Source organism: Berghia stephanieae, chromosome 13, assembly GCF_034508935.2.
Source record: "Berghia stephanieae isolate SIO BIC M18660-M18661 chromosome 13, UCSD_Bste_1.3, whole genome shotgun sequence".
In the NCBI taxonomy this organism is placed as follows: Eukaryota; Metazoa; Mollusca; class Gastropoda; order Nudibranchia; family Aeolidiidae; genus Berghia; species Berghia stephanieae.
Window position 1 is genome coordinate 35,621,202 of NC_088372.1, and position 72,089 is coordinate 35,693,290.

The following is a 72,089-nucleotide window of genomic DNA, read 5'->3' on the forward strand; positions in this document are numbered from 1 at the left end:
TTCGAATATCATCATTGGTTCAGGAGATATGGCTCTACTTACCTTATTTCTGGGACAGCCCTCGTAGTAATAGTAGTGCTAATAATAATAATAATAATAATAATAATAATAATAATAATAATAATAATAATAATAATAATAATAATAATAATAATAATAATTAATAATAATAATAATAATATTAATAATAATAATAATAATAATATAATAATAATAATAATAATAATAATAATAATAATAATAATAATAATAATAATAATAATAATAGTAGTAGTAGTAGTAGTAGTAGTAGTAGTAGTAGTAGTAGTAGTAGTAGTAGTAGTAGTAGTAGTAGTTATTGGATATTTATAACACTGCGTGGCATTTTCCCCTCTAAGCGGTATTTCAGAGTTAGGTCTACTCGACCCCATTAGTGAGGTCAGCTCATGGGTGGAACAGGTAGCGGTCAAGGGGAATCTGTGATGCCGCTGATGGTAATTAATTGTTGTAATATTTCATGGTATTGCTCAGTTGCTAACATGAATATGACCATTATTCCCTCACCACAATCAAAGCAAGGGTTTTGTTCATCATATGCCATGGTTGATAATAATAATAATAATAATAATAATGTATTCTCTTAAGGCTGCTCATAAGAGAGTTGTCAATTTAGTGGTTTTTGCGCTATCAATGAAATTCATTTGTTGTAATTTGCATATTAATAATTTAATTCCCAGCAGCAGAAAATGGTTGAAACAAGCATAATTGTAAAGTAAAAATCACGGTCTTGATACATGACAAGATTTATTGTCCGGGCAGTAAAATCATAAAAGATATGAATTTTTTATTGTAAAATTCTTATTTGGCATGACTTGGTGAGATCCTCATTTTCTCTCCCACAGTATTCCATGTCGTGAATTATGTCCAACATGAACAAAATATAAACCATTAGACGTAAATATTATTAATCTTATTTTTTAAGCATTTAACTGATTTAAATATGTAGTTTTGGGCACATTTGAAAGCCAATTTTTCATTGGCTTGAGACTGTTTTCTATACATTAATCCCTTACGATTCAAGTCAAACTTTGCTTTTTTTAAAATTAATGTTCGGAATTATTGTTTGAAGATATATACTGATTTTTATGGTTATCTCAGGAAATTGCCGTCTTTATAGTGTCATATAGGTGTCAATGTTTGATTGTTTCATTTATTGTCTCTCTATGGATTGGCCTGGTGTGCTAGATTACTTTATGTACTTCACTGAAGGCTCCATTAAGGTCATTGAAATCCATCTCAATTACTCGTATTTTTGCATGTTGAATAAGTAATACAATGTAAGTTCAAGTTCTCCTTTTGTGCAATGTGTTAACTTTTTATAGACTGAAGCGACCAGATATATATATATATGTGGCAGTGATTTCCCATAAATTAAATGACCTTGCTGTGGTATGCCTGTCGTGTTATACTGACTTGACTGTTATTCAATTGTTTTATCTCTAAATTTGACTGACTGGAGTTCAAGGGTATATCAGATGACTTTATAAGACAATGACTAAATGTGTATTCTTGGAGGAAAGGAGATTTTATTGAGCTTTTTATTGAGCTTTATATAGCGCAATATCCACTAAATGTGCTCAAATCGCTTTACAAGGGGTCCCTGGTCAACAGCAACATTTAACATGTAGGACGGGACATGCCGCCTGTTAGGCGATATTACAATTTTTCGGACAAAGACAACGCTGTTAATGACCAGGTACTCATTTTACACCTGAGTACGGTGAGAGAATGTGAGTAAAGAGCCTTTTCCAAGGACTCAACTATGCGCCAAGCGCGAGGCTCGAACCCAGGACCTTCCGATCCGAAAGCGAGTGTCATACCACTAGACCACATAGCCGCACAAGCCGAGATGATTCTATATAAGCTGTATAGGACAGTGTGGTTCGTTTTGAATGTAGTTGGTCTATTAGGAGAAAGCGGTACTAGACTTGTAATAAACTATATGCCCTCAAAATGTTTAATCTTCTTTTGTCCACATACTGTGTCCATCTGTTTGAGCAAATGTGTGTGTGTGTTTGTGTGTGTGTGTGTGTGTGTGTGTGTGTGTATGTGCTTGCATGTCACGGTTAAAGATATATGTCTGTACACCAGATTTACATAAGTACATTTAAGTTGAAATACTATCTTTACCAGTGTATCATTATTGTAATCTTTAATCAATAGATTTATGTCATTACTATTAATATTAAGGGCATTCAAGGGATTTTATCCTATTTTGCCCTATACCATATTATGTTATGTTATGTTAAATCATTTAATTTAACTGTACCTGTGCTAAGTGTTAGTTGTAATTGACGATTGATACTGCAATATTTGTAGCATGTCCAGTAAGCATCCTTGTTGGGTGATTATTTTTTTTCAAGTAAAGAGGTCATACTTTATAGGCAGATCGGTAGTAAATTGAGTTATTAAAATCATACACAATATTGGTTTTTAGTTTTTACTGGTTAATAAAATCTTATCCTCATGAGTTATTTTATCACATAATGACATAAATCATATCAGATTACTGTTATGACCAACACAACTGTTTGAGAGGAACGGAAATGGTAAAAAAAATGTACAGAACTAACAAAACCAAGAAAATCAACTGCCAATAATATGATAACAATGCACACGAACATAGATGCATAGATATATGTACTTAAGATATTTATTACAACTCTTGAGATACTGCCGCTGAGTTTTGAATAACGATTTTTTTAAAATTTAAGTGCACCATAGTTTACACGCATTTAAAATTAGATCCACAATATGTGATATTTAAAGAAAACTATTAATCACAAGAATGTCAAATTTGCACTGATGTTTAGAAAGACAACTGATTTTTCAAATCAGAATAATAAAATGAAAGAGGCGGTTATTGTTTACCCGCTATACCGAAATATTATAAGAGCATAAATATCCATAATTGCCCCCAGTGACCCCGGCTCTGCCTGATACCAGTTAACCTGCAATGACCCCCATAAGGATGTTTGGATGTCAAACCTGCATATATGTACACGTCGATTTTTCCCACTTTCCTCAATAAATAATTCAAGATACGTATTGTTGACTTCAGATTCAATTTCAATATTTTATTCACCCTTGCATAGTACTGTTTTGAGGCTGTCGGCCACCCGTGACTTGATTTTGCTTTCGTTTCTTTATTTTATTTTATGTTTCATTGCTGTAGCTTTTCTTTTTATTTGTTTATATTATTTTGTATTACTTTTTTTTTCTTTTTTTTTCTTCTTAATTAATTGTCTGTCAGTAGGTTTGATCGGAAAGACTATTGGTACCAAGCTAATCATCATTCTAAAGAAACAAGACTGTGTTCTGAACCTTCCATGAAAATCCACCAAAATCTGTTCATGGGGAAAAAAAATTACAACATTTTTAAATTTTACATCTGTATGAGAATAGTTTCCCCCTTGTCTCTGTTCAAGGGAAATAATCAATAAAAAGCTATTCTTTACCTTTAACAATAAATACGAGGAAGGGGGTAAAATTATGACATTGAGTAGACCCTATAATAATTTTTCATTTAATTTATTTATTTTACATAAAATGTAAGCCTTTTGATGTTTTGGCATTTTAAAACACCGTTATATGGGTTGGTGGAATTCCGCTAAAGGTGCGGGAATATGCGATCCTGGTGACAGACAATGCATTCATTTCATCTTTCAACGGCCTTGCTATTCAATCCCCTTAAATATTTTTCCCTTGCATGTGAATGTCTTTTTTTTTTCTTTTTTTTTTTCTTTCTTTTTTTTTTTTTTTTTTTTTTTTGTTTTGTTTTGTTTTGTTTTGATGATGCCATTTGATTTCTCCTAGGCCCCGCCTAGAGTCTTTTACAGAGTTGGGTGGGGTTCCTGACCTCCCACAGTGGGCAGGGACGTACTTACTGTGTCATCTATCCTCCTATATCTGTTTTCCAACTTGATTTCTGTCTTTCGTACTATCTCTCTAAGGTATCGTCGCTGTCAATATCCTTTCATATCTTTGTCGAGGGGCTAATGAATGCAAAGTGCCTTATTCAACAGGTTGTGGTGTCTGAATTCGTTGGCCATCAAATTCTACACCACAAATTGTGTGACAAGAGATGACACCACATTGCCGAGCCTCACAATGTGACCATTTTAATCAGAAAGCAACATAGAGGTCTCTCTTTTACATATCATTTAACATTGAATCAATTCTGTCGCAGCGTTTCAAGCTTGTGTATCTTGAAGATCTCTTTCCAAAATGATCATGGTACTTGTTTTCGTAGACCATATTTTAAAGTATGTTATGCCACATCCTGACTTTTTTTTTTAGTCCTTCAGACCATAGGGCGCATGGAGCCGGAGTTTATCCCGGTTTCTATAGCGTGAAACAGACAATAGCAATTGCTTGCTATCCTTTGGATAGGAAGCAAGTCTATAGTAAACTACTCTCCGCCAAATCCAACAGACTCAGCTCCCATTCACTGTTGGGTGGACAGGGGGGTCAGAAAAAATGTCGACTGCATCAGGGATCAATCTCGGTCCCTTTGCGTGTGAAGCGAGTGCTCTACCAACTTAGCTATCGGGACTCGAACACCCTGTCCTTGCTGGCTGAAAATGATGAGGACTCTTGGAGTGTTATCTAATGATATGCGTGTGCTAAAGTGTGCTATGGTTCGCATGGGCTCAATGTTGGTTCTGTCTGTTTAAACTGAGCAGAAAATATATCTTGTAATACATCAGTAAAACTACTACATGTTATAATCTACATTCACATTCAATTTCCAGCCAGATGTTGAGCTGAGCTGAGCTGAGCTTTTTATACAGCGCAATATCCACTAAATGTGCTCAAAGCGCTTTACAAAGGGTCCCTGACCAACAGCAACACATAACACGTAGAACGAGACATGACGCCTATCGGGCGATATTACACATTTTTCGGACAGAGACAACGCTGTTAACGGCGAGGTACTCATTTTACACCTGAGTACAGTGAGAGAATGTGAGTAAAGAGCCTTTTCCAAGGACTCAACTATGCGCCGAGCGAGGCTCGAACCCAGGACCTTCCGATCCGAAAGCGAGTGTCATACGACAAGACCACATAGCCGCACACAATTGCATTTCATTCCATCCAGATGTTGTATTTCAAAACAGCCTTGATACAATGAATGGTGTCAACATCAACCGGTCTGTATTTAACATGATGACCAGCTTTTTTTGCTTCCCTTGCTTGACAGGAATGGTGTTTGATTTTAAACAAGCACTGCTAACCTGAAATGCTACAGTGAAGTCATTCCCATTGTGTTATTATGCTCATGATTATAGGGAATTAGATTAGCGGAAGAGTAGCGTCCCTTGATTGGATGTCACCCATAGTCTGTGACGTCACCGGCGGAAAAGTTATTAGAGAGAGAACGTCATGTTGGTTGTGCGCATGCGCCTCTCCGCGAGGACGAGAGACGCATGCGCACAACCAACATGACGTTCTCTCTCTAATAACTTTTCCGCCGGTGACGTCACAGACTATGGGTGACGTCCAATCAAGGGACGCTACTCTTCCGCTAATTTCATTCCCTATTGATAATTACACTATTTCAGTATTTACCAAACACAAAATGATATAAAACAAATGTCAAATCTGGTAACCAGCTGGTAATATTAGCATATAATGGCAATCATAATAAAATGTTGAAACAAGCTTTAATATTTGAATGTGTATGATTTGGACTTACAAAGCGAGCGTTTTAATTGAAATTCAGCTCCATTGAAAGGTAACAGCTCTTGGCATCGAAAAGAGAGGAAGGTAAAAAAGGGTTATATCAGAAATGATCAGAAGTACTGTCAATGCAATGTCAATCCATCTGTGTGTACCGTGACATTTGCAAAGGACGACGCCAAGAGAGGCTGTAAACGCACATCAATATCAATTAAATAGATATAGGCCAAGGAGGGCTTCAGTATAGTTGTCCTTGATATAGGCCTATGCCCAATCAATAAAGAAATAATTTATTTTCAATTAAGAAATCACTTCTCACATAAAGATTAATCCATCTGACTGTCGCTCTCCTAGCGAAAGACATCAGATAGGACCCGGGCAAAATCACGTGGTCATAACAAAACAAAGACACGGAGCCACATGAAAAATAATATTGATATAAGAATATGGGAATGAAGAGATAACTAGGGTTTAAACTGGCTTGGCAGCTAATGCTCTCCGCCTTCAAGGAAATTCCACCCATAAATCAATTAATAACTTGTGATATTCATTTTTCCAAAAAACATTTTTCAGAGAACATTTTGATTGGTTATACGAGTATCTAGTTGTGATTTTCTCATTCAGAAAACAAAGATAATTTTATTGTGACAAAAGTTAGATAAAATTAATTTCAAAGGTCACTTTTCTAAATTTACTCTCTTAGACTCTTGGGCAACTTATTTAATCTAGGAAGTTGGGATAGCTTCAGAGACATTCAACTGAAAACCTATTGTACTCGCTGGTTTATTTTGTTGCTAAATACTCTACAGACATAAAATTACTTAATTTGTTTCAAGTTTTTTCCAGGTAGAATGATGTTATATGATTTTGAAATTAAAACCTCATAGAGTATAAGCAAATATATGCTATTTTACCCTTTTCTTAGTCTTTTCTTATTTGAAATATTTTTAATGATTTTTAAAATAAAACTTGTAACATACAAAAAATCCTCAAAACAATGACATCATTTAGCTCAACTACTTCAATTTCCAATTTTGCTTGATTTTCGCATTTTAGGTGGCAAGAGTAACCACAGAGACACTTGCATAAAAATCATAGGTCCTAGATGTAGACATTTTTACTTATATTAAAGCTGAGTAGTGTATAAAGTATTTATAAGCTCTAGAAAGTCCAAGTTGTCCACGTTTTATTCAGTTCAAATGGAAAGATATAAGCAACTCCAAGGCACGTTTAGTACTAAATATGCATCCACATGCATAATATGTATTCTTTACATTGATAATTTATCTAAGAAATGATAAATAACTGACCACCACAACATTTTACAGGGATATATAGACACTCATCAGTAACTCCCTCCTCCCCCCCCCCCCCTCCCCCCCACGAACGGATTTCGGTGGATTTTTAATATACGTGATAACCAGCATAAAATGTTCAACCAAATAAGTTAAATTTAGCTTGGGGACAATTTCTTCCCGGAAAGTCTATCGTTTTTTTTTTTTAGCTTAAGTCTACTGGACTATATGTGGTGCTTGGGGTGATTAAAAATAAAATACAAGCACAGAATGGAAATGAACTAAACGGTTGTTGTTGTTGTAGTAGTAGTAGTAGTAGTAGTAGTAGTAGTAGTAGTAGTAGTAGTAGTAGTAGTAGTAGTAGTAGTAGTAGTAGTAGTAATATAATAGTAATAGTAGTGATTGTAGTAGTAGTAGTAGTAGTAGTAGTAGTAGTAGTAGTAGTAGTAGTAGTAGTAGTAGTAGTAGTAGTAGTAGTAATATAATAGTAATAGTAGTGATTGTAGTAGTAGTAGTAGTAGTAGTAGTAGTAGTAGTAGTAGTAGTAGTAGTAGTAGTAGTAGTAGTAGTAGCATTAGTAGTAGTAGTAGTAGTAGTAGTAGTAGTAGTAGTAGTAGTAGTAGTAGTAGTAGTGGTAGTAGTAGTAGTAGTAGTAGTAGTAGTAGTAGTAGTAGTAGTAGTAGTAGTAGTAGTAGTAGTAGTAATATAATAGTAATAGTAGTGGTGGTAGTAGTAGTAGTAGTAGTAGTAGTAGTAGTAGTAGTAGTAGTAGTAGTAGTAGTAGTAGTAGTAGTAGTAATATAATAGTAATAGTAGTGGTAGTAGTAGTAGTAGTAGTAGTAGTAGTAGTAGTAGTAGTAGTAGTAGTAGTAGTAGTAGTAGTAGTAGTAGTAGTAGTAGTAGTAGTAGTAGAAGAAGAAGAAGTAGTAATGCAGTTTTATTAGTAGAAATATTGACCCCTTCCTACATTATTATTATTAGTCATTGTGTCTTTTTTCTAAGGCTTGCAATGGGAATAAGCAATTTACATGGATCATCCAGGGCATCGCTCTATATACGAACATAATTATTCAGGAGGGATCCTGTGCCTAAGTCTGGGTGGGACTTAACATAGTAAGATTGCTTTTCGCTTCATCGACCTCTGTTTTCTGAAAAAACTTACCCCATTTTTTTTCGTGTACATTTTAAAAAGCGAACTTAAATTTTAAGTGCACAAGAGATGTAGACCGGGTCTATATAATTTGTTGTCTAACACCAAAGCTTCCACAACGAAGGGTCATACAATTATAAAGTTTTGCATCACTCAAAAAGGCTGACTGAGAATATAAGATTTATTTTTATTTATTTATTTCACTGCGTGGCATTTTCCCCTCTGAGCGGTATTTCAGTGCTAAGTCAACCTGACCCCATTAGTGGGGTCAGCCCATGGGAAGAACAGGTAGCGGTCAGGAGGAATCTGTGATGCCGCTGATGGTAATTAATTGTTGCAATATTTCATGGTATTGCTCAGTTGCTAACACAAATATGAAAATTGTTCCCTCACCACAAGCAAAGCAAAGGTTTCTTTCATCATATGCCATGGTTGATAGTAATGTATCCTCTTAAGACTGCTCATAAGAGAGGTGTCAATTTAGTGGTTTTTGAGCTATCAATGAAATTAATTTGTTGTAATTTGCATATCAATAATTTAATTCCCAGCGGCAGAAAATGATTGAAACAAGCATCATTATAAAGTAAAATTGATGATCTTGACACATGCCAAGTTTTGTTGTCCGGGCAGTAAAACCTTAAAAGAAATGAATTTTTTATTGTAAATTTCATATTTGGCATGACTTGGTGAGATCCTTATTTTCTCTCCCATAGTATTCCATGCCATGAATTATGTCCAAATATCAGTTTAGGAATAAAATATAAACCATTAGACGAAAATAATACTAATATTATTTTTTAAGCATTTAACTGATTTAAATATGAGTTTTGGGCACATTTGAAAGCCAACTTTTTAATGGCTTGATAACTTTTTTCTATACTTAAATCCCTTACGATTCAAGTCAAATTTGTTTTTTTTTTTATTACTGTTAGGCATTATAGTTTGAAGATGTATACGGTACTGCTTTTGTGTGGTTGTCTCAGGAAATGCCGACTTTATAGTGTCATATAGGTGTCAATGTTTAGGGTATTCTTGCATGTTGAATAAGTAATATAATGTAAGGTCAAGTTCTCCTTTTGTGCATAAGTGAATGTGTTAACTTTTTATAGACTGAAGCGTCCAGATATATATATGGCAGTGATATCCCAAAAATTAAATAAATGATCTTGCTGTGGTATGCCTGTGGTGTTGTACTGATTTGACTCTGATTGTTATTCAGTTGTTTTATCTCTAAATTTGATTGACTGGAGTTCAATGGTATATCAGATGACTCTATAAAACAATGACTAAATGTGTATTCTTGAAGGAAAGGAGATGATTCTATATAACCTGTATCGACAGTGTGTTCGTTTTGAATGTAGTTGGTCAATAAGGAGAAAAAGGTTACGACTTGGAATAAACTATATGCCCTCATAATTTTGAATCCTCTTTTGTCCACATACTATGTCCGTCTGTTTGAGCAAATCATCTAATTTAACAGTACCAGTGGTTAGTGTTAGTTGTAATTGATGATTGTTACTGCAATATTTGTAGCATGTCCAGTAACCTTGTTGGGTGATTGATTTTAATCTTGTAAAGAAGTCATACTTTATAGGCAGATTGATAGTAAATTGAGATATTGACATCATACACAATATTAGTTTTTAGTTTTTACTGGTCAATAAAATATTATCTTTATGAGTTATTTTACCACATAAAGACATAAATCATATCAGTTTACTGTTATGATCAACACAACTGTTTGAGAGGAACGGAATTGGTAAAAACAATATACAGAACTTACTAAACCATGAATAAATCAAGAAAATCAACTGCCAATATGATAATATTGCACAGGAACATAGATGCATATATGTACTTTTGATATTTATTAAAATTCTTGAGATACTGCCGCTGAATTTTGAATAACAAATTTTTTATTTAAGTGCACCATAATTTACAAGCACTTAAAATTAGATCAACAATTTGTGATATTCAAAGAAAACTATTAACCACAAGAATGTCAAATGTTCACTGATGTTTAGAAAGACAACTGATTTTTCAAATCAAAATAATGAAGTGAAAGAGTCTGTTATTGTTTTCCCGCTATACCGACATATTATAAGACCATAAATATCCATAATTGCCCCAATTGGACACGGCACTGCCTGATACCAGTTGAACTCCAATGACCTCATGCAGGTAGCGAGCAGGAAGGGTTATTGGTCCCTTGGGAGTTCCAACTGAAATAGCGCTGATTCCACGCAGTGATTTATTTATTTCACTTTCGTTAGTCTGTCAAGACTCTGGTATTAGGCTTTTAACGAAATCGGGTCGAACGAGACGCCGAACGCCGAACCCGAACGGATATAGCCTTCTCACGTGACCATGAACGAGATCTGGATAGTGAAGACTCTCAAGCGGTATGCAGCATCGGATCTAAGGTCACGTGATAGAGGATAGCTTGGGTTGCTGTTGGCTTGTGTCAGGGGAGGGACAAGGTCAGTGTCATTCAATAGTATATAATTGTGCACGTGGCGCTCTATACAGAGAGAAAATTATAAATTGATTACGGGCGAAGGTGGGGGGAGGGGATGGGGGGGGGGGGGGGGGGGGTTTGACCCACAAACGATCGAGGTGTTGGGCTTCGGGTAGACCATGATACGAAATCAAAGAGAAAAGGCCGCTGGTACTTGGATGGTGGAAATGGTTGGGGGGTGGGGGGTGGGGGGGGGGGGGGGAGTGACAATCAGCATGGGATGTATATATTAACATTAATAATATAGGCAATAGATGAGCAGGGATGTGTATTGTTTGTGTATTGTTTGTATATGTTTGTGTGTGTGTGTGTTTGTGTGTGTGTGTGTGCGCGCGCGCTTGTGTGTGAAAGAGATTACACAAAAATACCTTTCTCGGGAGCTTCCAAAAGATTACGTATTCGATAAATTTGAAAACCACATTGTTGAGCAGCTTGCAGAAAGGAGAACATTTATCTTTGTTTCACAAAAATAGGTTTAGAAATAAAAAATTTTTCTAGTAGATTGATTTTGAAAAAAATATTGCTCAATTTTTTAAATTTAATGATAGTTTCTTTATTTTCCGGTCGGTTTTCTTGATTTATATCTCATTTTTCAATTCTCAATGCGACGAGCACACTGATGTATCTCGTGTGATTCAAAAGCGTTGTTTGTTTTTTAAAATATATATATATATACTGAGAGTCCTCACTAATTAATTCCTGAGCGTTGATATGGTGACGCAGTTATTACATACAAGACCTTGCAGTCGAGTCGGCAGGGCTTTTGGGTTACACAATCACTATTTACTAGTGCCGCGCTGAGGACCGGTCCTTGGGACCGGTCCCACGGTCTTTTAGCTGTGAACCGGAGACCAGTCCCAAAGAGGAAGACCGGCGGCGGTCCTCACTTCTTATCACCTTTCAACGGTCTCGCGCCATACAACTTCCCCAGCGATTCGTTGCCTCGGTTCTTTGCCTATCTTCCACCAATCACCACCCATCCACTTAATTAATCGCACCCACCCCCCTTTGCAATACACTAAACGACACAGACGACCACCTCCCTCCACTCCGCAAACCGCCCTTTCGTGTGTGAGATGGGGGGAACAGGAGGCGCACGCCTTGGACGATTCCATTATACGGGGTAAATTTCAAAATTTACTACACCATAATGATCGCAATGACAATGATCTATGATGAAGGCATGACCCCTCTTCTCTAATGGGTTATTGTTTGAAATATTTGTGACTACTAAAGATGTGTGTGTGTGTGTGTGTGTGTGTGTGTGTGTGTGTGTGTCTCGAACCTAGCAAGTAGCAAGTCTGATTTTTTGTTTTCTTTTGTCCATCTCTTGTCGCAACTCCTTTCTATCGCATTGTTGTCATTTAAAATAATACAATAATATTAAAATTTCGTTTGGTGTTTTAACTAATCAAATAATATGAGGTTCATTAGTTTCTTCCTTCCAAAAAAAACAGTTATAACGTCTGTATTTTTAAAAGGTCCAATAGAATATTTGGGGACCCCGATAGCTCAGTTGATAGAGCACTCTCTTTATACGCAAAGGGCCAGAGATCGATCCCGGGTGCAGTCGAGTTTTTTCTGAATCCCTGTCTACTCAGCAGTGAATGGGTAGCTGGGTTTGTTAGAACTGGCGAAAAGTCACCATCGACCCCACTTATTACTTATTACTTATTACCGCATCCACCCCCTCTTATTATAACTTTACGTCTCTCTCTTACTCTTCAATGCTCGCTGCCCTCTCATGTGTGTGTGTGTGTGGGGGGGGGGGGGGGGGTAGGAGTTGCGTGGGTGTATAAACGCCACGAACAACTCGATCAACGCCTTGGGTGATTCCATTATCTCCGTTAATGGGGATAAATTTCAAAATTTATTCACGCTAAATTATCGAAGTAACAATGAAGTACTGTGAGCAAATAAAGAAGGCATCACCCCTCTTCTCTAATTAGGTTACAATTTGAAATGTGTGTGACTACTCCTTGTGTTTTACTCCTGTAGACCACGCTTTTTGCGGTCCCAAGTCTTTAACGGTTCAAGAATGAACGATCCCACGGTCCCAAAGGTCAAAACGGTTCGAACTTCCAACAGTCTCTCAGGAATGTTCAATGTCGAAAAGGACCGGTCCTTGCGGTTTTCATTTCCCAGGGACCGTAGGACCGTGGTCCTTAAGCTTGCCAAGGACCGCCCCGCACTACTATTTACCCATCGGTCAGCGGTACTCTTTGATGTATACAACACTCACCGCCTTTACGCAAAGCCGCCTGCCCATAAATCAAGAGATGGTCTCCTCACTGTTCACAAGCGAACTGTCAAACGAGCAATCGATGATTGGATAAGAATCTCAAGATCTCATATAATAAGGTAAGTTTTGGAGAGGTGATATCCCCCCACCCGTCATCGGACAGAACTTTCATTGCGTTAAATCCTAGGTGAACAGACAGTAGGTCACATAGCCCGGAAGAGAATCGATTCTATTGGGGGCCTAAAAACTGGGCCTCAATGAATCTGTACGAATAACGAAACGTTTAAAACGCTTTTTAAAAGTGCCTCTCTACAACTATTTTTATTGAGAAATTATATTTTTCATGATTATAGTTTAAATACATATTACTCTGATGATAGCTAACCTTGATTATAATTGCTTAAATCACAGATGGGTTAATTAAGGGCAATTCAAATTGATAGTTATTATTTTGTAAACAGTACGAAATATCAAGAAGAAACCCCATAAAATCTGAATATTTCTAGTTCTATGACACATTGCCATATTTATGGACAATAAAGATCTATTATTATTATTATTATTATTATTATTATTATTATTATTATTATTATTATTATTATTATTATTATTATTATTATTATTATTATTACTATTATATTATTATTATTACTATTATTATTATTATTATTATTATTATTATTATTATTATTATTATTATTATTATTATTATTATTATTATTATTATTATTATTATTATTATTACTATTATTATTATTATTATTATTATTATTATTATTATTATTATTATTATTATTATTATTGTTATTATTATTATTATTATTATTATTATTATTATTATTATTATTATTATTATTATTATTATTATGATAAGATAATAATAATAATAATAATAATAATAAGGATGATTATCATGACATGATTACTACTTATTACTAAGAAGACTATATCTATTTCATATTTCATTGTTATTAGTTGTTAGTTCATATTCTCCATTAGCATTGACATGTACTTTTAATCTAAGTCTATTAACTTAAGAGTAATAGTAGTGAGGGATAGAAATGCTATTATTCACATTGTTGGAATACAACTTGACAAGTAGTCAAGCAAGAAAAAGAAAGTGAAAAATATCCAAATCTAAGGGTGTCTACTTACATGCCATGAATATCACAACCATAAATTAATCCTCAGAAATATTTATCCAAATAAGAAATACACCATAATCTTAATCCATTGGAAGAATAATCCAGATGATTCCATTTCATGACACAATTTGTACCTCACTCTGCGTTTAACGGGCTTGTGACCGTCACAATCAAAATGTGGCCGCATTAAGGTTTTTTTTTTTTTAAATTTTAAATAAACAAATACATAGAAATACATACATGGCCCTGTAAGTAATATTGGCAATTCTGAGGATATAAGAAGAAAATTATTTGAGAGTGTCTCTGAAATTCGAGAATTAATATTCACATTCATGGACATAAAAATTTAACATTGGGGCATGGGGGGGGGGGGGGGGGGGGGGGGAAGAGAGAGAAAGGATGCTTGATAATGATGTCTTATGTTGATGCTCCACTGTAATCAACATCTGTTGTCATGCTCTCCAGCATGAGCTTGGCACGATCAATGGTATTGGTATGTGAGGCATTCTCTACTGAAATGTTATAGTTACACCCTGCTGATCTGCGTAAGTGACCAAAATGGCTTTCAATATCATCCTGTTGAAAAATACCAAGAGAAAATTTGCCAAATCAATAAAGCACTTGCAGGTCCAGAAGAGAGCCTTGGCTGTATCTGCTGTAAGAGAATGCATACGAGGATTGGAAAGTGGAGTAAGACGTAATGCGATATCTGCCAACGAGTTCAGAATATCCAGCTGGTGATGCTCCTCATCCCTGATTACTGCCATATCAGGATCTCGAAGTCGAGTCTGTCGGAGAGGATCTTTTGTATTGAAAACTTTCCATAAACATATCACATTATCAATGAATATAGCCGTATCTTTCCATGACTGTGTCGAAGCTGATGAAGACTTGAGGGCTGCACTTGTTTTTTCTGAAAAGACATCAAGAACAAGAGAAACTTTCTGCTTTTCGATGTTAGAAGGCCTAAGACAAACATTATTTAATTTAGACATGCGCAATGAAAATTCAGATGTTTCATGATCGTATAGTGTTATCAAATCAGACCATTTAGCCATTTCTTGTCTGTGGGGTCAGGACTATCTAAAGGTGAAAAAGCAATGGTACCAGTTCTTTCTGAAATCCAATTATTACGTATGTTCTTTAGGTGAACTGGATCATAAATCAAAAAAAGAGGTTTGTGATTAGTTGAGATTGGGGATTTAGCAATCCAAGGCTTTTGCTCATCATCTCTGTCAAATTTCTGAAAAAAAGACTGATTTACTCTATTATTATCACATACAATGGCGACAACATTTCCTCCACAGTTGTAATGACTTCAGCAACCTGTTGAAATTGAAATTCAGAAGTTAATGAATGACACGGAACAAGTCTGGCAAGGAAAGATTTTGAACCAAAAAAACATTTCACCATAATACCAAGCATTGTTGTAGCTGCTCTTGTCAGGATAATCATGAGCATAACCAAAGACTTCACCACCACGATACGACAAAGAGGCTTTGATGTAAATTTCATCCACAATCAATATACATCCCCGGCTGCGCTCACTGATGCTCCTGAAAATAGAGGTAAATAAAGCTGCATCACTCATATTTTTGCTGACAGCAGTAATTTTCTGTAAAGTAGAAATGGATGGTAATTGTAAATAATTCCTAAGCTGTGAATATAGAGAACGAGACAATGAATACCAACTAAAAGCAGTAAAAAGGTCCTCTGTGGAGTAAATGCGTTTATTTTTAGAGGCATTAAGATTGTGAACATTACGTTGTAGAAATTTCACCTGTGGAACATCTTCATCATTGGAAATGACATACTTAATCAATGCATCAAGCCCACTCCAACACTTCACTTGCTTGTCACTAGAAATAAAGTCTGGATAATTCTTTATTTTTCTGACGCCCTTGTAGCATTCAAATGATAAAGCCAGAGAACCTGAGGAAGATAATATATTAAAAAAACATAGAAAAATCACAGATTGGACCATCTCTACTTATACTACAGAAAGTGTAGAGCCCTCTTGCCTTTTCAAATCCAACAACACCTCCTACAGGATGGCCAAGAAGCATGTCAATAAAGCGTTCATGAAAATCCTTTCCATCAAGCGAATCTCTTGCACGAAATTCAGCCATTTCATCAATAACAACAGCTCTTGACTCTGCTGTTGCTCTGTCTGTAGTACAAGTATGTCTGCCAGCCTGTAGAGGGATAGATGATTTTGGAACGTTAGGGAAAATAGAAGGTGGATCAGGTCGAAAGGCTCTTCCGCCGACGGTTCGAATCATTTCAGTGTCTTTCGGCCAATGTAAAGAGCACACGCCCATGTTATCAGTCACATCCTCAAATTTCAATACATTAGGCAGACGTGAAATCCAAAGCCATTTTGTTTCATCGTCAGTTGGAAAACGATAAATAGAAATCTTTTCATCTGGTGCCGATGGTGGATTATCGCGAGTGGGACGATATCCACTTCGACAATTTACGACTGAGCACTTCCTCCCCAATTTATATTAAATCCTGTTGGAAATCACAAACAAATTAATCCTGAAATGTTAGAATGCTGTGGAAATAAGAATCATTTCATAAAAATCATTCTAAAAAGGGGAAAAAATCAAATTTAACAGACTCTCATCAAAACACGCCATGTCTGATAACATTGGATGAGAAAGAGAAAGTAGAAATCTTGAGCCTTGACAAAACGAGGTTTCACTGCGTATTCTATGTCCGGTATGTAAGAGCTCCATGGTTATATCATATTAGCTCCGCCTCCTCTTTCTATTCCGGAGTGACGAGATTAGACGCGAGAAAAAACTGATCACGTGATCGGTAAGTCGTCCGTTCGGTGTCTGTTCGGTGAGCAACTATAACTCTGTAATCATCAGGGGATGGTAATCTTGTCAAACGCTTCGCTGCACGAGATTTATATGGTTCTCTCCCGTAAAAATCCCGATGATTCATTATAGACTTGTCAAAGATATTTTGTTTCTAATTTGGGGGTTGACTGTCAATTGGAATATGATTTTAAAAAACGTTTTAATTTTATCAAAAATACTTACGTTTATCGAAATTTAAGATTTTAAATTCATTAAAAGGTAACTAATTTACATGGACCTTTAACCTAAAAAGGTACCCCGTTTAGATTTGGTTTAGGGAATTACCGATTGATCAGCGATTTCCGGTCGACTGCAAACAAACACTGGATGGTTGTGATCAAGATTCAAGAATCAAGTTACTCCTCCTAACCTGTGTAACTCTGTTCAATGTAACAAAAGCTGCTTGGTAACGATATGAAAGAAATCTATCAATCGAGTTAAACAAGCGTTTGTGTTGCCTGGTAAGAGTAACTTACGCTGACTTTTTTGAAGACTTCTCTGTCTCTACTTTCGACTTCAGTCTCAGTTCAGTAGTCTTAGCAGTGTCAGTAGCTTTTTGCACTTGGATAACATTTTCAAACTCAAGACATTTTAATTTGACCCAGCCAAGTGGATGGTACTTGAAAAAACATAAATTTTGATACCTTATTATTATATGTTTCTCTACAACTAACGGTTCCAGAGTTATTTGTGTTTTCTGTTGAAAATGTTAGTCAATTTTAGTTTTAGAGTGAGAGAATCTGTGATCTCACTGCTGCCTCAAAACCAGCATTTCGGGCGATCGGGAAAGTTTGGGTTTTGCAGTGGCCCACTAATTGTTTCAGTAATTTTGTTTCAATTAATAAATAAATGGCAAGTGTTGGATATCATTTTAAAGGTCAGTATTTTCGTAGGCTATAAAAATAATTTTCTTAAATATGGTATGTATGAATGATGAAATTTTTTGGGTTAAATGATGTTTTTTTCCTAAAAAGTGGGGTTGATAGCAATTAAAATAAAATAAGCGAACGAGTGTATCAATTTTGATACTTACTTACTTAGAGATGATTTCCAGCTCAGATTCTCAATGATCCTCTTCGCTGGACTCAGGTGTCATCTTTGTTTCTTCCAGTTGCAGATGACCGTGAAGACAGAATGTGATGCTAGCCTTGTAATCATAGAAGATTTCTTGGTTTTTTCCAATAGCATAACAGTCTGTTCTTGAATGAGTAAGTGAATTAGCACTGCAACTTTCTCTGATAGACTGTTCCACACTTGAACCACTCTAACACCGAAACTATGCTTGCGCACATCTAGTCTGGCCCTTTGTGTGAAAAGTTTCTAGAGTTGCCCCTTGTTCCTATCCTCAGGGAGTGCCCGGGCCAGAGTTTAAGTAGATTACCAGCTTTTTGGTCATATTTTCCATTTAACATTTTGTACACTTCAATCATGTCACCTCTTATTCTTCTATAAAGTGTTGGTAGTTTCAGTTTTCTAAATCTCTCTTCGTATGTCATCCCTTTCATACTCAGGAGCTGCTTGGTAGCTCTTCTTTGGACGCCTTCTATGAGCTCGATGTGTTTACTTTTGAATGGTGCCCAGACTAAGCTGGCATATTCCATGTGTGTTCACACTAGTGCTTTGTACAGTGGAATGAAAGTATCTTCATTTAGGTATTGAAATATTCGGCGAATAGTTGCAATCATTGCAGTTGCCTTTTTCACTTTCTCGTTGATGTGCTTTTCAAAGCTTTAGATCATTATCGATGATAACTCCAATATCTTTTTCTTCATCCACCAACTCACGTTCATTTCCCATTAGATTATATCTGAAGTTTTCGTCTGGATTTAGGTTTCCAATGTGCATATGTTTGCACTTATCAGGGTGAAATCTTAGCAACCACCTTTTACTCCATGATGCGAGTTTGCCTATATCCTCTTGCAATGTGTGCATATGATCTGGTGCGGCACATTTTTTGAGGGATGAAGGCAGTTGGTTCCATAAGACTTGGAATAAGATTTCTTGGTTTTGTCCTGGTACTGGCCGGATATCCTGGCTGAGAGGGAAACAGTCAAATGTATAGTTAGTTTTGGGAGCTGATATATCTATCTGTTATGTTTTGCTTACGTATTATATATGATAAGTACTTTGATAGTGTGCTCTTGGAATCTACATCTGTTTCCTATTTGAACCAATTCCCCTTTGTCTTACCTTTTCTTGGGTGCTTTAATTGTAATTCTAGACCTTTTTACTTTGCCATTTTCTTCCTTTTTACTGTCTGATATGACCTAATGTGTTGAGCCGTAAAACCCTTTAAAAAAACCCAACAAAAAACAAAAACTTATAATGTATTATACTTATTATATTATACTTATTATATTATACTCATGTAATAATACTCATTTTTATACATTTATAATTTGTGTGTACAAAAATAGAGGTGTTAAAACAAAAGGTATATTTTTACTATTACACCCAACCACATGCAGTAAATCTCTGTTTTCCATCTTTTCTTTTTGGGTTTAGGGCAAAGAAATGGTGCTAAAAACCGTTACAAATAACTATCACAACCCTTGATTATTTGGGGGTTTCGTTTGAGATCTTGTTCACCTGTTTTATAAAGTCATCATAAAGTCAAAAATGCAGCTGGAAGAGAAACAGAAAATTGCCACTTTGATGAAAGAAAAAAGGTAAATTATAGTTACTCCTACTACTGCTACTACTACTACTACTACTACTACTACTACTACTACTACTACTACTACTACTACTACTACTACTACTACTGCTGCTACTACTATTACTACTACTACTACTACTACTACTACAGTCCACTCTCTGGAGTTTGGTTAGTGTGTCGAATAAGCAGAGTGTGCAATTAAGTGGAGGAACTAAATTTAGCATTAAGCACCAGCTTTCATATGCTATTCATATAGGACCTCCCCCTCTGAGTTTTCTGCGATCTTGGGGCTGTCATTTTCAAGATATGACCTCATTAGAAGTGTTTTTTTTTGTTGTTTTTTTTTGTTTTGTTATATTTAGATTCCTTTCTTTTTGTTCGTTGATTGAGTTTTTTGTTGTCTTTATTTATTTATTTTTTTTTATTTATTTATTTTTTTTTTTGGGGGGGGGGGGGTCTTTTCTTTCTTTCTTTCTTTTCTTTTTTATGTTTTATCAACAACAACTGTGACATTATTGCTTGTAAAAATAGCAATTGTGAAGCATCGACATTGTGTTTTTCGACATGTTCTTTTTTAAACAAGACATTGTGTCAACCTTTCCATCTCGTGAGCCAGCCTTTTGATGAGGAGAAAGATGTGCCTTGTGTAGATGCCAGTTCAGTTGCCTTTTTCTTGATTAGGTCTCCAGGCAGTAGAGCGCCTTGGTTTAACGTATCACCCATCCACATGACTAAGGCAAGGTGTTTTCAATGATACCTTGCTGGCCATTTCTCTGTAATTTACGTCCCAGATTTGATCTGTTGCTCACTTTGATTGCAACATCATTATTATTATTATTATTATTATTATTATTATTATTATTATTATTATTATTATTATACTTTCTCTCTCTCTCTCTCTCTCTCTCTCTCTCTCTCTCTCTCTCTCTCTCTCTCTCTCTCTCTCTCTCTCTCTCTCTCTCTCTCTCTCTCTCTCTCTTCTCCCCCTGATTTTTGTTACACGAGCATAGATACTTTTTTTTTCTGGTTCCCAGTGACAAATCATCTGGTGTTGGATGGATGTACAAAGGTGACCAGCCGGATAGTGAGGAATATCTGCTCGGCAAAAGGATTGACAAACATGTTGAAGGGGAAGCAGATCCACCACAGGGTATGTAGCAGGCCTGACAATTTCATAATGACAAATTAAGGAACATGCACCAGTATACGGTATGGAACTACCAGATGAAGCAAGAAAGAAAAAAATATCAGAAAAAAAAGAAATCCCAAAATTTCAGCATGCCTGTAGTGGATTGTCAGTTGATTCAAATATATTCATCTCCAGCACCAACTCATTCATGCTCTTTCAGATTATTTTCATAGCAGGCCTGGCATTTGTACAGACAATAACAGTGTTACACAGATAGATGGAATATAAGAAGAAAAAAAAATGCCCTACACCGATCAAGCTTGCTTTTGTATTAAAGTGGAAATAATAAGACAGTTTCCTCACTTCCACCATTACAAATTGCTAACTTCTGTTTTATATACAGAGATCTTCACAGTTTTTTGGAGAGGTTTTTTTTGTGTGTGTATGTGTGTGTGTGTGTGTGTGGGGGGGGGGGGGGTTGACTTAACCCTATCCCTACAAGGCTTTTTACCTGTATTCGCCTACAACGTGGGTCTTTTTTGACCCAGACCTCTCAAAGAGAAAAAAAACTCTTTACCCCCCTCTTCCTACAACGTGGGTCTTTTTTGACCCAGACTTCTCAAAGAGAGAAAAACTCTGTACCCCCTCTTCCTACAAGGTGGGTCATTTTTGACCCGGGATATAAAATAACAGAAATACATCTTTTATGCTTATATTGTGTACAATGCTGCCACTTTCAATAGAAAAAAAGATGTGCGCATCTTTTATACTGATATGATAGGGGTTCGAATCTCATATAAATATGCGGTTTAAGTTGTTCCATGAGTCCTAATTATTATGTATATATATGTATACTGTATATAATATATATATATATATATATATATATATATATATATATATATATATATATATTATATGAATAAAGCATTTGATAGGATACTATTGTTTGTTTGTGGGGTTTTACTTCGCTTTTAACACATGGTAAGTCATATCCGCGAGTGTTATATTTCACATTCATTTTTGTGCTGCCACACAGAGACATGGTATAGCACAACACATGCCTCATTCGATCACAGTATACTGATACCGAGCCAACTGTCTTAGTAATAGTACTAATCCCATAATGCCGAGAGTTAGGCGAGACTGCTACTACCGAGCAGTGGTAAATGTTTACAGTGGAAACCATTTATAACAGGCCTGGATATAGCAGGGATTCGGCTATACAGGGATACTCTAAACCCACATTTTTGGTTTTGTTTTCTTTATCTATGTAATATTTTATCGGATATAACCGGGAATCGGATATCGCAGGGATTTTTCTCCACCTCCACCATCCCTGTTATAATCGGTTTCCACTGTATTTTAGATTATAGGAATAAGCCTTCACAAAAAATATAAGAAAAACTAGAAAATTTATTAACTCAGATTAACTTGGATCAAAGGTAGATCAAATGGAAACAGTATGTAGCTTTCAATTGGAACAAGCTGTACATAAAATGGTTTTCACTGAATGTCGTTTGCAAACTGGCACAGAGCATTTATTACAGGCTGTTGAAGTTTTCACGTCTTTTTTTGGTGGACACTTTCCACACCGTCTCCTTTTCAGGCCACACCCTATTGTTGCAGTTGGAATTGGCTCATATTCATCATCATTGCCTAGTTGAGTAACTATTTTACTCTTCAATTCCTTAGGAATGTTCATAGTCAATCTTCTTTCCATGAGAGGACGAGCTAGTTCCAAAGCAATATCTATCTGAAAAAAATGTAGATTGTCAGCTTGGGAAAGTTTACTTTCTGGAAATTTAATTTTGTACACAGCTAATGCAGTGATGCTAGCGATGTCCAAAATGTTGAAAAAAATAACCATGGGCCACCTCTTTGTCTGTCTTTTGGTTGTCATTGAATGAGCCATGAAGTCCATACAGTCAACTCCTCCTTTCGTTGAATTGTAGAATTCGATTATTTCAGGTATTTCTTTTCCATTCGGGGATGTAACTAGCTTTCCATCGTTGTGCATTGAAGACAAAACAATCACATTTTTTTACATCCGGATTTATAACTTACAAGTGTTTTCCCTTTTTCAAATACAAATTCAGGCTGTCCTTTCTTTGTTCGCTTTGGGTCTTTGAAGGCTTCAGGAACAAACCTTTTATTTCTTCGAACCGTCCCCACAACTGTCATCTTATTCCTTTCAAGACCATTGCATAGTTCCATGTCCGTAAAAAAATTGTCCAATATACAGGTATCTGGGAAAGGATATGGAATTCAATATTTATTGATTTCTCAATTTGAATAACTAAACAATACAGCTTGTGAAATATTATTATCTTATCATAGTTGTTGGAAAGGACTCATTGTGGTTTAGAATATAATAGAGATTCAACTATTCCAAAAGTAAATAAAAGCAGACATACCTTCAGTTTGAACTTCGTCAGGATACTTGTAGATGACAGGGCCCATTTCTGTAAGCACAAATTCTTCATCAGATTCCAAGTCACTTTCATTTGGTAAGTCATCATTGTCATCCAATAAGGCATCTGGAAAATCTTCTCCATCGCTTTCATAATCATCCATTTCTTGAACTGTATCGTCCTCATTCTCTTCAGTAAAATCAGCTATCTCTAAAGTTTCAAAAATATTCCTTTCCATGTTCGTTTCACGAGGATCAAAACAATGTAAAAGCGGAAGAGGAAATAACGTGAAAAGGGAGGTAACTACCAAATATATCAAGGGGAGGATAACTCTAGATAACAGAAAAGTAAAGTGGCTCCATGCACATTTCTGTTATTGTTATTATTTGTTCGCTAATGAACCCACTTATATGCCTGTAATGGGAGAAAATATAGTTTTTTCATTGATTTTATTAGTGAGTCAAAAATGACCCACCTTGTAGGACGAGGGGTAGTCATGTTTGACCCCTCACTAAATAAAAACTGTTCACTCCAGGTGTCTGAAAATTTACACACATATGTAAACTTAGACGAACGAAGCTTATCTAAAATTTCAAGCCAATCCATCAATAAGTTTTTTTTAAAATTATTTTTTAAGACCCTCCCGGGTCAAAAATGACCCACCTTGTAGGGATAGGGTTTAAGAGAAATATGGACACTTCATTTCTTCATTTACGATTGTCTTTTGGTAGTTTTTTACACACGTGACGTAAACAAATTTTATTGTCTTTGGTAGTTTTTTACACACGTGACGTAAACAAATTTATTGTCTTTTGGTAGTTTTTTACACACGTGACGTAAACAAATTTTATTGTCTTTTTATATTGTTTATATCATATTTCTATGGGTGAATTTCATCTTAAAGACTTCGATTTTCCCAGAATCAAAAAAAAAAAATTGCATTTATAAAGCACAATATCCACTAAACTCAAAGCACTTTACAAGGGGTCCCAAGCTAAAAGGAATATTTGACATGTAGAATGAGACATAATGCCTTTTAGGCGATATCACAATTCTTTCCTACCAAGACAACGTTGTTATCAGCCAGGTACTCATTTTACATCTGAGTATGGTTAGAGAACATGAGTAAAGAGCCTTTTCCAAGGGACTTGAACCCAGGATCTTCCAATCCAAAGACAACATAATCACTTTTGGCTTCGTCCTGTTCAATTTGCATGATATGATGGGCTATTATCTCTGCATTTCTTTTCTTGTGTTCTTTTTTCAGTTGAGAATTTATTTCCACTCCGGTAATTTACATATTCTCCATCAATTTCCAATCAACAGACAATGCCAGCACGTTGCTGCAGGAACGAATCAAGGTCAATATTGCCATGGATACCGCTGCCAAGATGAGAGAGGACCCTCTCTTTGCCATCAGGTTTATTTATGAACCATTTATTTATATGTGTTGTTTTATTTTTATGTTTAAGGTGACACCAGATCTTCATATATTTACAAGAACATATTGAAACTATGAGTTACATTGCTGTTCAAAATAATGATAAATCATGGGATGCAAGCTTCAATTTATTGAATGAAGACAGATCAAGTGGACACTTCGAGTTTCCCCTTTATTAACGAAACATGATGAATAAAAGAAAGACTAAATACAAATGAGAAATGTGAGAATGGTGTAATTAAGGTAAATAAACAATTACGCCATTCTCACATTTTTCATTTGTCTTTAGTGTTTCTTTCATTCATCCTGTTTTGTTAATAAATTGGAAAACCGAAGTGTCTGCATTATTTGTCTTCGTTCAATAAATTGAAGCTTACATTTCATTGCTTATTGTTAATTTTTCCTTCAACATTTTCATTTCTGTTAAATCATTCTGGGTGAAAATGGTTAGTTAGAAGCTGGATCTCAAAACCTGCCAAGTTCTGCCATTTACACAGATTTAATCAGTGAGGGGGGGGGGGGGGGGGGGGGGGTAGACAGTGGAATCGTATTGACGATATTAACGTAACATGCAAAAATGGTTCAATGAGAAACACCTTTTCATTACTTTTTTTCTGGTGTATTTTTTAGATATGTTTCTCCAATCAAGATGGGATCAATTTGTAACTATTAACGGAGAAGGTGTGTGATTAAGTGGAGTGATTATAGATTTTTAAAATCTTTTTTTTATCTGGAATGTTTAGCATATAAGTGGAGTGACCTGTAATATCTTTTTGTTTCACAAAAGTAAAATACATGTTTTCAAGGAAGTTAGTGCTGGGAAATTTGAAAACAGGACTGCTTTGTATGGCTATGATAACCAACAGGATTCTGATTAAGGCTCAGAAATATATCGTCATCATAATCATACTCTTTGTCACCATCATCATCATCACCACCACCACCATCATCATCATCATCACCACCACCACCACTACCACCATCATCATCATGATGTAGAAGCTATATAGAGTTGTTAGACTATTGCCATAACGTGTTTGTATTGCTATATTTATTTGTTTAACTTGTTCGTATTTTTATTGATAGGAGGAAAGAAGAAGAATCCAGAAAGAAACTGCTGGAGAACCCTGTGAAAATGAAGCAGTTACAACAGTTGGTGAGATGAGCATTTTTGTCATTTCTATACACAATACTGACTGTAAGATATTATCCTATAACATATAACATCTTTTCTTACCTTAGATAACACACAATTTTACTGGCCTTGCGCTAATTTGACCAATGCGCTTTTTTGTTTGTTTTAACTTCTCAGGAGTCCATAAGAAAAGGCCTTTTTTATTTTATTTTAGACAAAACTGTTTCTCATAGTTCAAAGTGTCTTTTTTATAAGGACATGACTGATAAATATTAAATAAACTCTTTTAAAAAAATTAATTAAAAATCAAACAACCAATGAAAATGAAGAGCCATTAACCAACACCATGGTGCTTGCTGGACAATGTGGCATTGAGGTAAATCATTTATTTTCAAGGTTGTGATGCGATTTTCCGTATATTTAAGGACTTCAGTGAGGTAAAAACCTGCCATATATTTTCCAATCAATGGGCGAGCGGAAACCAAAAACTCAATCTTATGGAAGATGAGCAGATTAGATAAGAAATCTCTATCCAGTATGCACCAAGATACAAGTATTAAAGAAAAATCACACTTGATCTTTTGTTATCCTTAACTCTAATGTCATGCCATTTATTGAAAAGGAAGTAGTACATAATGTCTTTTTACTGAAGTTCAGTGTTCAGATTGGGGTAGGTTGATGTGTTTGAATAAAAGTTCAGTAAATTTTTGCTCCCTGAATTGGCAACACTGTATTTTTGTCTAAATTTAAGAATTTACAATGTTATATCACGTTAATAAAAATTTAAAATTGAGCTTTATATAGCGCAATATCCACTAAATGTGCTCAAAGCACTTTACAAGGGATCCCTGCTCAACAGCAACATTTAATGTGTAGGACGGGGCATGCCACCTGTTAGGCGATATTACAATTTTTTCGAACAAAGACAACGCTGCTAACGACCAGGTACTCATTTTACACCTAAGTACGGTGAGAGAAAGTGAGTAAAGAGCCTTTTCCAAGGACTCGACTATGCGCCGAGCGCGAGGCTCGAACCCAGGACCTTCCGATCCGAAAGTGAGTGTCATACCACAAGACCACATAGCCGCACAATATTAATGTCAAAGTGACACCTTGAATGTAACAAATCTTGGTTACCATGAATATTGACATCCAGTCATTGAAATTGAGGTGCACTATAACATGTATAAACCGTTTGCTGTTTGAAGTTTGATATTTATAAAACTTTTTTCTTTTCAATTAAAAATCACATTTTTTCCTTTTTTTTTTTACTTTTCAGTTAGAACAACAGAAAGCAGTAAAAGAGAAAAAATCTAAGAAGCAAAAGAAAAAGAAAAAAAAGAAAAAGCATAAGAAAAGTAAACATGAAGACTCTGATACAGACAGTGACAGTGGGAGTGATGATAATGAAGGTGGCGGTGGTGATGACATTGTGAGCAAATATCTCTCCATTCTAACATCCAAAAATGACAAGGAGAAAAGAGGGGGAAAAAGACAAAAGAAAAATCAAAGGAGGTCTTTCTCTTCTGACAGTGATGGCACTGACAGCAATCAAAAGACCAAGTTGAAGAAGAAGGGACAAGAATATTTGCAGCAGAGGGAGAAGAGTAGTAATGGCAGGGAAAGACTTGGCACAGATAATTCCAGAAATGGTAGAAAGAGGTCGAGGTCAAGGTCAGTGGACAGACCAAGAAATCACAAAAAGATGTCAGGGACTTCGGACAATAGTGAAAGAAGGATTGAACTAAATCGAAGCGGAAGAAACAGGTCAAGGTCTCCAGATGAAACAAGAAGAGGACATAGAAATAGGTCTGCGTCAAGATCACCTAAAAGGATGAACAGAAAGATTTCAAATTCACCAGCTAGAAGAAGGGAACAATTTTCAAGATCACCTGATATAGAACATGGAAAAATTTCAAAGTCTCACGTTAAGGGTAGGTTTTCAAGGTCACCTGATAGAGGACATGGGAAAACTACAAGGTCACCAGGAAGCCGTAACTGTAAAAGGTCGAGGTCAAGATCACAGGAGAGAGGCAAACCAAGGGATGAAAGGAGACAAAAAATTGAAGATATTAGCAAAGGAAGGAGAGAGAGTAATAGTAGAAGGCAGGGGACTTATGGAGAGAGGGATAAGGATAGGGATATTATCCACAGGGATAGGGATGGTTATAAGTCGAGGGATGTTGAGTCAAGAGGTCGTAGAAGTTCGGATCCTCGTGAAAAGAGAGATCTAAGTCCCAGTATTAGAGGTTCTGGTAGGGATAGGGGTAGGGAAGGCAGCCCTAAAGACAGAGATAGAAATCACTCCTCAGATAAGAGAAAAAACAATGACCAGCGTGCAAGAAGAAAACGATCATCATCTTCCTCATCAGCATCATCATCATCATCATCACACCCAAGTCCAGAGAGGGAGATAAAAGACAAAAGAGGAGAAGTTGGATTGTCAAGGCCATACGGATTGATAGTAAGTGTAATGAATATGGTTTACCTTACCTATCTCAACCTTGCCACTCTTGCAGATTAAATCAATTGATTTGCAGAGCTGTCTACTCTTATTCAGATTCGTATTTCGAAAGTTAAATTAATTTTTTTTAAAATTGGTGTAAAAGTAGTTATATTTTTTTTAAATACTCAAATTGCACTACTTCTGAAGTATTTTGAAATGACAATTCATGTATTTAAGGGTACAAATCATGCATTTTTGGTTTATACAGATCTCTTTAAATTCGCAGATTTCCTAAAAAAATTTACATTTTTTTTGTAAGCTGAAGACAGCCGATATGTTACTAAATTTCACTATATCAAATTTATTACATTATAGAATGAAAATGTATATATATATATATATATATATATATATTATGCATTTGTTTTAATTAGGCTTTTTGGTTGATGTCTTGAAATTTGGATTGTTGAATAATTAGTGGAGAAACTGCAATATTTGTGTAGAAATGAAGGCTATTACTATTATGAATAGGCATTTATCTATATTACTTAGTATACAACTGTATTGTGGAAATTAACAAAGATCGTGACGAATCTTGTGAGCCATCAATGATCAAAATTGGTATGGTAATAAAGACTGTACTGTACTTGTGTGCAAATGAATCTGGCATCAGGGTGACCAGATGGTGGTTCCCAACATCAATTTACTGATCATCAGTACCCTTATAAGGACCCTACACTATCGGGGTTTTTTGACTGAAATCCCACTGAATTCTGGGTTAGAGGTCTGATTGACGATTTCATCGGCCCTACACAGACTGTACGGACTGAGGTGCGGCTGAAGTTATGTAGATTTGACATACTTTTTTTTTGCACAGAATTGAAGCGAGTTCACACTTTCCTCATCTATTTACTTTGGTTAAAAGTGTGTTTAAATGTCTACACCAAGAAGAAAGTGTTATTGTGCTTTGATAATATATTCTTCATTAAAATGAAGAAAATCAATTAAAAGAAATAGATCCATATGGACGAAACAATGGCTTCGTAAAAGATATAATTTCACTCACACAAACTTATTGCAAGAACTGAGATTGTACCCCTGTGACTTTCGGAAGAAGATGATAGAGAGAGAGAGAGAAAGAAAGAAAAAAAGAGAGAGAGAGTAATTAGGTTGTACCGTATATTTAGAAGGATGGAAGTGAAACTACTTACTGTATTTTGACTGTCCCTTCCTGGCCGTGGTGTATCAGAGTCACACAAAAACCTCATTCATTCACTCAAAGTAGAATAGGGATGGTTTGTAAATCTCCTCTATTCCAGCTCCAGACAGTTCAGTTGCTTTCATTTTTTTAATTTTCTTTTCTCCATGCACTTCTCAAATTGTTTATCTTTGAGTTCACCCTCTTAGCGTCAGGATAAAATATCTTAACAAAATCCAACAGTTTATCATATACCCGTTTCCTTTTTAATTTATTGGAATAATCCTTACTTTTGACCTTCCAGAGGCACCTCTTATTTCTGTACATTGCCATAACATTTGTTGGAGAGGAGGGGGCAGTGTGGCTGGCTCCGTATCCGAAATAACTAGTGTTAATATCCACTGTGTTATGTGGCCGTCAACAAGCCACCTCTCCCTCGCTCAATTTGCGGTGAATAAGCCCTAAGACAAATTTCTGCATGGGAATGTATAAAGGGAACTTTATTATTATTTACTTTATTGATATGTTACAAGGGTGTGATCGTGCGTGTGTGTCAGAGAGAGAGAGAGAGGGGGGGGGGGGGGGGGGGAAATTGCTGTATCCCAACATTAATTACCACCGTAGCCAACCATGATCATGTCATGGCTCGTGGAATTGAATTTGGAATTAATGACTAAGTGAAAAAAGTAAGCAGATAGATGTCTTTTGTGCAAAATGTGTGTGAGTGGCTGTGTGTATTATATTGTATACACTCAGACACATGCAGTGTAGATAGATAAGCACAATACACAAATAAGTAACTGTCAATATCACAGTAAGTCATCAGTGGTCGAAATCACCGGGTGCATTAAAAAATAACAAAAAACTATAATTTATTTATTTTTTAAACGTTGGCTGGGTGACATTAGTTCGAGGTAAAGATTAGTTTGAGGAAGGAATGGATTGAAAACAAAGAATAATAATGAAACTTTTTTGACATTTGAATGAGTTTGTGGAATCCGCGTTTGAGGAAATTGTGCTGGAGTGTAATTATAATTATAATAATGATAGTAGTAATAATAATAATGAGGATGATAATAATGATAAAGAATAAATATTCAGTCCTAGCTAGTATTAGTCGCTTTATTGGGACGATTTCTTGGGAATCGAATTTTTTTTCTATAAAAAGTCAATCTCTTTTCAATTCCCAGCTGTTTAATTGGGACGGCCCGGCTTTTATTGGGGACGATATTTGACAATGACCATCCCCATACAAGAGATTTTTTGTTGTCTTTAATCATTTAAAATGGTGGTTCATAAAATGCAAATTAGTCTAACAGGATGGTCAACTGGATGTAAACAGTAGAATTTTCCTGTATAGCAATCATGATTGCCAATCGGGTGTGTGCTCGGACCGTTCATCATAGTCATCACAGATATGTGAACATTAGAATTTACCTGAATCCCTTGTCAGTGTCATTGACCACAAGATATGAAGTGAGTAGAAAAGTGCCAGAAGACAATAGAGAATAAAAAATTTTTTTCGCGGCGGTGGTGGGGTTTGAACCTGCGACCTTATTGGTACGACAACTCCGCCTGGCAGGTGAGAGCGTGGCTCTACCGTGTGAGCTATCCACGAACACAAAAATATTCGTTTCAAACCCAAAGTCATTTCTAGATCCCTCTCTCACCCACTTCTTGAGATCGCCGATTCGTTCGCCACCATCGCGAAGTAATTTTGACCAGCAGTTAAGCTTAATAGCCAATATTCTCATCACAAACATATAACATAGAAACGATTGAGACATTGAGTATGCTCCGGTGTATGGGATGAATTTTTAATTCAGAAAAGTGAGTGGAGCAGGCACTTATGTTGGTAACAACAAGATATGAAGTGAGTAGAAAAGTGCCAGAAGACAGAATATTTTTGTATTCGTGGATAGCTCACACGGTAGAGCCACGCTCTCACTTGCCAGGCGGAGTTGTCGTACCAATAAGGTCGCAGGTTCAAACCCCACCACCGCCGCGAAAAAAATTTTTTATTCTCTATTGTCTTCTGGCACTTTTCTACTCACTTCATATCTTGTTGTTACCAACATAAGTGCCTGCTCCACTCACTTTTCTGTCATTGACCACCACTGTCATGTACATAGTCATGGGTCAATGACCACGATGCTATGTTCGCAGGAAAACTGACCAATGATGTGATGGCTTTATTTGTTCAAGGCTTTCACCACCAAATGGTTTGTTTGTTCAATGAGACGAATGGGAGGACAATGCATTTTTAATCTGTTGCTTGCTTATGCAATGCAACCATTATGAGTGGCATATTCGTTAATTGTCTTGTTCAGTTAGATTTGTCTCTCATTGTTAGAGGGAGATTAAGGTGCCGTTTGTTTTTTATTAAGACATGGAATGTCGTTTGATAAATGTTGTTGCAATAAAAGACATGCAAAGTGATTGTGACAGAGTGGATTATTGATAAATTTGAAAAATTGCTCAATTTCATGGCCGCCTCTTAATTGGGACGATTTGTCGGGAACCGTGCCTTCCCAATAAACGGGCTTGGACTGTATATATATATATATTTACATTCATACAACAGGTGTCCGATAAGGCAGCTTCTAGAAAGAGATCTTCCTCAGAGTCATCATCGTCATCATCTACATCATCCATGAAAAGGAGGCTCCAGGCTACATACAAAAACAAAAAGCAACAACGACAGCCAACACCCCCACGACGGTAAGGGACTTTTTTAGAAATGAAAATTTTTACTGGTTATCATGGTGTCTGCTACTTCATACCAAATGACTTGAGGCCTTCAAAAAGCACCATAAGAATTCAGTGATCATAATCTGGTGCAGAATTCCGGGATTTGGGGATTTTCTCAGACATTTTCCGTTGATTTTGCCCTGTCAAACATTTTCCTCTGATAAAAGCTCAGGTCAAGTGGTGGATCCGTGAAAAAATCACCATCATGTCTTGTGTCATTTTTTGTCCTTTTTACAGGTGCCAAAATGACCTAAATGTGTCACAAGCGCTGTAAAATTCTTAAAAACTAAAACAATCAGATCTGCAAATGAGTGGGGTTTTTTTCTAAATTGAATTGTTTTTCTGATTTTGTCTTTTCTTTAATTTATTTGTGTTTAGCAAGTTGACAGAAGAGGAGAAGAAAAAGCGTCTGGAGGAGATGATGGACAATGCCAAATGGAGGGATGAACAGAGAGAGGGAAATGTCAAAAGATATAACAAGGAGGATGAACTAGAAAAGAAAGACAGAGAAAGACATGAGGGCAAGGGATTTATCAGGTAATGACCAGTTATTCGTTCTCGACAGTAATATTTCTATATTGTTGTACATTGACAAAGCATCTTTCTTTTCATTTTAGGCTGAAAACATTTACTTTATAATACGTAAATGAGCTGAGATAACATGTAACTTGTGTGGGGAAGACTTTAACTTGAAACCTTTTTGAAGTTCTTTGAGAGTTTCAATTTTAAGTATAAGATGTTTTGACAAGATTAGGGGCCATCTTGATTTGTAAATGGATGAAGCTAGATTCTGATCAAAATATTTTTGTAAATTTATGCCTAGCCTATTAATTATTATTATTATTATTATTATTATTATTATTATTATTATTATTATTATTATTATTATTATTATTATTATTATTGTTATTATTAGTATTATTATTATTAATATTATTATTATTATTATTATTATTATTATTGTTATTGATATTATCATCATCATCCCCAGCTCTATGATGGTTGACCACGCATCGTCCAGTACGGTAGAAGACAGACTGAAGAGAAACAAGTACAACATCCAACGTACTAATGTAGCCCTGGACAAAAAGTTTACCGAGAAATAACCTCTGACCTCACTTAATACATTATATCATGTAGCAACATACAAGCAGACAGGCTTCTTCTATGTACCACAAGAGACAATTTATAAATATTTAAAATGTTTATTTTTCTACTATATCCATAAATTTTTCTGATAACACTTTTTAAATTTTGAAAATCCATTGATAAATTTAAAAATGAGAACAATTTCATTTTTCAAGAACTGGAAAAAATTTTCTTTTTCAATTTATGTAAGACAATTTTCCAACTTTGACGTCATGTAACTAACACCAAAAAGATGTATCATACTTGTGAAACATATTTTTAAAGCACAATGACTAGATAAATTAAGAGATTTGAACTATACACAAAATTTTTCACAATTCTACAGTTGGTTGAAATTCTTTAAAAAATACTCGCCAAAGTCAATGTTTTGGCCACCAGCATGATGAAATAGCCTCTCTGGAGTATTGTCTGTCTATTTGTTGACATAATTACATTTCATTTTGCATTATCATTATGTTTATTTGCCATATGAAATATGCTATCTCGTGTGTAGGTGTGTGTGTGTGTGTGTTCTATTTGTTATTTGGAAATATTAAGTTAACCTATGTTTCGTATTGGCAATTGCCTGGAAACAAACATTTTAATTGCATTAAATTGTGTGTGTGTGTGTGTGTGTGTGTGAGCATTCGCGCATGCATTTTTGTATGAAGACAGAAAGAGAGACTAATAGATAGATAGAGAGTTTGAGGTCAAAGTGTTTGTGATGATCTATCATTGGTAAGATGAAAACTAAAAACTAATCGAGGCAGGTTTTATTGATTTGTGTGTGTGTGTATGTGAGAGAGAGAGAGAGAGAGAGAGAGAGAGAGAGAGAGAGGGAGGGAGAGAGAGAGAGAGAGAGAGAGAGAGAGAGAGAGAGAGAGAGAGAGAGAGAGAGAGAGAGAGAGAGAGATCAAAGTGAATGTAATGATTACTACAGAAATATTAAAGTGATAAACTAACGAGGCTAAAGAACTGAGTGAACTTTATTGATTTGTGCACGCATGTGTGTGTATGGGTGTGTTTGTGTCAAAGAGAGAGATTGAGTGAGTGAGCGAGAGAGAGAGTTTGAGGTCAAAGTGTTTGTGATTACCTATTATTGGTAAGTACAGGAAAATGAATATGAAACTAGTCTGGACTAAAAAAATGAGTACACATTATTAATTTGTTTGTGTATATGTGTGTGTGTATTTATGAAGAGAGTTTTGAGCTAAGTTTGTTTGAAGGGTTGTTTATGGCGCTTGCAACACTTTACTTGCAGGTCATTTCAGCGCCAGTTTAGATCGAAGTTAGGTCAAAAACATCCAAGAAAAAGGTAAGACTGGTTCAAATAGAGCTTACAAATGGACTCTAAGATCATACTATCAATGTAGTTAGTTTGGGGTCACCTAAAAGTCTCACAAGCACAGAATCCTTCTGAGAGAAATGCTCTCAAATGCTTACAAGATTCAGAACAACAAACCTAACACTAACATTACACAAAAGAGAGAAGACAAATATATCATCTCCCAAAAATCACAACTATACATTTAACTGTTTCACTCCCCACCAATGAATCTGACCAGGAAAAGGACAAAACCATAATGTTTGAGCCATAATCAAAGCATTAAAATAAATAAACAACAAAGCAAACAATAAAAAACATGAAGGCCATTCATTATTTGAATCAATATTATTCTCATTATTCCAAATTTAATCTAGATTGGCAGATCGTCACACATGTGCATTGTTTGTTTTTTAAAATGTTTTTAAGGGTTTTACAGCGCTAAGTGCCTTGAGTCCCATTGAGACGTAATTTATCCTGGATTTTACAGCGTTAAACAGACGATACTAATTGCTTGCAACTCCTTGGGTAGGATGTAGATCTAACAAACTAAACTATCCTATCATTGCTGGGGTCGGAACAAAGTCTCAATTTCAACCTGGATCAATCCTCGTCCCTTTTTGTGTGAAGCCAGTGGTCTTCTATCTATGTTGTTCTTGTTTCGACGATGATGAAGTGATGGTAGTGGTGGTGTCACTGATCAAGAAGCTGAAGTGATAAAGTTGATGGCAATGGTGACGCTATAGTGTGCGCGTATGGGTTTTGGTATTTAAAATGATTGTTTTCTAGAGTGGTGGTGGCTGAGATGATAGTTATGCTTTTGCTGGTGATAGCAATAATTGATATGACCATGGTAATGGTAGGTATAATGCTATGGTAGTGATATTGATTGTGGTGCTGATACTTATGATATTGTGCAAATGATGGTGGTAGCGATTCTGATGGTAATGATTATGTTGTAAAATGGCTTTTGGTAGTGATGGTGATTTTCTTAAATTGATGTGGATCGACGTCAGGTGTGATAAGCCATTTCCTTAGGGGCTCATTGTTGTAATGGAAATCTTATAAAAATGACGCAAAATATTGTTCATTATACAACAATGTTAAACTTGGCCCATAAGTGGGTTCGGATGTCAGACCTGCGTGTTTGTACACGATGTGGATGCTTTGTTAACCCACAGTGCAGCACAAATCCCTTTCGAAATGGTATTCTAGTATTCCAGTTTTATACAATAAGTCGAATGCTTGGCAGGTCTGTATCACTGCGTACATAGACACACTTTAGTTTTAGTAATATGTATCTATTGAGTTACCACCTGAGTGGTAATAAGCCAAATTACACATCTGGAATACAACATTTGCATACAAAGTTGTTTGAGTACAGAATTATTGAGAAAAATCGTGGATTTTTTTTTTTCTTGTAACCATTGTTTAAAATATATCAAGCTTATTATATTTCCGTGTTTTTATTTTTTAATTTTTAACTAAAGTTAGGAATTTTTGGCCAGTAATCGTAGTTTTATCAGACTTATTAGAGACATTTCTAATATGATGGTATCCATAGACCCCTTCCCAGATCAAAATAACAACCCCAACACCCCTGACAACAGTACCCCAAGCTATTGTTCTTTTCTTGCTTTCGGTTTTGGAATTAATTTGCGCGTTGTAAAGCCGCCAAACTCCATCCCATCTATAGAATTACCTCGTTTACTGCCAATTTGATAACGCATTGAATTCTCCATGAATTAAATCTTATCATTATGTTATACAGCTAGTCTAATCAAGACGGTACAACTTATAACAACATTTTCTGAAATTAAAGGACAGGTATCGCCATCGTTCAAATAAACACACACACACACACACACACACACACACACACACACACACACACACACACATACCATACAACAAACACATATACACACTAAATTGATTATTTGACTCAAAAAAGAGGAGGTGGGGTTGTCAAAAATTTAAGACGATACGGATTCGAATCTATCTCAGTAAAAACAAAAACGGAATATTGCCCAGTTTGAGTGTAAAGTACCAATAGTGCAAACAACAAGATATGAAGTGAGTAGAAAAGTGCCAGAAGACAATAGAGAATAAAAAAAATTTTCGCGGCGGTGGTGGGGTTTGAACCTGCGACCTTATTGGTACGACAACTCCGCCTGGCAGGTGAGAGCGTGGCTCTACCGTGTGAGCTATCCACGAACACAAAATATTCGTTTCAAACCCAAAGTCATTTCTAGATCCCTCTCTCACCCACTTCTTGAGATCGCCGATTCGTTCACCACCATCGCGAAGTAATTTTGACCAGCAGTTAAGTTTAATAGCCAATATTCTCATCACAAACATATAACATAGAAACGATTGAGACATTGAGTATGCTCCGGTGTATGGGGTGAATTTTTAATTCAGAAAAATGAGTGGAGCAGGCACTTATGTTGGTAACAACAAGATATGAAGTGAGTAGAAAAGTGCCAGAAGACAATAGAGAATAAAAAATTATTTTTTTTCGCGGCGGTGGTGGGGTTTGAACCTGCGACCTTATTGGTACGACAACTCCGCCTGGCAGGTGAGAGCGTGGCTCTACCGTGTGAGCTATCCACGAACACAAAATATTCGTTTCAAACCCAAAGTCATTTCTAGATCCCTCTCTCACCCACTTCTTGAGATCGCCGATTCGTTCACCACCATCGCGAAGTAATTTTGACCAGCAGTTAAGTTTAATAGCCAATATTCTCATCACAAACATATAACATAGAAACGATTGAGACATTGAGTATGCTCCGGTGTATGGGGTGAATTTTTAATTCAGAAAAGTGAGTGGAGCAGGCACTTATGTTGGTAACAACAAGATATGAAGTGAGTAGAAAAGTGCCAGAAGACAATAGAGAATAAAAACAACACTATTTGTCCTTACGTACGGCAATGCCGGTTGATGCTTATCGACCTTAAAGGCTCCATACACGCACGGTTTTGATAGGCGTCCGAACCACGATCAGGCAAACCGGGGTAAAAACGCAATGTGTGTGGCCAAATACCTGGCCGATAAACCTAGGTACGGTCCATCGCTCGCAAAGCCCGCTTTGCTTAATATTTTTCGAGGCGATCGGCGATCGGGGGCGTGGCAGTATAAAAAATTGGACAATTTTTTTCGGATTTTCGCTGTTTTGACGTCAGATTCATGATCAGCGTCGAATTTACAATAGGTTTGATACCAAGAACTATGTTTTTACTCCAAAAATTGATGAAATTAGAAATAAATTTTAATTAATATTGAGGCTATTTGGCCGACAGAACAGGGCCCCTCCCTGCTTTGTGATGGATCAAGTGGTATGACTCTCGCTTTCGGATCGGAAGGTTCAGGTTTCGAGACCCGCTCTGAGTGGTGCAGAGTTGAGTCCTTGGAAAATGCTCTTAACTCACATTCTCTCACCGTACTCAGGTGTGAAATGAGTACATGACCGTTCGTTGTCTTTGTTGGGAAAAAAATGTCCCATCGCCTGACAGGCGTCATGTCTTGTCTTTCAAGTTTAATATTGCTGTTGCCTTGGGACCCCTTGTAAAGCGATTTGAGCACGTGGATATTGCGCCAAATAAATGCTGTGTTTATTTTTTTTAAATAATATTTTTATAAATGTTGCGCCAGGAAGAGGTAGATGGCAAAAGTTTCGTTCATACAAAATAAAAAATAGTTTTCATGATTTTCAATGTAATGATATAATAATATGCCAGTTCTTTTTTTTTTTTTTTTTTTCCTCCTCACCCGTTGTCGCGACATGACGGTCGACCTTGACACAGACATTTGGGATTGGCAGATGCCAAAAAGCCTTGACTACGTGATGACAGGGGTGGGCATTGTAACCCTGAATTATAATCTAAAAACAACGCGCCCCCCCCCCCCCCAACTCCCCCCCTAAAAAAAAAAAAGAGCTGTGTGCGTGTGTGGGGTGGCGGTGGTGGTTGGGGGGGGGGGGGGGGTGCGAATGCGAGTAGTCCCGAGGAGTACCCGTTTTACCTGCCACGGGAACACTGTCGATTTGTTTTATAAATAATAATAATAATAATAATAATAATAATAATAATAATAATAATAATAATAATAATAATAATAATAATAATAATAATAATAATAATAATAATAATAATAATGACGATAAATAACAAATCTTTATTGTCCACAATAGCTCACACGGTAGAGCCACGCTCTCACCTGCCAGGCGGAGTTGTCGTACCAATAAGGTCGCAGGTTCAAACCCCACCACCGCCGCGAAAAAATTTTTTATTCTCTATTGTCTTCTGGCACTTTTCTACTCACTTCATATCTTGTTGTTACCAACATAAGTGCCTGCTCCACTCACTTTTCTGAATTAAATAGAAATGTCCCCAGTTATGGAATCGAGTACTAGAATTGAGTGGTCGATTCCTCGAAAACTGATTTATTGGTTAGATTCCGGTTTAATAACTAGCTATGTTGTTACATAAGGTAAACAAAAATTGTTCTTTTAAGTTGTAAATCATACTTGTGACTCGCTGTCTTAAAGGATAACAAAACAAAACACAACACGATCTGCGCTGTTCCATAAAGTTTAATAGGGAATGAGATTAGCGGAAGAGTAGCGTCCCTTGATTGGACGTCACCCATAGTCTGTGACGTCACCGGCGGAAAAGTTATTAGAGAGAGAACGTCATGTTGGCTGTGCGCATGCGTCAGAAGCGAGGACGAGAGACGTATGCGCACAACCAACATGACGTTCTCTCTCTAATAACTTTTCCGCCGGTGACGTCACAGACTATGGGTGACGTCCAATCAAGGGACGCTACTCTTCCGCTAATCTCATTCCCCATATTATAACTGTAAAGGTCATACCCCGAGGCAACATTATACGCTCTTCAACTTCAACTGAAACCATCTGTACTTAGAAATGTAACAAGTTTTTCTTGGATTTTCATCTTTGTTATGAATTAAATACTCTGACAACTGGTGTGTGCAGAAATTACACGATTCCTTCTGTAGCCTATCTATAGATAGTATGCAGATGACGTCACTCAGACCTTTGTTATTGTTTTTGCCATCCGCGTTTGTGAGTTGTTCTCACTAAACTGTATTAACCAGACTATAAAAGTTCATGGTTACACAGAGTTTGTGTGTTGGTCCGTTATACTTCCGGATGGCTATGTTGTGAACTCATTGACCAAGCGCATTCTATCTATAATATGTTAAATAAGCCTCTCAATTTATTGTTGTTATCAGCCTTGAATATATAGATAGTATGCGCTTGGCTAAGAAGCTCATAACATTGCCATCCGGAAGTATAACGGACCAACACACAAAACTGTGTGTATCCATGAACGTTTATAGTCGTGTTAATACAGTTTAGTGAGCATGACTCATAAACGCGGATGGCAAAAAACAATAACAAAGACCTGAGTGACGTCATCATCGAACTATCTATAGATAGAATGCGCTTGGCCAAGGAGTTCACAACATTGCCATCCGGAAGTATAACGGACCAATACACAAAACTCTGTTTGACCATGAACTTTTAATACTGGTTAATATAGTTTAGTGAGAACAACTAACAAACGCGGATGGCAAAAAAACAATAACAAAGGCCTGTGTGACGTCATCTTCGTTCTATCTATAGATGACAACTTACGCTGATATCACTGGCATGAAGTCTGTGGCTAGTAGAACTGATCTTTTTTTAACGTTTCATAAGATTTTATTGTGTCATGGTATTTCCTAGAATCTAGAATTTTGCAGATTATAAGTATTCTAAATTGGTGATTGTTTGATTTTAAAATAAAGTAATTTCTCTCCCACTTTCTCACTTTTATTCTTACATGTATTCGCTTCGTCATTATTGCAAACTTGTGTATTCAATATTGTTTCAAGGTTCGTTTTACAAGTACTTTATTCCATAATTATTTTTATTTAATCATTGATGGGAAAATCGCATTAGATTTTTCAAGAACGGTTTTGATCATGAAGTCGCCTGGTGATGGCTGTCAATAAATACTCGTATTTTATATTAAAAATGTTATTCTTTATCAATAATTTCTTGTTTCGATAGTAAAAAGGGTTTGTTGTCTGGGTAGGGAATTCTGTCCTCTCGTGGTTTATGGAGAGGTCACTTTGGCTGCGTCTTCTATCCACTATACATATTCTGGGCCCTTTTATATGAACGCGGACTAGCGCTTAGTCTCTGACTTTTCAAGGACTTTAAAAAATTTGATTTTAAGTGAGCTGACCAAGCAAATCCCAGACTACAATAACGGCACCTTGGGACTATGGCCAAATTTTAGTCATTTGCTGAGTCGAATTCAAGCTTAGTCTGAGACTAGTTACTTGGATACATCATAGCGTCGACAAGACAGCAGCTATTTTTAGATTGAGAGGGGTCTCGATTCGAAAGGAAATAACGTCGGTTACGAATGGCAGAGGCAAAAAGTGCCGTGTTGCTATTGGCACTGGCTTTTAAAAATTGTAAGATAAGTACAGATCGTGGAAAGTACACATGAGTAAAACCTCCTTTAGTCTTGGCCCTGGCTGGGAGGCAAACGGTCAAATGTATAGTATATTTTTTGTCTTTTAAATCATCTCTCTGGTGTATTATTTTTGTTTTAAATAAATGATTTGTAAACATTTGAGTGTGTTCATCAGAGTGGTGACCTATGCTTGTGTCAGAATGATTTCAAACACAGATAGTGTGCTCTAGGAATCTACATCTGTTCCCTATTTGAACAATTCCCATTTGTCTTAAATTTTCTTGGGTGCTTTAATTGTCATTCTAGAACTTTTAACTATCCCGTTTTCTTCCTTTTTCTGGCGCTGATATGACCTAGGTGTGTAATGTTGGCTTTATCCATTATCAATGGAACACACGGAGAAGATCAAGAACAGACAATTTGGGACCAACAAGAGATGTTTAAGACAGTTGACTTTTTCTTTGGTATTTTTAACCGCAGATCTACAACTTTTCCCCTCGTTCTTTTCCATTTTACTGAAATGACCTTAAAGTGTTTCTGTAACGTTAAGGTCAATGTCCGTTACCCTTTAAATAGGACGCTAATTTACTCCACAAAGTACTTTCCAACTGATTAAACAGGCACAGCTACCCAATCACTGCTAGCTGGATAAGAAGTTCAGAAACAGCCGCCCCCCCCCCCCCCCCAAAAAAAAAAAAACAAACAACAAAACAAACAAACAAAAACAAAAAAACTTCTACATGGAGGCTTGACTTGAATCGGTCCCTTTGTGAGGCGAGTTGTCTCCCATTTTTTATTTTGGAGTGGTGGATAGCTTAACTCACTCAACCCTAACACCGACTATATCCGTATTTTACCCGGGTTATTTTTACCCGATGCCTATTTAAAACATTTTTCTGAGACAAATTATAGGCGTAATATCAAAGCTAATGTTTTTAGATTTTACATGTTAATCATAGTTGAATAAAACTATCTATGTATATGTGACCCTCCGCCTCGAAACGGTATTAAGTCGGATTTTTCAATTTTGGGTTTTTGGTACCCAATCACAGCTTATTTTATGCTTTAAAATTTGATACCAAATTTATATAATTCTGATTATTTATTGTCGAGATATGACCGTTTGAAGTAGGGAGAGTGTGAAAACCAAGTTTTAAGAAAATCGACTTTGAAGTGAGGCACCGTTTTCACGCACAGTTAAATTAATGGGCAAAGATAACTCCTTAGATACGGACATCAAAAATTTGACGAGAATAGTGAAATTTGGCATGAGCTTAGCTTATACATTTGATAATGTACATACAAATTTTTAAAACAATCCAATTATTACTTTTGTAGTTATTCATTATTATGTAAGATGTTCTTAAAACAAATAAAACACTGGAGAGAAAAAACGCCGACAATTGCTCACTTTTTCAAGAATTTTTGATATTTAAATAAAGAATCAATGAAATAAGAATTATTAATGTGAATTTTTTGTCTTATTTAATAGAGAAAATACGATTTCAAAATGCCAAAAGTTAAAGAAGGTTGAAATTTGAAAGTACAGTTTTGAAACTACGTGAAGCCGGGTGGGCAGGGAAAAAATTATCAAGAAAGAGGATTAGAGAGGAAGAGAAAGAATGAGAGAGTAAAATACACACACACACACACGCACGCACACACACACACACACACACACACACACAAACAGGCACACAAGAGAGAGAAAGAGAGAGATATCGAGAAAAAGAGGAGCGAGAGGGGGAGGGGAGAGAGACTGCTTGTGTTAAGAGGACGCCAGGGAAATATAATAAAGATTGAAACCTGTGTATGTGTGTGTGTGTGTGTTTGTATGTGTGAAAGAAACAAAGGGGAGACGGAGAGAGTGAGGTAGACATGAAGAAAGGGATGGAGGCGGAGCAAAGAATTGTAGGGATAGTTTAAAGAAAGCATTTTGTTACAAGTAAGTCATAGTCAATCAACTGGAAACATATTGACCAATGAGATTGCAATTAAAGAAATGGGCTGGTCAAATCAATCATTGCATTGTTTCCATTTTCAGTCAGATAACAGCTTGAGGAGGAGGGGTGGGGCTTATTGTGTAGTGACTTACATGAAAACATGTTATTGAATCTCTCAAGTTTTCCTTAGCGTTCCACCACATTGTTCATTGTCTAAAAAGAACCCCCCCCCCCCCCCCCCCCCCCCCCTTTCTTTCAGTATACAAAGAAAGCACGACAAAACGAACATTTCTCTCTCTCTCTCTCTCTACCTCTCTCTCTCCCTCTCTCTGTTTGTCTCTCTCTCCCCTTCATCTACCTATCTATCTATCTATCTATCCACCTATCTATCTACCCATCCATCCATCAATCCACCTATCTATCTACCCATCCATCCATCAATCCATCTATCTATCTATCTATCTATCTATCTATCTATCTATCTATCTATCTATCTATCTATCTATCTATCTATCTATCTATCTATCTATCTATCTATCTATCTATCTATCTATCTATCTATCTATCTATCTATCTATCTATCTATCTGTTTGTCTGTCTGTCTGTCTGTCTGTCTGTCTATCTATCTATCTACATATCTATTTATCCATTAATAGGTTTGTCTGTCTGTCTGTTTATCTATCCATTTCATTTTTTAGTTACAGGTCATTACTTGCTGAAGGCTCTATCTGTTATTCTGCTTTTGTACTTAAAATTAAATGTTTATCCTACAACAATCTCTGTAAAGTAAGTGTAAGATTAGGCAACTGTTGTCCTATTAAGTCTTAGCATATCCTATAATTTCATGAATAATTAAAGAGGGACAAAGGAGGACCCCCACCTCAATCATTACCGAATACAGCTAGACGCAGATATAAAAGCACGTGGTGTGTATCAAAATGCACAAACACACACGTATGTAACACACGCATGCTGACGTCATGAAGCATCGCCCGAGCCTTATGGCCTACAGCCACAGCGCATGTGATGAGCGTTGACCAATCAGAATAATTCATTTGTAAGGTTGTCAGGGAAAAACCTAGACTTGTTTACAGTTTTTAAAGTTCATTATTGGTTGAACCATGAAATTGTGGAAATAGTCATGCTTTCTCTGAGATAGATAAAGACACGCCCTTTGCTGTGATATCTTACATCTTATTGGTGGAGAAAAAGACTCGATATTACTAAGCTTTGGAAAGGGTGGCTCTCTGAGAGAAGGTCAACTCTCGTTTTGAATGTGTCACTGATAGTTGCATTTTTAAACTTGAAATTTATATAACTTATCGTCAATGTTTATGTTGAATTATTATGTTTTCATGTAGAAAAATTATTGTAGTTTCTGAAACAACCAAAAACTGAAATTTGATAATTTTGACCATTTCCACTTTAAAACCGGTTTTCTTCGTTTTCCAAATCCCGACTTAATACCGGTTCGAGGCGGAGGGTCACATATGCTCATTTTTAATACATTTTTTCCAATTTTGAAAAGTAGAAAAAAATCTCTAGGATTGATTGAGTTAAACAGTAGAGCCACGCTCTCCCCAGCCAGTCGGAGTTGTCGTACCAGTAAGGTCGCGGGTTCGAGCCCCCATCACCGCCACAACTGAAGGACGAATAAACACTCCGCCGTATTAAATATAATGTTGCTTCAGGTCAAGGGAAATAACTCATGAAAAGCTTAATCTTCAATTTTCGAGACATTTCACCTGAGTACATAGAGGTAATAATTTAAATCTTCAGTCAGAGAGTAAATACAACATGAATGGTTGTTTTGAAGTATGGAACAGTTAGACTACATGGTAACGTATTATTGACTGGCTTGGTAACGTTTGGAGCCGAAATGTTATTTTTTTATGGCCATTTAAAATTTGAGACCCCACAGTTTTAACTATTTCCCAAGGTTTAAACACGATGTGTCCTACAGGTTTGGTCCTCTGTAAGTGTCTTTGTACAAAAACTCATCGATTTATTGTGTTATTTTCTCTTTAATGCATGATTTGAAATCGACATAAAGTACACTTCCGGATGGATTCGGATGCTGGGTATTCATGGATTACTTCTCTTTAAGTACAGAACCTTTACGGAATAATTTATCCATCCATCATCAGCATCTCTCTCTCTCTCTCTCTCTCTCTCTCTCTCTCTCTCTCTCTCTCTCTCTCTCTCTCTCTCTCTCTTATAACCAAAGTACATTAATGTTTAAACGCAGTTGTTATTCTTGTTGATGTTGTTGTTATGGTTGGAGAGTGGATATTAAGAATTTTCCTGACCTGTTTCCGATGGAAGGCATCTAGTTTATCTTCTTCGCTTTTTGTTAGTGCCCATGTTCCACATTTGTAAAAAAGTACTGCTTTAACAAGGCTCTTATACAGCTTTATTTTTGTTTTTCTTTTCAGTTTATAGTATTAATAATATTAATCATCATCATCATCAACATTATTATCAATATTATCATGATCATTATTATTTATACTACTACCACCATCATCATCATTACTATTATAATTATTAATTATATCGCACTGGGTGGGGATCCTGACCTCCCATAGCGGGCAGGGAGGTACATACTGTGTCTTCTATCCCCTTATATCTGTTATCCAACATGCTTTCTGTCTTTGTCTTGGAATGAAATTACTTGGTTTTTTCCTGGCCCTAGTCGGAGTCCTGGCTGGGAGGGAAACGGTCAAATGCATAGTTATTGTTTTGGGAGATGATATTTTTTTCCTTGTAAATCATCTCTCTGTTATGTATTATTGTATGTGTTATTTTAAATGAATAATGTAAGTATTTGAGTGTGTTCCTCTTTGTTGGATTTTGTGCTTGTGTCCGGGTGAGACTTATAGGTGATCTCAAACTAAGTACATTGATGGTATGTTCTTGGAATCTACATCTGATCCCTATTTGTTCCCAGTTCCCTTTTGTCTTACTTTCTCTTGGGTGCTTTAATTGTAATTCTAGAACTTTTTACTATCTCATTTTCTTCCTTTTTACTGGCGCTGATATAACCTAAATGTGTTGCAAGCGCCGTAAAACCCTTAAAAACAAAAACAAAAAACAAAAATTATATCGCACAAATAATAGTATTTTTATGACAAATTAAGAAAATACATTAAAACCGAAATAAACCGAAGCTGAAGAGTAGAGCAAAAAAATCAAGGGACGCTACTCAACTAAGACTACTCCCGAAAAATATATACTGAATTGCTTCCCTTACACCATAAATCGAACAATTTTTTAAAAAAATGTGTTTAAGACCATTGGTAAATTCTTCCATCATGATGTTGCTAGTAATGTTAGAAACATTGTGTTTAAATTTGAAAGAAATTTATATATGCCACCGTTTGGTGCATCTATGTTAGAAATTTGAGGGTTTTACGTCAAATTTTAGCCTATATTGCCCCTTAAAAAATTTTTTCTTTTCTTTTTTAATGTGACTTTTTTTTTTTTTTTTTTGGTGTTCAACATGAAAATATACATCACATTATTAGTTTATGAGATTTAATTCATGAATTTTATAACTATAAATCATAAGTGACCACTATTTTTTTTCGGGGGGGGGGGGGGGGGGGCGGGGGAACGGATACCTTTCAATTTTTCCGCAAATTTTTTCTTAGGGGTATGAGTTAGCGAATCGCTTGTACTTTTTTCAAAATTTGATCAATTTACAAAATATTGCTGTTTTCTTATTCCATATTGATTATATTTTGAAATTTAGATGAATGTTTGCCTATATTTGTAAAATTAGCTTCATTGTCAAATTAAAGACAAATTTTGCCTTTTCTCAAAATTCCATTTTACGTCATTTTCTGACATTCATATCTGGATTGTATTCAATCAGATTGTCTTCAAATTTGGTCAGAATCTTTCTTATGATGTATTTTGCATCATGATGGATGGGTTTTGGGCGAAACTAAAATTTAGCAGTTGTATGAATTTTTAAATCGGTAGTTTCCTTTCATTCCGCACCAAATTTTCAGTCGAAATCGAAAAAAAAATCTTTAAAATGTATTTTCAAGACTTGCTAAACTTATCCATCATGATGTAGCTCTTGTTGTAAAAAACATTGTGTGTAAATTTGGAAGAGATCTATTCGTTGTTTTTCTTTTGCTGCATTACTGTTTTAAAAATGGGTTTTTGGTCTATTTTTAGCCTATATTGTCTCATGTCCCATTTTTTATGTTTTGCTTTTTTCAGTGTTAATCATCAGATTAGACCTCCTACCACCTGAAAATAACAAGGGAATAGCAATATTAGCATTACAATCAAAATTGGATTTTTGACTGGTTGGAAGTGTCTATCACCCAATGTAAGCAGGAGGGTTGGGGGTGGGAGTGCGTTTAGATATTTTACTCACAATCCGCCAGCCGGATACAACGTACAAAAACACAAAACTATGTGTGACCACTAGCGTTTATTATTATCATTACTTTTGTTATTATTATTATCATCTTCATCATCATTATTATTAATATCATCACTGTTAGTATTTATTATTGTTGTTATTATCATTATTATTATTATTCCACTCCAGCACGGTTTCCTCGAGCTCCTTTGGACATGTAAAAAACGTTCGAGGAAACAGTAGCTCGATTAAACCGTGGCTTGCCATAGACTTGACGGGGAGGGTTGGGGTGTGGCTCAGCGGTATGGACTTTGCCAGGCACGTAAAAGGTAACTACACATCCATTGCGTTATGTGGACCTCAAGCGAAACAATATCTCCCTAGTTCAATTTGCGGCGCTGTGCTACGACTGAAACCTGCATAATTCCAGTCTTCCCTGGAATAGACCCTAAGGGAGCGTTCACATATTACGTCATCAAAAATTTGCCCTTTTTAGACCCCCCCCCCCTCCCCCAAGTCATCACTTGTCATCATTGACCTGACCCCCCCCCCCCCCAACAGATGATGACGTCATCTAATTTAATAAAAACTAAAAGATAACTTTAATTTCACAATATTTATTATTCGTTTTTCAAACCATAAACATTGATTATCAACGTTTGATAAAACACATTCAGACATTTTATTAATTTCAGAAACTGTTGATAATTTATGTTTTACGATACAATGGGGACATAAAATTTAAATTTGCAAAGATAAAATCTAACAAACATTATTTAAATTAAATTTAGGCTACTTGGTGCAGGTGCTATTAAAAAAAATTCAGAAAGTGTAATTTAAAATAGTATAGGAGGCAAATTATTTTATAGCATATTAGTCTTTTAGTGGAATGAATTTCTGTTTCAATTTCCAAACATAAAATTAATTGATTCAAAAATGTTTCTGCCTTGGACCTCTGGCAATGTACTATAAATAGTATCATCAATTTCATCTTCATCGTCATCATTTTCTCCCATTTGCTGTTCTTCATGTATGCCGCATTTTCGTGAATGGTCTTTCATTGCTGTGATCGAGGAGTGATACAATGAACATTTAGGGCAAGTTCGCCTTTTGAGAAGTGATACCCCTTTCCCATTTTGTTTCTTGAGAGATGGGCAATACTCATCATAGCAATTTATCTTCAGCTGTTTTGAAAGGAACAAACTTTGAAATAGGCTTAATTTGCCTATGTTTTGATGACATCATCTTGGGTCTGACCCCCCCCCCCCCTCCCCCATGTCAACACATGTCAACATTTGGTAGACCCCCCCTCCCCCCCCCTAGCTGATGACGTAATATGTGAACGCTCCCTAAGACAAATTTCCTTTTGGGGACGAAAATAGGGAACTTCATTGTTGATCCACTTTATTGATATGTTGAGGGAGATAATTTTATACGTTACAAACTGTTGGTGTGTGTACGTGTAGAAAGCGGGGTTGGGGGGGGGGGGGGTCTATATCACAACATGTGTGCATATAGATAGAACGAAGATGACGTCAATCAAGTCTTTGTTATTGTTTTTGCCATCCACGTTTATGAGTACTTCTCACTAAACTGTATGAACGAGACTATAAAAGTTCATGGTTACACATAGTTTTGTGTATTGGTCCGTTATACTTCCGGATGGCAATGTTATGAGCTTCTTAGCCAAGCGCATACTATCTATAGACCATGCAGTGGAGATAGATGCATAAGATAAACACATACGTGACGTAACTACTACTATCCCCCCATACCAATGTCACAGTAAATCATCAGTGGTTGAAATCACCGGGCCTATTTTTTAAAAAAGAAAAACCTCTCATTATTTTTGTTTACGCTGCTTGAGTGAAATTAGTTCGAGGTAATCGTGTCCGAGGTAAAGAATATCTATTTTGAGGAAGGAATGGGTGAGAACAAAGAATAATAAGGAAAAAATTCGGGACATTCCAGTGAGGATACGTGTGTCCGAGGAAACCATGTTGGAGTGTATTAGTGTTATTATCATTTTATTTTTATTATTACTATTATTGTTACTATTTAGAATAAATATTATTGATAAAATACATTAAAATTAGAACCAAAATCAACTGACGCTAGTGGCGTGGGGCCATTGGATCGAATGGTGCCAGGCACCACACCAATCTTTTTAAAATCATTAACATCATAATTTTATTAAAAATAAAACAGAAATTTTAACTCCACTGTCTTTCGCCAACTCGCCAACAACATACTGCCTTTTTAGTCTCCACTCTATTCAAGATTCCGAATCACGCACTGCGCCGACTCGTGTGTTGGTGACATCACTGCGCGAATTAGTGACGGAATCAACACCGTGGTGCAAAGCAATCCAAGCTCCAGTTAATGCTCTATCCTTTAGTATCGCTACAGCTGATTGAGCGAGAAACTGGGTCAAATTATACTATCCTCAAATAGCGGAAAACCCCTCAACTTGTGCCAGGATCTGAGAGTGAGCTCCGCCGTTGGACTGGGGGGATGCGCCAATGTTGCACCATTTACGTCATAATTAGGGTAACTTCGGCCATCCAAAATATTACATTAACTGTCAAAAACACTGATCATTGTCAAGTTTATTTGTAAGTAGCAAATAAAAACAACATAAAACTTAAAAATATGATATATCACCCCCCCCCCCCCCACCTCTTATTCACGATTATTGAATAAAGTAATTCTTTGCAACGAAGCATTGTGGACGAATTTACCAACATTTTTCTTGCTTGTAGTGCCGAGTTGATGGTTACGTGTGTATGAGTATTTATTTGTGTGTGTGTGTGTGTGTGTATGTGTGTGTTTGTGCGTGTGTATTTGTGTCAGTCAGAGAAAGAAAGCGAAGATTGTCAACAGTTATACTTTGGTGTGTTTTTTGATTTCTTAAGTACTTAAGTGGAGTGATTTTTTCTTTGTGATGCTTTAAGATCCGAATCTACCTTTTATTTGTGCAATCATTAATCGTATTCCACTGATTTCCATTATTTGAGATATACTTTGAAGTTTTGTTTTTGTTAAACATTGAATTGCAATGAATCAAGTTGACTCTTTGCTTCACCGACCGTTTGGGAGATTGACACTAGAGGACAAATTAGAAATAAAAAGACTTCCTCTCCAACCAACTGATTTTGAATTAACACAGGTGTGTTAATCTCGAAAACGCTCTTTTTCAGTGACATGGTATGACGGACATGAATGGCTCACAGTTAGTTTAGAAAAAAAAAACGTTTCTTTTGTTTTTATTGTCTACTTTTTACAGATACAACAAACACTGTTTGTTTTTGTTCGTTTTTAAGGGTTTTACGGCGCTTGCAACACATTTAGGTTATATCAGCGCCAGTAAAAAGGAAGAAAATGGGATAGTCGAAAGTTCTAGAATTACAATTAAAGCACCCAAGAGAGAGTAAGACAAAGGGGAATTGGGAACAAATAGGGATCAGATGTAGATTCCAAGAGCTATACCATCAATGTACTTAGTCTGATATCACCTATAAGTCTCACCCAGACACAAGCACAAGATCCAACAAAGAGGAATACACTCAAATGCTTACATTTCATTATACATTAAAAATAGCAAATAATATAATAATACATAACAGAGAGATGATTTACAAGGAAAAAAAAAATCATCTCCCAAAACAATAACTATGCATTTGACTGTTTCCCTCCCAGCCAAGGTCGGGACAAAACCAAGCAATCTCCTACCAAGACAAAGACAGAAAGCATGTTGGAAAACAGATATAAGGGGATAGAAGACACGGTAAGTACCTCCCTGCCCACTGTGGAGGTAGGGAACCCCACCCAGCAACAAACGCTGACAAATCATGGACATCTATAGGCTATAGTGACCTTAACCACTTCCATAGTATTTCTTGACCTCCTAAACGTTGTTATAGCACCCTTAAAAGAGTGAAAAATTTCTTGCGAAATTCAATGAAACAGGAGCGGTTAAATTCGTTAATGATTCTGTCAATTCACAAAGCTGAAATAGATGCTATTCCAGATTTCAATAAACAAATTATAAAAAGATTTGCAGATTCTTTTTACAAGTACTAAAAGTAAGTAATTTCTGTCAGTGACAACAAAGAATTATAGTTTATAGGGAAAAAATTCGGGACATTCCAGTGAGTTTGAGGAAACGTGTGTTCGAGGGAACCTGAAACCGTGCTGCAGTGTATTATTATCATTTTATTATAACCCTAACCCTAATAGTTTCCTCAGGTTCGGTAGGGGCAGGGACTGATTCTTGTTGCTTTCGCAGCCGAGCCTCAGTTAGAGCCTTCATTCTATTTCTCTGTGCTGCGCTGACTTTACTACGAGGTCGTCGAGTAGGGGCCATCTGTTAGACAGGGGAAAAAAAGAAAAAGATATGAGAGTGCACATGAAACCTAAAAACCAACAAACAAGATAAATTGGCTCCATTCTTCTCAAATTGAGTATTGTCTATTTGTTATCAAAAGACATAGTGGGGAGAGAGAGAGAGAGAGAGAGAGAGAGAGAGAGAGAGAGAGAGAGAGAGAGAGAGAGAGAAGGAGAGAGAGAGAGAGAGAAGTGAGAGACAGACAGAGAGAGAGAGAGAGAGAGAAGTGAGAGACAGACAGAGAGAGAGAGAGAGAGAGAGAGAGAGAGAGAGAGAGAGAGAGAGAGAGAGAGAGAGAGAGAGACTGAATTTTAATGTGAATTATTTTATATCCACTTATAACAGACACGAAGGGAAATTATAATCATGAATGGCCAGTACCCCCCCCCCCCTCCCACACACACACTCACACACTAAAAAAACAGACAAGAGTAAGAAATGCAAGCCCATCTCCCCCAAATCGATGTTTGGAGTAAGGTCAGCTTGTCAGCTGATTACACCTTTCAAGCGTTTCAGTTTCAGAACAAAATTGAAAGCCAGAGCCAGGGCTGTCCTTGGAAATTCAAGCCATCATTGATAATTGATTTCTTCGAACTTGAAATAAATAACATTGATCATTACTAGAATTAGACTAAGCACCAGCATTACATGAAAGGACAGTTTGTTTCGCTGTTGTTGAAGCGTACTCTTGATTGTTGGAGTGAGATCAACCAACCGATAGAGCAGTAAAGTTAGGTGCCCCAAACGTAAACAAAGGTCGAGAAGCACGTGGCAAACCACATGTTCCTGTCTTGACAGCTCACGTTCCAATGTAAATAATAGAAAAAAATGACCTTTAAAATTTGGCTGTTAGGTGGCAAAAGAAACACATATTCATAAATACTCGATCATGCATCAAATAATGTCTAGATATGGATATTTTATGGAACAAAAGGTAAAATTTTCTAAAATTTATCAAAAGTTACAGTCTATCTATTTTTAGACCAGAGCAAATTATTGCGCTGGTGTGAACAAAACGAGAATTATTCGGAGCCTGATTTTCATAATAATTTAGCCTTATATTATTATTTCTGCAACTGTTAGATTTTATGTAAACATATTTTCAATACTGAAAGTGTATTGCCTACAACTCAAACTACAAAATTGGGAGACCTATATTGTGCGTAAATTATTCCGGTCCCTAACGGAAATCACTAGCAACTTGTTATTGTTTACGTTTGGGGCACCTAACTTTACTGCTCTATAAAGTAACAGTAACAGTAACAACAAAGACACAACACTAACACGACTACAAGTCTATGCATTTCGATGATAATTCCGTTCCTGACACAACACAAAACGTCCAAACATATATAATAAAGATTGGTATGACTATTTTTCACTCATTCACTTACCTTTTTCCAGAGAAAAACGACGAAATGTATAAGGAATTGATAAAAATTGTAGGAAAAGACTTGAAATCAAAGCGATACAAAATGGCGTCAATGAGCGAGTCGATAGCGAAACGTAAATAAACGTGATGCATTGTGGGCCACACGTTGCTCTCCGGGGCAGTCACGAGCCAATGAAATGACACATCGTCCCACTAGAGCCAATCAGGTGCGAGGAAATACTAAAAAACGGCAACCTTTGTCTCTTCACATCTCACTAGCAGTTATATTTATATTCTAAAGTTGTGATTTGCCAGATTGGCGATTTTTTCACCTTTCTATTCATACCAAATTAAAAGGGATTATCGGAGATTGAACAAAGATAGAGAAGGTGTAACTAGGGGCAGTTTTAGTCAAACCGAGACCAAACCAATTTATTTTTGCTCACCATACCCTAATATAAACTCGATTTTCACACTTTTAGAAATATTTTTCGAGCTAATGAGTTTTATAAACACACTCTTCAGATATCAAAGTACCTTTTTTCACAAAGAAAAAAACATGCCAAATTTTTTAATTTTTTTTGACTTTGGTCAGCTGCCAGGGACGGAGCACCTCCCCTTAATTAAGACTAATAGTAATAGACCTATCATCTTCATTACAAAACATTAATCAAGGGACGCTACTCAAACGAGACTACTACACGAATAAAAATATATCGAATTGCTTCCCTTACACCATAAATCTTTAAGACGTCCGTCCTTTCGTTGGTGGTGGGCGGCGGACGAGATGCATTGCTTTATTGATGGTGTGCGTTTAGATATTATACTCACAACAATCCGCCAATTATTATTATTAATAATATATCATTTGTATTATTACCATTATTATTTTTATCCGTATTTTCATAATCATTATTATCATGATCAGTATTATTATTACTACTTCCATCATCATCATTATTGTTCTCAGTATTATCATCATCCTTTTTATCAATATTATTAATTATTTTTACTATCATTACTATTATGCATTCAAAAAATGTTGAAAGTTTGCAATTGGTAAAATGTTCCACAAATAATATTTTTATGGGAAATTGAGAAAATACATTAAATCCGAAATAAAGCGAAGCTTTAGAGGAAAAAAAAACAAAAACAAATAAAAATCAAATGAGACTACACGAAAATAATTAACTGAATTGTCTCCCTTACACAGCAGTACACCCCCCCCCCCCCCCCCCCCCCCCGGGAAAATTTGCGTCCCCCGCGGTGATGAAGGAGAAATTTGGTCCAGGCAACCCTGAAAGCTTTGAGTTTTCTTTATTATAACAATTTCATTGACAGCAATTTTTTATTGTAATTTTGTTTTCCCCAACTTTGTGCCTATTTCCAAATCAGCATAATTTCTGGTAAAATTTTTTTTTTTTTTTTTGTTCCATAATTTTAAGTTTGAAAAATTCCGTAAGTCCGCGGGGATATTTTATTTACATGGGTTGCATGTAGTTATTTGTTAGGTGTGATACAACTTATTTAGAAAGCTGCAAAATTTTGAAATATTTTTTTGCAAAAGCCCGCGGGGCCAGAAATAGGGAACAGATGTACGTAGATTCCTAGAGCAGTTTTCTTTGTTCAAGATCACCTTAAAGTCTAATCTGACACCGGTACTGACAAAATGTCACAATGTCACGATGTCTGTACCAATGACCAAGCAATAGGTGTTCAGACGAGACTCTTTAGGTGGCCTCACTCGACACACGAATTTACCCCTTTTCTCTGGGTGAATTATTCCTCTTTGCCGTCCTCATCAACTTTGAAAAGTGTAATTTCCACTCGCTGGTGTCAGCGCCTGATTAGATGGGGTAAAGCGCTATAATAATTGCTATTTTTAATGTCTATGTGGTCTTGTGGTATGACATTCGCCTTGGGATCGGAAGGTCCAGGGTTAGAGTCCCAATCAAAACGGTGCATGGTTGAGTCCTTGAAAAAGGCTCTTTACTCAGTTTCTCGCCGTCCTCAGGTGTAAAATGAGTACCTAGCCATTATCAGCGTTGTCTTTGTCGAAATAAAAAATATTGTAATATCGACGAAGAGCCGTCATGTCTGAGACGTTATAAGTGTTGCTGTTGCTGGAACTCCTTGTAAAGCGTTTTGAGAAGGTTTACTGGATATTGCGCTATATAAAGGCTCTCGTTTAGCTCACGATGTCAGTGAGATGAGCATAACAAAGACACTGATTAGGCGACCAGAGTGACTAAAAACGGATTGATCCAAAGCCTTCCTTGGGTCAAAGTTGTGTATGACTTTGTGGTACGACATCTGCCTTCTGACGTGTTTGTAGGCCCCTGTGGGCTGTGCATACTCTCTCTCTACTCGTAATACCTGGCCAGTAACAGTGCTAACTCTTGTCAAAATAAATTGTAAAATCGCACAGGCTTCGTGGCTGGTTCTCAAGATCACTTTGAACACACTTGTGACTCATGGTCTCAAAATGGTGTTATGACGCAGAGTTGAATCGGACCATAAAAAGGATTTACTTGCGACACGTTTAGGTCAAATCAGCACCAGTAAAAAGAAGAAAATGGAATAGTCAAGATATTCTAATTCTAGATTTACAAAGCACCCAAGAAAAAGAAAGACAAAGGGGAATTGGTTAAAATAGAGAAGATGTGAAGATTCCAAGAGCTAGATCACTTTAAAGTCTCATCCAGACAACAGCAAGGATCCCACTAAGAGGAATACTAATACACTCAAAATGTTAACAGAATACATAAACAATACAACATAACATAGAGATGATTTACACGGAAAAGAATATCATCTCCCAAAACGAACACTATACATTTGACTATTTCCATCTCAGCTAGGGTATCCCGCCAGGGCCAGGAGAAAACCAAGTAATCTGATCTCAAGACAAAGGCAAGTTGGAAAACACATATTAGGGGTATGGACAACACAGTAAGTGACTCCCTGCCCATGATGGGAGGGGGGGGGGGGGGGGGTTCAGGAACCCCACCCAGGGCCAAGTTGTTTTGTTTTGTTTTGTTTTTAAGGGTTTTACGGCGCTTGCAACACATTTAGGTTATATCAGCGCCAGTAAAAAGGAAGAAAATGGAATAGTAAAAAGTTCTAGAATTACAATTAAACCACCCAAGAGAAAGGAAGACAAAGGGGAACTGGGAACAAATAGGGATCAGATGCAGATTCCAAGAGCAAACAATCAATGTACTTAGTTTGAGATCACCTATAAGTCTCATCCGGACACAAGCACAAAATCCAACAAAGAGGAGTACACTCAAATGCTTACAGTATACATTCAAAATAACAAACATAATAATACATAACAGAGAGATGATTTACAAGGAAAAAAATATCATCTCCCAAAACAATAACTATGCATTTGACTGTTTCCCTCCCAGCTAGGACTCAGGCCAGGGCTAGGAAAAAACCAAGTAATCTCATTCCGAGACAAAGACAGAAAGCAAATTGGAAAACAGATATAGGGGGATAGAAGACAGTATGTACCCCCCTGTCCACTATGGGACCAGGGCCAAGTAATCTCATTCCAAGACAAAGACAGAAAGCATGTTGGAAAACATACAGAGAGATAGAAGACACAGTAAGTGCCTCCCTGCGCACTATGGAAGGTCATGAACCCCAAGCAGGGCCAGGATAAAACCGTTTTGTTTTTAAAGAAAGAAAAATTTAAAAAATATACCCTTTATTCATTCCAAAGGGGAAATTTGTCTCTAGGGTCTATTCCAAGGGAAGACTGGAATAACACAGGTGCCAGCCGCAGTGCAGCATCGCAGATTGAGCTAGGACGAGGTGACGTGCTCAAGGTCACACAGCGCGGCGGCGGGTGATCGAACTCGGTACCTTTCGGCTACAAAGCAAATACTGTACCGCTGAGCTACGCTGCCCCCTAAATAATCTCATTCCAAGACAAAGACAGAAAGCATGTTGGAAAACAGATACAGGCGGATAGATACAAAAGACAGTAAGTGCCTCCCTGCCCACTATGGGAGGTCAGGAACCCCAACCAGGGCCAGGATAAAACCAAATAATCTCATTCCAAGACCCATAGTCTGTGGCATCACCGGCGGAAAAGTGAATAGAGAGAACGTCATGTTGGTTGTGCGCATGCGTCTCTCGTCCTCGCTTCCGCGCACAACTAACATGACGTTCTCTCTCTAATAACTTTTCCACCGGTGACGTCACAGACTATGGGTGACGTCCAATCAAGGGACGCTACTCTTCCGCTAATCTCATTCCCTATAGGGGATATTTTTTGTTTGTTTTTTGTTTTGTTTTTGAGGGTTTTACGGCGCTTGCAACACATTAAGGTCATATCAGCGCCAGTAAAAAGGAAGAAATGAGATAGTAAAAAGTTATAGTTTGTTTTTGTTTTTAAGGGTTTTACGGCGCTTGCAACACATTTAGGTTATATCAGCGCCAGTAAAAAGGAAGAAAATGGGATAGTAAAAAGTTCTAGAATTACAATTAAAGCACCCAAAAGAAAGTAAGACATAGGGGAACTGGAACAAAAAGGATCAGATGTAGATTCCAAGAGCAACCATCAATGTACTTAGTTTGAGATCACCTATAAGTCTCATCCGGACACAAGCACAAAATCCAACAGAGAGGAATACACTCAAATGCTTACATTATACATTAAAAATAACAAACATAATAATACATAACAGAGAGATGATTTACAAGGAAAAAAATATCATCTCCCAAAACAATAACTATGCATTTGACTGTTTCCCTCCCAGCCAGGACTCAGGCCAGGGCAGGACAAAACCAAGTATTCTCTTTCCAAGACAAAGACAGAAAGCAAGTTGGAAAACAGATATAGGGGATAGAAGACATAACAAGTACCTCCCTGCCCACTATGGGAGGTCAGGAACCCCACCCAGGTAAAAAGTTATAGAATTCAATTAAAGCACCCAAGAAAAAGTAAGACAAAGGGGAATTTGTTCAAATAGGAAACAGATGTAGATTCCAAGAGCACACCATCAAAGTACTTAGGTTGAGATCACCTAAAAGTCTCATCCAGACACAAGCACAGGTCCCCACTAAGAGGAATACACTCAAATGTTAACAAATCAAATATAATATGTAAATAAAACATAATACAGTACATAACATAGAGATGATTTACAAGGAAAAAAATATCATCTCCCAAAGCAATAACTATACATTCGACTGTTTCCCTCTCAACCAAGGACTCCGACCAAGGTTAGGACAAAACCAAGCAATCTCACTCCAAGACAAAGACAGAAAGCAAGTTGGAAAACAGATATAAGGGGATAGAAGACACAGTATGTACCTCCCTGCCCGCTATGGGAGGTCAGGATCCCCACCCAGCTATAGGGGATAGAAAACACAATAAGAGTCCCTGCCCACTATGGGAGGTCGGGAACCCCACCCAGGAATGGGTAGTAAATGAATTACTGTTGCAGTTTATTGTATCATGAGTGGACTACCCAAAGTGGTAGGAGTAATAGTAATAGTAGAAGCATTGGTAGTATAAAGTAACCACTTAAATTATGACAGATAGAAATTAGATAGAACAACGTTGAATTTAGAAACAAACATAATACCGTGAATAATAATAATAATTATAATAATAATAATAATATAATAATAATATAAAACATAAGAAAGGGGTTATAACGAAACTGCTTGAAACAAAACTAGCATTAGAACGAATATCGAGCAAGGTCCAGGTTTTCTTGTATTGTCCTGTCCAATCTATTTCGTTATAACCGTTTTCAGTGTGTACAAAGCATAGAATGAATGGTTGGTTCTAATCTACATTTTCAGATAATTCGTTTTATCAAACTTGGCTAAGTATCGGAGTACATGTGATCAAATCATTCCACGTTGCTCTATCTTACATATACACCTACATACACACACACACACACCAGCACAATGTCAATCTCTGAACGATAACAACAACCAAAAGTTCATAGGATAGAAAAACAAATGAGTTTGGGGGGGGGGGGGGGGGGGGGGGGTGTTTGGTTTAAGATGGTCTAACTCGCCCATCCTGGGACTTATATAGTTGAAACAGATAATAAAAATAATAAATGCCGCCAACTGGGGAAACTTTGCCTCTATGAATTTGGGCATTTTGAGTCAAAAGGAAATAATGTCCTCAAAACGAAATATAGTGCTCCAATTAGTTCAAAATTTAATAGGCAAGGTTTCCTCTTAAGCCCAAGTTACACCAGTTAACGAGAAATAAATATATAAATCAATCAATCAATCAATCAATCAATCAATAAATAAATAAACGTTTGGGCTTAGAAAACAAACAGCAAATAAAGTTTGCCTGAATTTTTGGACCGAATTTCCACAGGAAGCTGGACATTTCAGATTAAGTCTCATATTTCTTTCATAAATCAATCTATCCCATAATAATAGGTCAATGCAGCCTCACCATGTCAGCGATGGCCCCAATAAGAAAAGGAAAAAGGATACCATAAAATTATTCAGAGTTCAGAGTCCTTAATTCTCACGAGTCCATGGGAAGGTAAAAACACGATTGTCGGATGGGGTCACAGAGAAGTGTTTTGTTTTTAAGCGATTTTTAACAGTGCTTGTGACAGAGACGTAGATCAGAGGACAAACCCAATCCACCAAACCATGTGTCTCAAACACTCACTGGCATGGAATCCCCACCTATTAAAACACACAGGCAGGCGCGCAGACACGCATACACACACACACACACACATGCATAACTGTACTCCTACGCTCACTCATCAACCTCCCATGAAATTTCAAGTTAAACAAATAGGTCAGATATGGTAACTTTGTCCAGAGGACAGACAGGCATTGCTCCAATGATTTTGCACCAATCGGAGTGTCTTTACTTTAGTTAAAGTTATTTCCTTTGACAAGAACATGATTTTATCAAGGGAAATAACTACAAAGCTGAGAATACTCCAAAATGCTCTGAAATCCACCAAGGCAATATTTGCCCCTGCAACAAAGTTATCCCAATTGACTGTAACATTAACGTTAACATTGCATTAATTCATGAAAGAAACAGCTAAAATAATGACATCATCTTGATTTCTTAAGCTTTTAACATAAATTAAGAAATTTAAATTGGCGGCTAGATGATGATGATGATGATGATGATGATGATGATGATGATGATGACAATGATGATGATGACAGTAGAAAAAGGGTGTGGCGACATTTATTGCCTACTATCTACAAATAAAATAAATAACAAAAACAACAATATTAACATTATACTGATGACGAAAACGAAAAATAGTAAAATTTGCTTCAAGACACTAGAAAGGAAGAACGTGAAAAGATAGAAAAGATAGCAAATAAATATACACAGTTAACATTGTTATAGTTATAGTATTGCAGGGACATAGTAGCATCTATATTAACAATAATTAAAAAGGAATATTAAAAAAAAACAAAAAGCTGTACAGTACAAATTAGAAGGCAATTTCTATTGACAGAAAAGGGGTTTGTTTTGTTAAATTATCTTATTTTACAAAAATAATCATCATAATTGTTTGAATGAATAAACGACTGGTCTCCTATTAAAATTTAGGAAAAAATTTTTCCATAAAAATGATGGCAAGCTTAGAACCCAAGACAAAAGCAAAATAGTTATGTATCCCAATCGTAATGTCATATATATATATATATATATATATATATATATATATATATATATATATATATATATATATCCAATTTCCTCATGGATAAATCAAGATTATCAACTTATCTATTTATTTATTATTATGAATCATAAAATTGGACACAATTGGTGGGAAATGAATTGCTACAAATGTGATCTCTCCACTCAAAACGTGTCATGCCGGTATGTTAAGATGCTGAAAATTGAATTTATAGCCAGAAATATCAGACTTGCATTGAGTTTGTATGCTTTATTGATAAGAATAAATATATTTCAGGATGCCAATACCATTCATTCATATTTTTTTAACCAGTTTAACATAAATTTAGGATTTTTTCGCAACCAGTTCTTCCCGACATAATACCGTTTTGAAAAAATGGGTCACAAGTATTAGCATGGGGAGTGCGTGGCGTGATAATAATGATTGCATTTCATAACTATATGCCTCATTTCTGGATATACTTCAAAGTCCAAAGATTGATCCCACAGAGATTACTTACTAATTGAGGGGGGGGGGGGGGGGGGGGGGGGATTCATTCATCACATCTTTCAAATTGTCATAATATATTGGATGACACACTCTCTTTTAATAATCAGTATTCAAGAAAATAATAATAATGATAATAAATAAATAAAAACCCTAACAAAATGCATTTTCTGAGATTGATTTTTATTTCTGAACACAACATAAGAATTATACTTAAACTACCATTACTGATTATGCAATAACTGTGTGGTGTGGGATGGTGTTACAGTGTTAGGAAAGATTTTGGAAAGAGTTTTTACAAGTTAGTCTGGACACTTTCCCAAGCATTCATGAAGAAAGAAAAAATGCAATGGAATGGGAGAAAACAACGTTTCCGAAAGTAATCCATTCTTGTCTGGGAGAGAAAGCCACCCAGTCAATAGTTATAGAAATTTAAAGCCGAACAATACATGAGCTGAGAGATTCATTTCAGCGTCTAAGGATAGCAAACAGTCTTGTGGGTCACAAGTATCCAACAACTCCAACAAAGATAGATGGACAAATAAATATGACAACCAAAAAAAAAAAATAATAAAAATCACATAAAATGAAAACCAACGAATGTGTGAGAAATTGAACAAAGCTAAAAATCCAACATGCTAAAACAACGTCATGAAAGATTAACGACTGCGTCATCAAAAAACTTGTGTTTGTGAAGGCAACAAGGAAAAAAATAATTAAAATAACAAAGAACTAAAATAAAACAACTCGATTTTAATAATAATAATAATAATAATAATAATAATAATAATAATAATAATAATGCAGAAGGAAGAAATAAGATCACTAAAATATTTTTAAAATAATAATCACAATAATTACAAAAATACAAAATGGAAAAAAAGTTCCAAATAAAAAACTAATAAACTAAAACGTAACTACCAAACTGGTCCCTTTTTTCCTGAAGCAATAGGTGAAAATCTATCATAATAGGTGAAAATCTATCATTCTCCACAAATCTTGGCCGTCATATCAAGATCCTGATCTGCCACTAACAACAAACAAAACAAAATTTCAGTACTCCTACCCATCCCCCCATTAAAAACTGGAATTTCATGAAAAAAACGAAATTTAAATCACCTAGAAATACACCAAATAGGTTTCTATCTATATTATTTATATCTAAATTAAACCAAAAAAAAAATAAATGTCATTTTCACCATTCAGTCTTAATAATTGAAAACCAAACTGAGCGGGGAATCCCCCACACCCCCGCCCAAGGACTCCAGCCAGGGCCAGGACAAAACAAGTAATCCCATTCCCAGACAAATTCAGAAAGCAAACTCGCAAAACAGATATAGGGGGATAGAAGACACAGCAAATGACCTCCTGCCCACTGTGGGAGGTCAACAGAACCCACCCAGGAGACTTGATTTCTTTCAGATCATAATTTCTAAGAACCAGCTGATAGGTTGCATCACAACTGTGTGTATAGGAGTGTGTAATTGAATATCAAAGACACAAATAGATGGTTTTAAAGACATTGGGCTACTCCACATTATAAACAGGTCTTGACAAAAGACACCAGTTTAGATTAGAGACCGCTTTCATTCAAAGATCATTCATGAAGATCAACCACAGTAACCAGTTGGAAAAACACATATTAAAAAATTTGGTCTGAAATCTCATCTTTCAAATATCGGTCGATTTAAATGACCCTCATTGTGGCAAAACCTCTCATACCTGGTGAATTCAAGGTTTATTTCTGCATTCCCCCCCCCCCCCCCCCCCCCCCCCCCCCCCCCCCCCCCCCCCCCCCCCCCCCCCCCCCCCCCCGTCCACCAAGCAGTGATTGGGTAGTTGGGTCTGTTATATCTGGTGGAATGTACTTTGCAAAAGGCTAGCTTCCTACCCAAAGGGTAGCAAGCAATTGCTTCTGTCCGTTTTACACTACAGAAACTTCACGGAAGTCCAAGGTTTGATGAGGGTTATTTTAATCAAATGATATTTGTAGGGACGAGTTTTCTGTCCAAAACAAATACTAAACATTTGACTGTTTCCCTCTCACCAAGGACTCCGGCCAGGGTCAGGACAAAACTAAGTAATCTCATTCCAAGACAAACAAAGACAGAAGGCAATTGGAAAACAGATACAGGGGGATCAAAGACACAGCAAGTACCTCCCTGCCCACTGCATTGAAAAAAAGTAACCTGATGATTAAATTTTAAATTTAAAAGAAACCCCATGTCAGCCCGACATCTTAAAAAAAATCAACTGTAGAAGAAGCTAAAATATGAATGTGATGACAATGACAACTACTAAGCGTTTCTCATACAATCCAATATTTACATACACATACAAAATGAATGCCATAACACAATACGTGACCCACTGTCTCAAAGCGGTATTATGTCGGGATGAACTAAGACAAGTAAGAGACTCTAATTCACAGCCTCAAATATAAAAAAAGTTCTCCTTCAGAGCATGAGGCCCATAGAGCCGGAGTTTATCCCAGTTTTATATAGCGTGAAACGGACAATAGCAATGACTTGCTATCCTTTGGTTCGAATGCCAATCTATTCGCAGAGTACTTTCCACCAGATTGAAAATACCCAGCTACTCAATCACTGGCTGGTGGACAGGGAATAGGGGAACAAAAAATCTCGTCTGCACCCGGAATCGAGCATGGTCCCTTTGCGTGTGAAGCGAGTGCTCTACCAATTGAGCTATCAGGATCCCCTCAAATATCAAACTTGGGGGGTTTATCTCTCTTCCTTAAAGTGGAAAATAAATACTATTTCTTGTATTATAAAACATTCTAAGTTCTTATTTCTCTTCATTTCGTTTCTAAATTCCCTGTTTGGGGTCCGATGACTCATCCCGACATAATACTGTTTCGACAAGCTGGGTCACAAATAACGATTAGATAATAGAAATTTATAACATAGCTCAAATTGCATGGTGATAAAACATATCATTTTTATATCATTATTATTATTAAAAAAAACATAATATGATTGCAATTGAAATGATTATCATTAGTGTAATCTCTTTGTTCCTACCTTTTCATGTTCATCATGTAATGCCTAATAATAACTTATATATCGCATTCACAATAATTAGCTATTTACAAATTTATGGTTAGAGTAAGAAGGAGATGGGGGGGGGGAGGTGAACAAATCTGCTAACCATCACAACACACACACACACACACACACACACACACACACACACACACACACACACACACACACACACACACACACACGCACATACACAGACACTAATTTCTCAGAGTATACAAATTTACAAAACATATAAAGGAGGGAAAAATTTTTAAACATTGCACTCTCCGCTCTCTCGTTTTTTTCCCCCAGCTCTTTGCAAAACAAAAGAAAGGGACTTTTTTCTTCATTCACATTTTAATATTGCAATAGCATTAAAAAAAATACTGCCTTTGTATTGAAAACAAAGAAAAATGCTTTATTGAAGAAGAAATAATAAGAACAATTGATAGTCATTGAACAATAAAATCATGATTATCATAGTCATCACATATACGTCAATTGAATAAATATTCTAATTGCAGCAAGAAAAATGAATTGTGTAGGAGAAAAACACAAAACAAAACAATCATAGCAATAAGTTCCATCCACGGCTTGATAGAAATAGTACAAAGTAGAAAACTAGAAAGAAATAATTACATAAAAAATAAAAATGGCATGAGGATGAAAATAACAACCAGTTGGGTTTGTTTTGGTTTTTGTTTTTTTAAATTATCGGGGTAGCCAATTCAAGTGGCAAAAAATTTACTGAACTTTTACACAGACACATTGACCAACCCCTTTGTGAGCAGGTGAACTCCGGTGTTACGACGTGTACTGATTTTTTTTCAGTTTAGCAGGTGATTGTAAAAGATACTGATGATTTATAACATATACTGATGATTTATAACGTATACTGTGGGTTTAAAACATAAACTGTGGGTTTATAACATACTGAATTCCCTAAGTTTACGTAAAATTGGCAACCTTGTGTTATAAAAGGATTCCTGAATGTCATTTTTGAAGCAAGCAAAGAATTACTTGCACTTGAACTGTGGGTAACTATCTTCCTGCATTACCTCAAGTGATCCAAGCTTTATTTTTAACCATGTGTTTCCAGAGCTCATAGTCCTGGAGCCAGATTATTTATCCTCAGTTCTTTGATGTTTAAAAGAATAATAACAATTAAGCCACTCAGCCATTATAAAGTGTTTTCTGCCATAGATAAATCATAATGGCTACTTACCAAGCAACTGCAGGGATGGATGAATACTGGATTTTTTAAAATATATATTCCTTCTAACATTCAGGAATCGAATCAATATTTTAATGTGTCAATAAGAACTCCAAGGTGCTAAAGAACAAAAAAAAAAAAAAGGTCTAAAGTTTATCCAAACGACCACATCCATATCTCAAAATGACCATTTCGAACCAGACTCATTTCAATCTCTAAAGACCACATCCATATCTCAAAATGACCATTTCGAACCAGACTCATTTCAATCTCTAAAGACCACATCCATATCTCAAAATGACCATTTCGAACCAGACTCATTTCAATCTCTAAAGACCACATCCATATCTCAAAATGACCATTTCGAACCAGACTCATTTCAATCTCTAAAGACCACATCCATATTTCAAAATGACCATTTCGAACCAGACTCATTTCAATATCTAATTCCTCAACAAATATGAATTAACACATTTTAAAAATATGTTAGCAGATCTCTAATTATGAACAATCGATAAATATTCACATTATATAGTCTATCCAACATCTTCAGTTGTCTCAATTCTCAAGATCACTTTTCAAAAGGACATGAGGTAATACGCAGACTTGCCACAGATACAAGGCTTGTATATGCTTAAGGGAAAAATCTGAATTATTGAAAGAAAACATACTAAACCAAAATCCAATCCAATCCAATCCAATTCATATTGCTACAGCTTCAATGCTGAAGACAGACACAACATTTATGTGGAGTGGGAAGGTTTTAAGTACTTGGTCCATATTTTTATGAATATTCACTTTAAAATACTTCAAAATTTGATGCAATGTAATTCACTTTAGCCAGATACTCATTTCAAATTTAAATTATAATATTTCAACTCTTTCCCTCTGAAATTTTGGTATGAAAATTTGAATTTGGAGTAAAGAAATAAAAAAAAAAAAAAAAAAAACAAATTGAAGATGGCCCAAATTTGGTTAAAATAAAAAAAAAAAAGATCTGTGTATATTGATTAAATCTGCATCAGCGGCAAGTCTTTTATCATAAGCCTGTCATTTATACAATGATTCATTGTTCAACTTAACTCACAGTCACACACACCCACACAGACAAACATACTCTTCACTCTCTCTCTCTCACATCCATATGCAATCCCTCACAAATCATCTACATATTGTAGGCAACATAGATTGGGTCCAGCTGATCAGCCAGGAATCCATCCCTCAAGTGCATGCGCTGCTTCTCTCCCCTGGAGTTGATGGGTATAACTCCAGGGTCCACCACCACCACCACACCCACGATGAGATAGTGTTCCTCCAGAATTACGTTGGTCACCAGGGGAACCAGATCCAGAGCCTCGTTCTCATTGCCGTCCAACTCTACCACAACCACTAGCAGATTGGTCCATGTGAACACGGCACTGGAACAATGAACGTGTATAATATAGTTATATTTCACTATTACAATGACCAAATTGTTTGTAATGGAGCAGAAAATATTAGACTATATAACTATAGATATAGAAAGAAAAAAGGGTGAACAAAAATAACTTAAACTACGAAAAAGTAAACAATTTTTCGACCCCTTGTCCACTCAGTAGCGATTGGGTAAGTGGGCCTGTTAGACCAGTTGGAAAGTACTGTGCGATAGACTAGCATCTAATCCAAAGGGTATCAAGCAATTGCTATTGTCCGTTTCACACTATAAAAGCAGGGGAAAAACTCCAGCTCCATGGGCCTAATGGCCCTGAAGGTTTACTTCACCAACTTGAGGTCACAGACACTTAAGAAAATACAAAGGGTTTCTGATCAAGGAAAGGATAAAAGTAGATCCTAAGAGTCATCTTGCAATATGAGGAGTCCTTAGTTTCTTACCATTCACAAATCTTGCGATGAGAGCGTTGCACAGTCATCTCAATGTCAATGGGATGGTAACGCATTCCCCTCAGCATGATGGTCTCATCCAGGGCACCCACCACAAAGATTGCGTCATGACGCTCTGAAAAATATACAGGGGAATATTATCATACACACAAATAAAAACATTATTGATAAAACCAACACGTGAATCAAACTGATGCAATGCAAAGGAATTAAATTCTTCTCTTGCTTATCACTATCACCACCGTTTTCATCATCATCATCGTCATCAAAACCATCAACATCATCTAATATCATCAACATTATTAGTATCATCATCAACATCATCTCACATCATCATCATTACTATAATCATTATTATCACTATTATTAACAATATCATCACCATTATTACTATCATTATTATCATTATCATTATTACCATTATTAGTATTATTATCATTATCATTATTATTATTATTATTATTATTATTATTATTATTATTATTATTATTAGGATGGTAAAATCTGAATCTTCAGTTTATATAAAACAAAAAAAAAACCAAAAAAAAAACCAGAAAGAAAAATGTTTCCAACCAAGACGACATCATTGTTCAATACCTCCATCTGATTGAGTGAGGTCCGTACGTCGAATGAATCCCAGGAAGCCAGTCCTGGAGTAGCTGGTACTCGTGTCTCCTGTACAAAGGACTGAATCGAAATGGTCGTGATGGAGGGACTCCTCTCCATAGATGGTGAAATAGCCATTGGCATTGTGGGGACTGTTCACCCAGATCTGTGGTATGGTGGCCATTTCAAAGGTTTGTTAATGTTTGAAAGTTTTAGTTTAATTTCTTTTGACAGCATATTTATAAAGTAATAAACAAAAATGAATTATTAACTGCTTCAAAAACATAACAAAATACCAAACAAGAAAAGTTTAAGGCTCTATGCCCTTCTTCAGTCCAGAACAAAAACAATAAAAACATGATAACTACATTACTCAAAACCAGACAGATGGCAGAGAAATCTTTGGCAGAGAATTTTCCTTTCAGGGAAAAAAAAATGTATCGTTACAGTGCATAGTATTGAAGGACTTTGCATACATACTATTAACGTTTGTGCCAAAATCATGACTTATCTCAAAACCACTCGTTATTTCTAGTTCTTTTATCAAATACGGTCAAAATATATGACATAATATATACCATTTCATTAAAGCGACAAAATGTCTCACTTCATTTCTTGTTATAACAGTATATGAAATCAACAACGATCTATTCAAAAGCATGACCTAAGTAAGGGGGTCCCGATAGATCTGTTGGTAGAGCACTCGCTTCATACGCAAAGGCACCGAGATCAATCCCGGGTGCAGTCAAGATTTTTTCTGACCCCACTGTCCATGCAGCAGTGACTGGGTAGCTGGGTCTGGTCGAAATGGTGGAAAGTACTTTGCGTTAGACTACTGTCCTATCAAAAGGATAACACGCAATTGCTATTGTCCATTTCACGCAAAAGAAACCAGGATAAACTCTGGTTCCACGGGCCTCATGGCTCAGAAGGACGATATCTCTAAGTAATTCTTATGCTTCTCACTTTCCTTTTATTTGATTAATATTATTTATAAAAACTGGACATAAGATACAATATTATAAAACATTGATATTTAAATTACAAAGACGTTACAAGTTGTTCTATATCAGTGCTGATGGTGACAAAAAGGGAAAAAGGAGGAAAATTATGAATGGTTTTATTTACGCCACATGTTTACTTCACTAACACCCCTTTGAGAGCCATAAACTACTCTAGCTATCTTCTGAATAGTGGGAAAGCTGCACCAGTGTGATCCACTACACATCAAATCTCTTAAGGCCAGAATATTTGATTGAGGAAAGTGTCATTTTTTTTAAAGGAGGAAATTCCTCCTCTGACACAAAAATCACGGATTTCCGCGGATCCGAGGAAAACCATCAGCACTGCTATATTGACAACCCCAATGTGCATATATACTGGAATGACTGACCTCTCCCAGATGTGAATCGGCACACTGGCCCTTGGTCTCTGGGTTGGCAATGACCACCTTCACACCGGGTAGAAGCTGATAACCATGTGGAAAATAGAAAAACATTTATGGTGATCGTGAGGTCATTATCATTATAACTAGGTCAATAATAAAGAAAGAAAAAAAGGGAAATTAATCTCTATATATGCCTTCTGCATATGAAAAAAAACAACTTTCATTTTCCTTTAACTCACTCAAACCTAACACCGACTATACCCCATGCCAATTTATTACATTTTTCTGAGACAAATTATAGGCGTAGTATCAAAGCTAATGTTTTTTACATGTTAATGGTAGCTGAATAAAACTCAATTTCTAAATACCTTATACTGTTTATACTTTTATCCGTTTGTAGGAAGTTTGTTATAAGTAAGTGTGCACTTCTCTGTGTGTGTGAATGTGTGTGTGTGAGAGAGAGAGAGAGAGAGAGCGAGAGAGAGAGAGAGAAAAAGAGAGAGAGAGAGAGAGAGAGAGAGAGAGAGAGAGAGAGGAGAGGAGAGAGAGAGAGAGAGAGAGAGAGAGAGAGAAGAGAGAGAGAGAGAGAGAGAGAGAGAGAGAGAGAGAGAGAGAGAAGGAGAAAGAAATAGACAGAGAGAGAGAGATGTTTCAGTTCAAATTCCTACTAACGAAAGAGTGAAAATGGAAAGGCTTTGTATGGGAACAAAACAGACAATGGACGTTTCGGGTACAAACCCTTCGTCAGCACAACAATACACAAACGTGGAAAACAAATAATAGGGCTTACCTTGCCCGATTCCAACAAACACAGGGAATGAGGACTACCTTTTTCTACCAGAGTCACACGGTCATTCCTCAATGCCAGCATATCTACATACACTGTACTGGTCTCCGGGCAGGAGGCACCCTGATCAAAATGGAAGACAAAAATCATTTCTTAACCAAGAAAACCTTAAAAGCATTTATATAGCGCAATATCCACTAACCGTGTTCAAAACACTTTACAAGGGGTCTCTAGCAAACAGCAACACATAACAATAAGGACGAAATATGACGCTTGTTAGGCGTTATTATAATTTTTCCTAAAAGAGACAATGCTGTTAACAGAAATCTACTCACTTTACACCTGAGTATGGTGAGAGAATGTGACTAAACTATGGACTGCTCAGAGTGGGACTCAAACCCTGGACCTTCTGTTCCGAAGTCTAGATCATACCAGAAGACCACATTGCCATACACAAAATATATATAAATAAATAAATAGCTACCTAGTTCCCACTTCTCCAACTCCAAATGAAAATTTTTTTGTTTTTTTAAAAAACCTCTACCTCCATGCATGCACCAAGAGCAATCTTACATTCAACTTGATTCACAAGCACATGAGTATGACAAGGTGAATGACGTTAGAACAGTTAGAATTGTTTGCAGATGATTGTCGCTGTCAGAATTCAACCAATGAAATGCAGCATCCTAACACAGTCTCTGATTCAAGTTTTTTTTAAGATGAGTGTAAAATTGTACAACTCACAAGCACATTAGACCCCCCACCCCCGACATGAGAACGAAGTTTTGAATACAAAATGATTTAATCTATTTATTCCTGCTCACCCCGCCCTTATATTTTCTTTCTTTCTTCCCTTCATTCCCTTTCCCATTCCTTCCCTTCCCTCCCCTCCCCTTCCCTAAAAAGTAAAAAGTAAAAAATGAAAGCAGAAAGAAACAAAAACAAAAACAAAAAAAAATACAACAACAAAGAATTTTAAAAAGGAAAGAAATGGAGAAATAAATGTTATAATTACAAAGCACCAACCTGTAAACCTATGCCAATGTTGACACGACAACCAAAACTGGTACTGACAGACCTGGGGGATAGACCCAGGCTGGCAAACAGTTTGGTGAATGAGGTGGTCAGGAGGATACGAGGACGTTCCTCTGCTATCACACAGCAGGCACGAACACACGACAGATTCACTCCCTTGGCCTGGAATGGAATGGAATAGAAAGGAGGACATTTGACTTAGAATTTCTTTTTTTAAATGGCTTTTAGTTTTTAAAAACTCACAACATCTGCCAGTCAGATATTACGTATCTACACACAAAACTATGTGTAACCTTAAATGTTTATAGTCTGATTAATACAATTTAGTGAGAACTATTCGTAAAAATGGCTGGCTAAAAACAATAACAAAGAGCTGAGTGATGTCAATATCATTCCTGCTTAAAGAAAATGTAAGACAACAGGGACTGGACAAGCAGAAATCAGAAGTTGATCTAAGAGTGATATAAACTTTTGGTTCGTCTGACACCACTTAAAAGTCCTATATTAATAACACTGTAAGTTTCCTTAAATCAAAATGATTGCAACATTACCATATGATTAAAGACCTAACAGTGATATAATACAATGGAGATAGGATTGAAAAGGGTAAAAAATATATCACCTATCCCAAAAATATAATTTTTAAGTGTTTTCGGATGAACGAAAAGGATAAATCATTCTTAGACTCTTAGATCAAATAAACTACGTGGTAACAAAAATAATGACACTTTAGCGGTTTAACATCATTTCAAAATATAACAATTAGAATTTTTAAAAACTTCTAATGTCTATTTTAAACAGAATTGTTTCAAATT

At 36.3% G+C, this 72,089-nt stretch overlaps 3 protein-coding genes and 1 long non-coding RNA gene across 6 annotated transcripts in view; 1 reads left to right on the forward strand and 3 right to left on the reverse strand.

Moving 5' to 3' along the window:
* Positions 1 to 12,908: 12,908 nt before the first annotated feature.
* Positions 12,909 to 34,214, forward strand: LOC144959322 (uncharacterized). Of its 3 annotated transcripts, XM_078891878.1 has the most exons (10): positions 17,228 to 17,402; positions 18,053 to 18,149; positions 19,447 to 19,610; positions 20,635 to 20,750; positions 24,470 to 24,563; positions 25,671 to 25,740; positions 26,999 to 28,183; positions 31,948 to 32,084; positions 32,493 to 32,651; positions 33,106 to 34,214. In XM_078891878.1, the coding sequence occupies exons 3-10, from the start codon at positions 19,561 to 19,563 to the stop codon at positions 33,218 to 33,220; spliced, it is 1,926 nt and encodes a 641-aa protein (XP_078748004.1). In that variant the 5' UTR covers positions 17,228 to 17,402; positions 18,053 to 18,149; positions 19,447 to 19,560; the 3' UTR covers positions 33,221 to 34,214. The 3 variants fall into 3 exon arrangements, with proteins under 3 accessions (XP_078748005.1, XP_078748003.1, XP_078748004.1); XM_078891879.1 differs by lacking the exons at positions 17,228 to 17,402; positions 18,053 to 18,149 and adding an exon at positions 12,909 to 13,045 and having other exon boundaries at positions 33,106 to 34,156; XM_078891877.1 differs by lacking the exon at positions 18,053 to 18,149 and having other exon boundaries at positions 17,218 to 17,402; positions 33,106 to 34,156.
* LOC144958725 (uncharacterized) lies at positions 22,515 to 23,817 on the reverse strand. Its single transcript, XM_078890895.1, has 2 exons — positions 23,147 to 23,817; positions 22,515 to 22,978 (listed from the first exon to the last, which is right to left on the reverse strand). Exons 1-2 carry the CDS (start codon positions 23,379 to 23,381, stop codon positions 22,764 to 22,766), a joined length of 450 nt encoding a protein of 149 aa, XP_078747021.1. The 5' UTR covers positions 23,382 to 23,817; the 3' UTR covers positions 22,515 to 22,763.
* Positions 34,215 to 48,125: 13,911 nt separating the features above from the next.
* LOC144958818 (uncharacterized) lies at positions 48,126 to 53,388 on the reverse strand. The gene is made up of 2 exons (XR_013642523.1): positions 53,173 to 53,388; positions 48,126 to 51,757 (listed from the first exon to the last, which is right to left on the reverse strand). It is a non-coding gene; the product is annotated as an uncharacterized LOC144958818 (long non-coding RNA).
* Positions 53,389 to 64,648: 11,260 nt separating this feature from the next.
* LOC144959000 (disco-interacting protein 2 homolog C-like) overlaps positions 64,649 to 72,089 on the reverse strand; it is a 90,083-nt gene continuing 82,642 nt past the window's right edge. The window contains exons 35-40 of the mRNA XM_078891315.1: positions 71,266 to 71,436; positions 70,243 to 70,362; positions 69,459 to 69,533; positions 68,057 to 68,231; positions 67,451 to 67,574; positions 64,649 to 66,996 (exon numbers count right to left, since the gene is read on the reverse strand). Of these exons, the coding sequence (XP_078747441.1) occupies positions 66,744 to 66,996; positions 67,451 to 67,574; positions 68,057 to 68,231; positions 69,459 to 69,533; positions 70,243 to 70,362; positions 71,266 to 71,436 (918 nt within the window). The 3' untranslated portion in view covers positions 64,649 to 66,743. The remainder of the gene's footprint in view (positions 66,997 to 67,450; positions 67,575 to 68,056; positions 68,232 to 69,458; positions 69,534 to 70,242; positions 70,363 to 71,265; positions 71,437 to 72,089) is intronic.

Excerpts from the sequence above, each read along its gene's own strand:
- LOC144959322 (XM_078891879.1), top strand. The coding sequence starts at position 19,561 with ATGCAGCTGGAAGAGAAACAGAAAATTGCCACTTTGATGAAAGAAAAA. Across the intron at positions 24,564-25,670 it reads GACCCTCTCTTTGCCATCAG|GAGGAAAGAAGAAGAATCCA; the intron begins GTTTATTTATGA and ends TTTTATTGATAG. Across the intron at positions 32,085-32,492 it reads CAGCCAACACCCCCACGACG|CAAGTTGACAGAAGAGGAGA; the intron begins GTAAGGGACTTT and ends ATTTGTGTTTAG.
- LOC144958725 (XM_078890895.1), bottom strand. The coding sequence starts at position 23,381 with ATGGAAAGGAATATTTTTGAAACTTTAGAGATAGCTGATTTTACTGAA. Across the intron at positions 22,979-23,146 it reads TGACGAAGTTCAAACTGAAG|ATACCTGTATATTGGACAAT; the intron begins GTATGTCTGCTT and ends ATCCTTTCCCAG.